Genomic DNA, 72089 nt, shown 5'->3' with positions numbered 1-72089 from the left:
TTGAAGAGAAACAAACTGTAACTAGTATGTGTCATTATAAACTAGTATGTTGTGGCTATCACGAAACTTTCTTATAATTCTGATCCCTCACCACTCTTGACGAGGAAGCAATATTCCCAACAAAAACAAAATTACACATGCAAAAACTTGACGACCATCCCAATGTCTGAATTATCGCAAAATCAAAGCAGAGTGAAAATTGAAGGTTATTTTAAAAGACTTGCTTGAATTAGCTACAAATATTTTATTTGTTAACAAACATGAGATGGCAACAGTTAAAAGTTTCAAATCATTTTGAGATAATATTTCCAATCATTTCCATACAATTAAAATTACAAGGAATACGCAGACGACAGTTTATTACGATTTATCTTTCTCATTGTTGCATTCATAAAGCTATTTTTATTCGCAAAAAAAAAAAAAATCAGCACCTCTTGGAGCAATTGGCGTGAAAATTGAACCAATGCCTGTTTCATATGAATTCACATTTATTCCGAATTTCATGCAGAACGCAACATGACTTCTTGAGATATGGCACTCACAATGGAAAAAAAGGATGTTCGATTACCCCACCCCCTTTTCAGTTGTTGACACCAAAATAAAATCAGCTCTTATACCTTCTAAGGTCTACCTGTCAATAAATTCTTGAGATACAGCAGTCACAATTGAAGACAAAAAACGTTCTATAGCTCAACCCCCGTTTGAGATACCGACACCAAAAATGAATCAGCACCTGCTCCTGTTAATGGCAACATACGGACCAATATTTGTTTGATTCCGCCAGGTACTTCCAGAGGAATAGCAAGCACGCGTAACTCAAGAAACGTCCCATTGCTCCACCCCCCTTGGAGGAATTCGAGCCAAAAACCAATGGGCACAAGTTCACATTGAGGCACATATGTGTACCAAATTTTGTTTGATTTCATGTGGTAGTTTTTGCTGTAGAGCGACCACAAAAAACTGGTCACACACGTACGTGACACACAAACACTACTCAGCACACCCCAAAACGTTCAAATCTATCAAAATTTGAAAATTTGCACAAATTCAATACTTTTTTCTATATATTAGATATAGAAGAAAGTAAAAATAGTTTAACCCATATTAAAGTACAGGAAACTTGAATAATTAAAATATCCTAAAATTTTCTACTTTTGATTTTCCAAAATTGCAGAGAAAAAAAAATAATAATAATATTCTTCATGTACAAGTATATTTGGAGTTCTTGATTGAGAATTATTAAAATTGTTTTAATAATATTCTGATTTAGGTCTTAATTGTATTGTGAACAAAATTATACATATATTTTTATTTTTTAAGAGAGGACTAAAATGTAAATTTTTCCATAACCATCTCTCTTCATTACAACCTTAAAATTTCATGATAGACGTTGTTCACTGTCGCACTTTATTCTGACTGAATAATAAATAGCCAATTTATCTGCTTCAAAATGATTGATTTGTTTTTAACAAATAAAGTACAAATTTGATAATTCATTAACAGCAGTTTTCATAACTTCAGACTTTCAGCTGTATATTTTTATTATTTTATTTACACTGTATATTTTTATTATTTATTTACACATTTAACTCTTTGCACTAGACATTTTTCTTGCTGAATTTTCATTTCCAAAATTTGAATGGAATAAGTTAATTCCCTGGTATCAAATAAAATTGAATATCCTCTCAGATACGGCAATATATCACATAATGCATAGGGATTAAAATTATTTTTGATGTAGAAGTAGAAACTTTCTAAAATTACATGGAGATGTTTACTTTAAAGTTAAAAATACAGACATAATCCAAACAAAGTTTTGTGAATAAGAGTTTTATATGCATTTTACAGGTACATTCATAGTCCATGATTTCAATACATCTTTTTTATAACAATAAAAATTCAAAAGTAGTTGATATAAGAATACATAAAATAAATCTCACAAGATTCTCAAGTTAAAGTACATTTTAGAATCTTAATACACTGAGTAATTGAATTATCAACTGAGTAACTGAATTATCATTCCACTCGAAAAGCCTAGCGCACCACATTGCTAATATTAGACAAAACAGAGCAACACATCATTTAGGATTAGTAGTAAAGTGAAATAGTCTGTTCAAATCTTCAATTTTTGAGGAGATATCCAGATAGCCCAGGATAGGAGATAGTCCAGGAGCAGTATTTTTCAAAGAACTAAAACCTACAAAATATAGAATAAGTACAGTTAATACAAATAAACAAACTCTGGGGAAAAAAAGGAAAAGTTCTAGGATAGTTCTTTAGAATTTATAAGCACATGCATTTTCAAAATATGTAACTGTATGACCAATAAATGCATTATATCATTTAATGTTTTTCCAGACTAAAAATAGGAAAAGAAAAGATTAAAATAGAATTACTACAGGAGCATATGAAAACAATACAATTGTTTGTATAGATATTTCAAAACAAATAAACAGATTGCATGGGCCCAGCAGTGTCACTATAATCAATTTTTTTTTCAACTTAAAGCATCTAACAAAGTTTCCACAGATTGTAGAGCTGCAGAGTAATAAATTATATATTTATGATTTAATACATCTTTTTCACCAGTACAAATATAACTGTTTTCAACAATATGTTTACATGCCAGAAACCGGAAGCAAGGCCCACATAGTATCCCTTCGACACCAGTCTTCATTTCTTCATCAAGATTTTTTTCCCTGGCTTGTTTATCACTCAATTTGATATTACATTTACCCCTTGTTATATTGTGCTTTTCGGGGGACAAAGAAAAAGAACGTATTATGCGAAAGCGCGAAGTAACCAAGGTTATAAAAAATTGTCATCCATCCAACACATACATGTAAATTAGCATTCACTCTTTTTGACATGATTTTCAAAAGGTTTCGATATATTTCAAGAATTTACTATCGCACGTATTGAAACTTATACAAGATTCAAATTTAAGTAAATTTTCAGCGTCAATATGAAATGGTGACTAAAGATGATCTTCATCAAGAGTGAGCATTCCAATACCCTCTTATTCCCAAGGGACTTTCTAATCCCTTCGATTTGCAGTAGAAAGGATGTGAAAAGTAAAAGTAACCAGATTGTTTAGAGAACTCTTTCGCCCGTCCAAAGCATTCTTCCTTTCTTTGATGCAAATCTTGATCTGTGGAACCAAGCACAAATCTTTTCTGTGCTAACAGGCAGTCAGAGAGGGTGTATGTTCTCTTCTACTTAGACCAGTATGACACCTGCCTGCTCTCTCAATCATTGTAAAGGTCTTGGTATCAATACAAAAGAAAACGTGAAGTAGTTTCCAAGCTATATCTTAAAATGAAATATACTGCATGTATGTACATTTGGATAACAAGAGTTGCCACTGCTTTTCCAGCGAATTCAGAAGTTATTAAATACAAACAAAAAACCTGACTGCGTAAAAACCAAAAAAAAACTAAAAAGAAAAATGTATAAGCCCAGTAGTTTAGAATGTTATTAAGTACTACTGAATAACTACACCATTGAAATAGTTTTATAACCGTACACAGGTAAGACAACAGTGGGACAGGATCAACAGTGGGGGCCCATTCCTTTCTGATTCAAGGAACCCCATAAAATTTGAATGGGCTCCGACTGTTGATCCTTCTCTTCTGCTTTTGAATTTATGATTAGTCTTATCTGTGTACAATTATAAAACTATTTCAATGGTGTAATTATCAGAAATACTTAATAACATTCTTAACTACTGGGCTTATACATTTTTCTTTTTAGGTTTTTACGCAGTCGGGGTTTTTTTTTTAAATATTTCTTTTTTATTTTACACTTTTTAGTTAATTTTCATTGACTTAGATGATTATGAGAGGATACACTTCTCAATCTTGTCATTTTATTGAGAGAGTTTGTATCTTGAGGTTTATTAAGTAACTTGCGGTGGTCTAAACTACTGATAATTAGTCCCTCTAGGCAGGCCCCGATTAAAATATCGATGGGTCCTAGGCCAAATACTTTTTTGGGGGCCCCTGTATTCAAACTTTATAGCATTAGCCGTCGGCTGAATAAATTTTAGCAAGACTTAAGTAATTTCAGACATTTAGGGGCCCCTAAATATCGGGAGCCCTAAGCCCGGGCCTAGTTGGCCTGTTCAGCAATCAAGTCCTGCTTCTAGGGGCCTAACTCGGCTTAAAGCTACATGTGCATGACCTTCAGCAAAAGCAGCCTGTATAACTCATGCTGGCGCGAGCTAAGAAACGTCGTCAGTCAAATCTCCCAAAACTAAAAAAGGTAGACAAGAAAGTACATAACGCAAAACTCAGTCTCCTGAATCACGACAAAAACAAATGCAACATGTTAGAGATGAAAATTGAATTAGTAGACTTCCTTTCTTTTGGTGCTTATTGCACGGGTTTATTTTGATGAAGACTACAATCTGAGTGTCTTGCCTCCCTTACGCATGATATATTTTTTATTTCAGTAGATTACATATAAACAACACATGAAAGAATTTATATCAGAAAGAGGGGGAAGTACATGCGGAGCGAGGGTGGGAGTTGAACCCACTGCCTCAAGTGTGAGAAAAGCCCGATCGGTAGAGTGTCGGATTCGGGGCCGGAGGGTCTCGAGTTCGAACTTCGATGGTCGAAGACCCACTGTCGTCATTAAAGGGGACTGGGCGACGTTAAATATGCTCGTGGTCTCAATGTCCTCCAAGTGAAACGATACCTTTGGGGGTGCTAGTACCAGGTAGCTATTAGCTCCTGGACTAATTCTAAATTCTCATTAACTGTTCGATCCGGTGATGGTGCTGCCATCTATCGGTATAAACAGGGCCCGATCAAGCCAAACTGGTGCCCAGGTCCTAAGTAGATGTTGGTGCCCCCCCCCCCCCCCAACATGAGAAAATCAGCCCAATTTTAAAGTCAATGTTTCATACTAGAAACCTAATTACTAGAAACTACATTTTAAAAGAACATTACTACATTTGAAAGGAAATCCGGGATTTGAATAGCAAACACTTGATAGTCACCAAACTAATCACAGTTAAAATTGCCTCTTAAGGCAAAAAAAAGTTAAAAAACAATTTAAAACTGCAAAAAAAAAAATCTTACTAATTCTGACATCAAGCTTTAAAAAAGCTTCTTTCTGTCTTTAACAGAAGCAAATGTGTCGATCAAATAATTGAAATCTGTGTTTGATGTCACAGAATTTTCAATGGTCAATGAGGGAAACGCCTGTAAATTATCTTGAGAAATGCAGCTTCTCAAATGATTTTTTAATTCTTTTCAAAAATGAAAAGGAACGTTCACTGGAACAGCTGCTGATAGGCAAGGTAAGAGAAGAAGCTGCAGGGGTGAATTCACATTCGGAAATGTATGTGTAAGGTTTAGTGATCTTATACTTTTAAAACATTCTCCAGGAGAAGGTTACCTTTTGCAAAAATTTTAAAGTGTGTTAATTCTTCAGGAAAATGTTCATCTATATCATCCGAATAACTATTTTGAAATTCCAGAGCTATAAGGAACAACGACTTCTTTACGCGAAATGTTTCTAACTTTATGAGGTTTTGAGCTGATTTTTAAAAATATTTGAGCCTCCTCTCCCTTAAAGTTGAGAGAAAGTAAAATGATCTTTAAAAAAAAAAAAGAAAGTAAGTAAGTGAATTTAGGCTAGGCTATTTTGGTGCCCCTAAATTTGTGGTGCCCAGGTCCGCGGACCCGCCGGACCATGCGTTAATCAGGCCCTGGGTATAAAAAATAATGGAAGCAAGGCACTTAGTATGCAGTCCTCGACATAAATACAGTTGTGACTCGGAAGCGGAAGTGTGAGAAAGAATCGCTTAGACCACTCGGCCACTGAGGCGGGACCGCCGCGAATCTTAAGAGAGAAGGGAGGAAAACATGGACATGGGAACCGGTTCGCTTAACTAGATGGATGTCCATGTGGTAGAAAAGTGATTCCCTTTCAACCAACGATCGTCCGCCATTTTGTGGGCAAATACTTCCCACTGCACATCCAATAAGCTTACTATGGGTTCGCTTTCCGCAATTTTTGCGGGGATTTTCCATTTTAAAGTACCACTTTCAATGGAACATCTTATTTTTTGAAAAAAAAAAGTCTCAAAATAATTTTCTATTGGAAATTCACTATTGGAGGTAATTTCAGAACAGAAAATAGATTTCGCATCTTCCTAATTTGTAACTCATGTTTTATTCAGCTATTTGAAACATTAAAGTACCTACCTTTCTCGTCGACGAAAAACTAATTTAGGGTTTTATGGATTCCGGGTAAGTCAGTTTGAATCTCTAGAGGCCATTCATTGATTACGTAAGGATGATTTTGGCAACTTGCTTACCCTTACATGGGGGAGGGGGGGGGTCGAAAGATTTTTCACCCCCTCCTTATCTTACGTAAAATTCCATTTCGATTTTCAAAATAATAAAATAACAAATCTTACATCGCTGGAATTGTTATTCTTTTTTTAAAAACCTTTAACTGTAAAAAAATATTTACTAAAAGGATTCTAGACTGAATGTTTTTTCGATAAATATTTTTTGTATATAATGAAATACTAATTTAAAATAAGACATGCAATACACAGTGCGATACTTTTATTATATTTTACACTATTCATTCTATGAAAAACAAGTAAAAACAGCTCATCCTTATACGTTTTTACCTTCCCGAAGAAAATAAAATATGATCCTTGCCAAACCACTTGACCACACAATTTCTAATATAGAATATCGACTTGAAAATTGCCCCTTCTTTTTCTTATTATATTACAGCAAAAAAAAAAGCAAAAATGCCTTGTTCCGTTTTTGCAATTTAAATAGTATTTTCGCATTTTTCAAAAAATGTGACCATAGCGGAAACCTTGATTGAGACCAGAACATTATAGGTGCTTTTCAGGCCTTGACACAAGCAGTTTTTTTGGGGAGACAATATTTTTTTCAGAAAATGAGTGAGAAAAAAAAGAGCACACTGAATAGATCATATAAATGCATTTTAAACAATTTATAACAACAATTTTAAAATGATATGTAGAGAACTTACCCTTGCCACCTTGTTCAACAAGTCTCTTTCAATGGAAAGATATCAAGGAAATTTGTCAACCTTTTCCATGTTCAGATTGCTCAATTTGAGGTCAGTTCAGTCGATTCACAGGGAGACTGCAAAGAAGGAAATATGTAAAGCAGGAAGATACTGGGTTCAAAGCCCAGTTTTATAGGAAAAATATCCGCTTTGTAGAGGAACCATTGTTGAAGACAGGATGCTTAGGTTTTCTGCAAAAAAAAAAAGGCAATTTAAAGAAAGAATATGATTAACATGAACTGCATGCATTGGGGACAAATAGTTACCTATTTCACAAACTACTTTGACAAATTGTCAAATTTTCATCTTAGTAGTAACTACCCAGGATTGGCTTTCTGCCGGCAGAAACTAGTTTTTGCCGTGCCAGTGGCAGAAAGTGGTTGTAACCGGCAAAAACTTAAAAGCATTTTTAATTACTTAAGTGATTGCTAAATGATATTCGTTTAAGTAAACTAAAAAATGAAACTTCATTTCATCATTTAAAAAAAATAAAATTCCATGCTAATGCCCTTGATTTAGTTCGAGAAGGGAACTTTTCATTTGCAGATGCTCGTAATGTTTGGATTAATTTAACAAATGACGAAAAATCATATAGGTTCTCAGGAAAGAGGAGCGACATACAAAATTAAAAGGCATTTCAGATTTTAATTTGCTCACTTATATGCTTCATCTAAATTGTTTGTGATCGAAATTATCACGTGCTTCAAGAAGAAAGTGCCAGAATTTTACTTGCCAATATTAACATAAATTTTGTACCTAATGTCACAGCTTTGCAAAATAAATTGGCCCTATTTCTCGAAACTTATTTTCCAGTCGAATTTCTCCCACTACCCCAGTTACTACATGGTGGACCAGTTAAAAAAAAAAAAAACAATAGATGAAAGTTTCAAACATTGCTTGTTCCTTCATGCATTGCCTGCTAGCTCTTCTGTTGCAGGAATATTCTAAAGTTTCTCATTTGTACATATTAGATTGAGAAACTGTTTAGATTTTAGAAATAACCTTTTTGAAGAAGCAACTGCAGGGTCCAAACAATGTAATATTTGATTTTAAATTGTGGTAATATAATTAAAATGTGCTTTGGTTAATAATTATTTTTTCCATGCACTTCCTATTGCATGTCAATAATTTTTTTTTAAATTATTATTTTGTGAGTTTTTGCCAGTTTCTGCCGCAACTGTGGCAGAAAGTGGTTTTCGCCATGCCAGTTTAACCGGTTCCTACCAGTGGTTTTAACCGCCTCCGCAGAAACTTGCCAACCCTTAGCTATCAGAATAGAGGCTCTATCCTTTAAGGAATGCACTAGCCCAAAATACACCTTGTCATCATATAATTCCATCAATCAAATATTGTTTTGAAAATTACAGATTATCAGGGGCTCTCAAACCCCTGTCCCTTCTTAGATGGCAGGACGTTTTCACCCTAGGAAGATTTGAAATTATTACATGAAAACAAATCACTTGTTGACGATTTGCAAAGCAGAGGAGAAAACACAGCATTTAACTTACTTTTACCACATTGAAACATACTTAGCATAAAAACGCATCGAGTTATATGCTTGTAGAATCGTAATGTCATGAATACAAGAAGTCATAAAATCCACCTCGGGAAGATGCTCAATATTGTTTGATATTAATTTTCAATTTTACTAATTAGCCTGCTCAAAAATTAATTTCACTCTGCTGCAATGCTTGTAGCTAACATTACAAACAGACCGGCCCAATATAATAGTTAAAACAAAAATAACATACTTCGTATATAATTATACAGAACACAGTGAAACAACCATTTAGCTCGAACACCGTTGATGCGAAATTAAATATTACGTTACAAATATAATGTATAATATTATGCACAAGCAAAAATAACCAGCGTACTTTGCATTGATCAGTACTTAAAATACAAAATTAATAATCTCAAATGCGAACGATAAGGTATTAAACGACTTAAATATTAGAATGAATACATTAAAGATTCAATATATATTTTCTAAGCCAACAAGAAATATAAATAATACACAATAAATATCTACAAACTGAAACTATTATGGTTAATGAGTGATCAATTTAAAAAAAAAATGATACAAACGTCGGAAAATTCAAAACCACATACCTCCACCAAAAACTCCTCGAACGTAAAAAAAAATGGCTTCCTTCCGGAAAAACATGAATACCCTGCCAATAATCTAATCGCCAGATATACAAGCCAACGCCAAGTGCCGGTTAGATCAAAAGATGGACAATTTCTTTGGAGTGCCGCGGTTGACCTATTGTTCTCCGGTCAGGTTTTCCTCGAATGTGCAAACTCGCTAGTAAGGAGACTTTTAGATTTAGATTATGATGACAGACATAAAAGTACTAATATGTAATAGCAATAGCCTATAGCAAAGGAGAGTCAGCGGGGACATAATTCAGTTGTTTGAATTCATCAATATGAAAGCGTTTCATAGGTTAAATTTTTGCACGGAAAGCAGGACGAGAGGTCATTGTTTTTAGCTATTCAAATTTCAAGGTAATCTGAAAATTAGGAGAAATCATTACTTCGGTAGGGTTGTGGGCATTTGGAACACCTTACCGGTAGAGGTGTAATGACTAAGCTCTGTAGGTAGCTTTAAGCGAGTCATTGATATTCATTGGAGACTAATAAACTGACTAGGACCAGCCTAGCTGTGCCCAGAGCCTGTGTGCTGGTCATCGCATTTTTATTTTTTATACTTATGTTGCAGAAAATTACATTCATTTATGGTTAATAAATTTATTCATCTTTCTTTCTTTTTCAAAGAATGCTGAAAGATTTGAAAATTATTAAAAAGTATTTAAACACTTTTTCCCCGCCGATTAATCGGTCAAATTTGGCCAATTATGAAAAATTGGCAATGTGGGCAATTACCGATTACTGCCGATTTATCGGCGCATCCCTAGTTTGTACTGCATTCTTATTTTAGCAATACGAAGCTCTCCTCCCCCTTTCTTAGCACCAATTTGTGGCCATTTGACTCCAAATTAGCAACAATCATTCTTAATACCAAATGAAGATTGATGGGTTGTTTTAGAGTTTTCCAGAGCGTAGTTTTCGACTCGTAACATTGCACAAAACAACGAGCCATATGCATCAACTTCATGGGTTGCATATGACCCGCGAGCCGTAGCTTGGGCATCACTGATCTAAGTAGTACACATAACTTTTGTGCTAAGCTACTTTGAATTCTACAGTCAACAAACAAGGTGATTCTCAAGTTAAAGATAACATTACAACGTTAAATTGCGAAAATTTGTAGTGAACTGCGGATACGGGTTTCAGGTTTACAAGGAACTCCCTTTTCAATGCAAGGAAATGAGCTATTAAATAAAAATATAATACTAAAGCTAAGCTGTTTTAGCATTTCGTTTTTGTCGGATTTCTTTTCATTCATGCATAAAATCCTCTTCTTTTGCACCGAAATGGTGTCCCTTCTAACCCTGAAGCACGCGTGACTGCAATTTTTGGTCATTCTTTCTATCTTTCTTTCTTTCTTTCTTTTTTTTTTTTTTTTTTTTTTTGTATATTTGGGCTACTTAATATTGCTTTACTATCTTTTATATTTGGACAAATGGTCATTTATTACAACTAATGCCTGGTTTTTCTCTCCCCCTCCACCAGAAAAAAAAATTGTAGTTTGCACTTTCCCAGACAACCACCTATCTTTAAAAGTTATCTACAAGAGATCCACTAGCCATAGAACTGGATATGAGCCAAATACAAAACATGTGCATGGGATGTCCGAATGTCTAATTGAATATCCACCAGTGGTCGAAAGGTTGAAAATTTTTAACTTCCAGTGACATCCAAAATATCCAGACGTTCTGCGGCGATCTCAGAGATATGAAGGGGATATTCTGGATAGCTCATGCACATGTAGAGGATATTTCTTTCCTATTCATAGGATGTAATGTCCAGAAAGCTTTTGGATGTCTTTATAACTGCTTATAGATATGGATTTTTGATCATATAGATGTATAGGAGATATTAGAATCGATGTTTTATAGATTTCATGTTTTTAAATATATTTTAAAGCTGGAAACAAATTTACAGGTTTAAAACACGCAACTTTTTGTGTATTAAAAAATAAGTTATTTGGAAAATATCTTAAATTTGCTTTCTCAATGCAGTGACGATCCTTTTTACTGATAAATATGAATTAAAGTGTTATATTTGCAAATAACTTATTTATTGATACACAAAAATTGTGATTTTGAAACCTGTAAACTTGTCTACAGCTTTAAAATATATTTCAGAAAAATTAGTAATAAGTTTTAAATAAAGTCTTCAGTCATAAAAGTCATTTATAAACTTTTCTTCTTTTTTTTTCAATCTTCAAAGGAGGAATTTTCATTCTATACCTACCTATAAAATTTTTTTTTTTGCATACTGTTCTCGATTTTTTTCACCGATTGTCATGAATATAAGTGTTATATTTGCAAATAAATTAATTTATTGATATAAAAAATTGTAATTTTTAAACCTGTAATCTGTTTACAGCTTTAAAATATATTCCACAAAATTTAGTAATAAATGAAGTCTAGATTCATAAGTTATTTACAGACTTTTCATTTTTCAATAATCATCAAAGGATGAGTTTTCATCCTGTGGGTACCTATAAAAGGAGTTTTTACTTTTTCGCATACTGTTTCAGACTTTCCAAGTAATTTGCTTTAACCAATTTTACAAGTTAAAAAGTAGCAACTCTTTGGTGTCGATGAATAAATCACCTAAATTTAGCATCTCTGCTAATAATAATTCGGAAAAATGTTAATAACTGTAGTTAAGTGCGAAAGCTTTAATACTTTAAGTAACTTATTTGGCACCATGAGTAAGATTTGTTCCTGATACTTATGAATAAAAGTGTTAATATTTGTAAATAACTTATTTGCTGATAAAAAAAAACAATCTTAAAACGTGTAAGTTTGTCTATAGATTTAAAGTATATGCCACAAAAATTTTAATAAAAATAACATTCTATTTACAGGCTTGTTCTATTGACTTGATGATCCTCAAAGGATGAGTTCTTATCACTTGTGCACTATAAAATGTTTTATTGCACAGTGTTACGATTTTTTCCAAATACAGTCAAGCTCGCCTAATGGAATAGCCAGTCTTCCACAAAAATTACTCTAATATATAATAACAGAATTAAAATAGACATAAATGGTTCTGTACATTGAAAATGTATTACATTAAGCAGGATATACAGTTAACCGATATTCTAATAGGCGGGCTCGACTGTATTTCCCCCTCCTTTCTGCAAAACGGTTCCTATTTCCTCTAAAAAATTAATTAATCTTAGTTTGCAAATTCTAGTTTTCTCAATTTTGAAGTATCATTTTCTTTTTGGAAGTTTTATACTTAATAAAGCATAATACTTAATAAAGTTTAGTTTATTTGATAAGTCTTCAAAAAGAATTAACTATAACACTAAAATATTATGATGAATTGTGATTAATGCATGTATAATCTGAAAAAAAAATAATAGACAAATATGAAAATATTTATTTTGTTTCATATCTCTTAAAAGATGTCGAATTTCAAATCAGAAAACTGAACTTCAATAAAATTTTGATATTCCTAGGCAAAATGACCTACCTTTATATGCTCCTTCCCCCCCCCCCCTTTACATGAGTTACACACAGCAATCTCTACTTTTTTTAACTAAATTCTACGTAGTGAAAAAAGCTTTAATGTCATCAAAATTACTGTAAAATGTTTTTATTGACTAACATTTAAAAAAATGCATACAAACAAAACATCACAATTGCATGAAAATTTGACGGAGACAAAACATCTATGTTTGTTTTCAGCAATCAGGAATTGCTCTTTGTTTTCACTTCACCGGTGAATGATGTTAGTCCTTTGATTTTTGAAAAGGAGCCTCGGGAGTACCACCGTTGACTGGCTCAGGTCCTGCTTCTCCAGCAAGCACGGTCTAAATCAGCAGCACTGACCACCAGAATCCGCTCCTGCTGTGCGGTTGCTTCTGTATCCTACACACACACCTTCAAACATACACACGTCTTTACGCACACACACGCCTTCAAACATTCACATATCTTTACAAATACACATACACAAAAACACACGCACCAGTACATGCACACTCATGATTGCAAAAAGCTTAATTTTAATTCAAGATGTCAAAAATTCAGGTTTATTATTATTATTTATTTAATTTTATCTAGTCAGGTTTTGATGTGCCGCAACTAATTTTTAACCATAACTTTCATGGCAGAACCTGTTGCTCTAATTTTGATTAATACTGGGAGAAAACCAATTTATAAAAATACTTATTTTGGCAATGCCAATGCAACATCTGGAACTTTGTTAATACATATTATAGCAGAAAAAAATACTTAGAATTTAATGCAAAAATTTAGAATTTCAATTACAATAACATCATGACATTTGGAACTATACTTGCCTGCAACTTAAGTGGACAGTGACATCATCACGACACACAGAAGAAAAACCGTGTTAACAGATAAAACGTCACACTTACTAGCTTCCTCACCCTACCTGCTTCAATCCCCTGTCCGCAACGGTGGTAGGTCTATACCTTCCACCCGGTGGCCAGGCGGGGAAAATTGTTTGGTTTCATCGCAGGTAAACCCCTTGACTGGGGCGTGGTGTCGGCTCTGTAGCCGGGACCCGGCCTGCGAAACTAGAGAGTAGAGACTCACCTTCCTGTCCCGCGAGAAGCACTTGCATGCATTTGCATGGTTGGTGAGGAGTTTCTGTCCCTACCTGCTTCACAAATAAGAGGAGATCACCACCTGTGTATGAGCTGCTATTGGCTGGCGTGTTTGATTCAAATGGTTTTAATGTTCCGCGCTGCTTCGCTCGTAAAATTGAAAATATTTAAAGATTGACAGAAATTATGACTAAAAAAGGTAGTATGCGTGGGTTTAACGAACAAATCTGATTTCTAAACGGTAGAGCGTAATTTCACCCGAATATCGGAAAAGACACAATGAACTATTTCCTTCATTTGGTCTCATCTTATTTCTCCATTGTCAAGTAAGCTTGCAGTCGAGTATACAATACTCAAGAAAATTGCAGCCATAACCACAATTGCAGATGTAACTGGCGTGAAGACCTTTTCACCAAAAAGTCCAAACTGTTCCAAAATATTATCTCCCTTTTCTAATTTTTGTTCTGAAAAACAGCCAAGAAAACTTTTTAATTCAAAAAATGAGAAAATTGCAAAAATAATGGACTGATGCTGCATAAAGCATGTGTTTTCACATTTGGAATTATTAAATTATAAGATATACTTACCTTATATGTTTGAGTGTTAAAGGATATAATTTTAAAAAATGTCGAAAACACAGAGAACAAACATAAAAGAGAAACTACATTCATTTAAATAGTTCCTCCTGAATGTTTTTCTCAGTAATTTTTCCGCTTGGTTTTTTTCTTCTCTGCTAAAATAAAGAAATAAATATTTGCTATCTTGTTTTCCATAACAATTTATGAATTACATATTTACATACTTGACAAACACAGAATACTGCAATAAAAAAAAAAAAAAAAAAAAAACTGGCTTGACAGAGAAGGAACATAAAAAAGAAACTACATCAATTTTATTAGGTAGTCGCGGTAAAATGTTCCTCTCCGGATGTTTCTCATTCTCTATTTTCTCTTTCATACTATAAAATAATTAAATATTTGCAAAAGAATAATTTGTATATTGTATTATGAGTATTTAGTGTCATTCTAAGTGCTCGGTAAAGTGTATGTCAACAAGGTTGATGCTCTGAACTCGAACTAAGAGCTACTTAGTACGGCACTAGTGAAACCTACACATCAAATACATACAATGTGAATTTTGAAGCCAAACTTTTATGAGTAATAGTTGGCTAACTTGGATTCATATTTAATTGTTGCAAAATTTTCAGCATTCAGAGACTTATAAAACATTACGCTAATTTTAATATGTTAGATTTTCCAAAAACTTGATACTTAATAACCGCGTCAAATCCAGAAAACTCATCTACATTCTGGCAGGACGAAAACACCTGAGAGAAAAACTTTACATATGCACTCTCATTAACCTGGCATTTTTAAACAAAACCACTTTTTAGTCAACAGTGGGCTGAGTTTTCAAGCAAATATAATACCATTTGAATTTAAATAAAACAATCGGGAAATTGAAAAAAAAATCATGCCAAAAAATGCTTATTATTATGGAGGAGTAAGTGAGACACTTTTAATACATTGGTAAAACCAAAATTCCAGCATATGAGATTTCATAGCTTTTAGGGAGAAATAATATTAATAGTAGTGCTCATCTTGCTAATGTAAAAGATGAGGTGCTAAAACATGAATGCAAATAATAAACCCAGCATTGGGCCTTTTTGTGCCATTCGACAACAAGGGGAAAGACTAAAATGCAATCTTTATCTTTATAATGCAAACACATATTCAAGCAATGTGCAATTGTAAAAATTAACAAACTGGATAGATGTTTTGGGGGAATGCATGCTTAAATCGAATGGTTAAACTGAACATTCATGAACATAAAAATTTCTAGAAAATAAGCCTTAAACATTTCCACAAAACAACTTTAGAGTTTTAATTCTTTCAGCAAAGTAACACAACACATGCAAAGAAATCTAAGTTAATACCTAGCCTACTTGCAAGATAGATTTTTATGTTTAAAAAAATGAAAAGTTAACATTGTGGAAGAAATGCAGATCGAACATACACGAACAGAAATCAAAGTTAGGGTACCTGTGAACTTAACTCCTCATTAGTGAAAAAATTATCATTGAGTAAAAAAAAAATACATTTACCAGAAACAAAGAAACATACCAATAAAGAAAAGAAAAACTTCAAAACAGTTTAATACTCCACTAAATTTTTAAAACAGCAAACAAAGTAGCAATGGCCGACATTCAAATCAAACGGAAAAGCGGTAGGTAACATACAAACACTTAACTTTTGCTGACCAACAAATGTTCTAAAATGTGAAAAACACAAAATCAGCAGCATCTGAAACACTTATCTGAGAAAAGAAAATAGCTATATTAATTAATGTAGTTACAGCAAAGAAAAGTATCCAGTACAAAATTGTTACCACCGAACTCACGCCGTATCGCGATCGCGATTTTGTTGATAAACAATGAAGTTTAGAAGAAGAAGTGTTAGTTTTCTCAGTTCACCACATTTTAAAAGGAAATGAATTTAAAAAAAACTCACCTCAAATCAACAAAACTTTAAATTAAAAGAATTTTGCCACAGAGACCTGAATATAAACAAATCAAGTAATATCCAAAAGTCAAATATCTAGCAGATATCCATAAATGAGACTTAGATGGATATTTTTTTTAAACATTCAGGTTATTGAACAGCCATCCACAAGCTATCCAAATATCTATATCCAAAACATGTAGAAATCTGGATAGCTAGACGACTTGCGAAAATCCATATCCAAAACCTGGATATCCATAAGCTATCCGAATATCCACATCCAAAACATGTAACCGTTTGGATGTCTTGAAGATATACCAGAAATCCATATCCATAGACATAACCAGATATGGATATCCATCAGCTGTATGGCAAATCCAATGGATATTTGGATATGTCATGGACCTTTTTGGATGTCTAAGAGACATTTGTGGTTGTCTGGGTTCATGTTTCATAACCACATATGTCACCTGCACCTGTGAATATTAATATTTTATCAAATATGTTTTCTAGACTAGTGCTAGCATTAATTCTATTCCCCTTCGGAAATGTCATCTTTGCATAGAAATCCATTTTCCACCAGTGAATCTGCAATTTCATTTCGAGATTAGCTTATCTCAAAACGTTTGTTTATTTTCAGGTGTCTTCCAGAGTGATCTAATATAGTGGAAATTCATTTGAAACTCAATATAGAAGAAGGGCCGTATTCCTGTAAAGTTTACTAGAAAAATATCTCAGAAGGACTGCTTTGGTTACTCATCTAGAAACGCATGCTGGCGACGAACCATATTTATATGAATTTTGTTGGAAATCTTTTTCTCCAAGTGGCGATTTTAACAATCATTTGAGACTCCATGTAGGCAAAAAACTAGATTCTTTCAAAATACTACTCGGAAACCTTGGAGGTAGTCTTAAAAAGCATTCGACAATTCAAGTGAAAAATCATATTCTTGTGAATTTTAATCAAAACTGGAATGGGCTCCCTAAAAGGTCCTATGAAAATCCAAACGGGTGGAAAACGATATTCTTGTGAACATTGTTCAAGAACCTTTTCCAAAAGAGGCAACTTTGAAAATCATTTGAAATCCCACAAAGAATTCTCCTGCGAATCATGTTCTAAATCCTTTTCCACCGAAAGTGACCTGTTTCAACATGCTGAAACCCATAAAAAATTATACTCTTGCGGAATTTGTTCCAGGGGATTTTCCCGCCAATACCGTCTGAACATGCATGCGCTAACCCATACTGGGGAAAAACCGTTTTCCTGTCACCTTTGTTTCAGATCGTTTTCTTTCAACAGTGCTCTGAAAAGACATTTGTTAGCCCACACGGACCAAACTCTATATCCTTGTGAAACTTGTGGCAAAGCCTTTGTTCGGAAGCATACTCTATCCGTACATTTGAGGGCACATGACGCCCAAAAACAGTTTTCTTGTGACATTTGTTCGAAAACCTTTTTAAAAAGATCAGATCTTTATCTGCATCTGAAGATCCACTCTGACGGGAAACCGTTTTCGTGCGAGTTTTGTTCAAAAACTTTCACTTATAAAAACGGTCTGAAAAGGCATTTGACGACGCATACAGGCAAAAAGGAATATCCTTGTGAATTTTGCTCCAAAGCCTTCTCCCGATTTGACTCTCTCAAGGTACATCTTAGAATACACACTGGTGAAAGGGGGTTCTCCTGTGACACTTGTTCGAAGACGTTTTTTACGAGAGGAGCTGTTAAGGCACATATGACGAGTCATACAGGTGAAAAACCATATTCTTGCAAATGGTGCTCAAAAGCCTTTTCACATAATAGTTCTATGAATAGACATGTGAGGAAGCGTATTTGTGTGAATTCTGTTCAAGAGCCTTTTCCCAAAGAGGAAATGTCGGCATCCTAAATGACAAAAAGCATATTCTTGTACATTTTGCTCCAACGACTTTTCTGTAATGGACTCTCTTAAAATGTGTCTGAGACGCATTTTAAGAGACCAGATGAAAGAGTATTCCTGTAAAATTTGTTGCAAAGTCTCTTCAACAAGTGGAGTTCTTTTAGCACATATCGCTGTTCAAGTGGAACATTAACGTAACTGCAAAATTAATTGAAAATGAGTTATTGTTGTCACTGGGTCCAAACGTGGTCGCCCCATAAGGAGAGGAACACTCAGGGTTCATACAGATCATGGAAATCCTGGAAAGTCATGGAAAAAAAATAAACAAATTTCAGACCTGGAAAAATCATGGAAAAGTAATATTTTCATTAAAAGTCATGGAAATTTATTTAAAGTCATGGGAATCTTGGGCAGTAGGAAAGTAACAATAGCTAAAAGAGCGCTAGAAATATTGAGTGATTTAGTAATATTGCATGTAATTTGAACGATCTCAGAAACAAATCCGAGTTTTGTAATCCAATTTCATCCGCTTCTGTTTCATCCGCTCGCCTGTTTTCGTAATGTGATTTTACTACTGAGGCAACACTAATTTTGAATTCACCGTCATTTTCAGCACGTCTTATATTTCATATTCAGCAGTAGTAGGCATGAACCTTCTTGATTTTGCCCCGCCCCCTCAAAAAGTGCAATTAAATTTCATCCGAGTTCGTTTCAACTACTTGTAAAAAATTCATTATTAATTTCATCAGTGTTTATCTCAATATGTTGAAGGCTTTAGAAATTGAAGACTTTAGTCAGGCAATAGAACATGAAAATAGGGGAAGTATAATATTCTAAAGCAGTGATGCCCAATATACAGCTCGCAAAACTGATCCTTGTGGCCAGCTGAAATATCTGGTTTAGAAAAATGAATTTACTGAAAAACGTGGCTTTACTTTTATGAACGAATATACAGTCAAGTTACATGGGTGATTTGTGCACTATTGACACCAAAGGAAAATGTTTTTATGAAGTGAATTTATAATTGGGTCATTCCATGCGAAATGAGCAAATCAGCTGTGGCTGACATGTCACAGATTTCAATGAAAATTTTTATTTAGGTAAACCATGCATATCTATGAGGGGATGCAAAGTATGAAAGTTTAAAAACTGTTTGTTGCTTTGTTATTGAAATTAGAAGTTGATGCTTACGCTAAGCCTACATTTTCAGAGTTCATTGCTGCCAGTTTGCGACTCAATAACTCCATAAGTTATAAACGTACACTCAAAAAATAAATATTTCCGCATTCTATAAACAAATCTCTATTGGAAAAAAGCAAAGTAAAATTTATTCGGATCTTTTTTTTAAATCTGAGATAATAACAAATACTGAAATTTTGCCAGTTTACTTCAGATTTCAAATCACTCTTCTAGCTCTTTTAATGAAAAAATAACAGTAAAAGTGATTCAGATTGAAAAACTATCTATAACTATCTGCTCTATGTTTATGAATTTCTTGACGACGAAATCGTACTTTAAAAAATCGAAATTTTCCGAAAATTTCATTTTTTCCTCTATTTCAGATGTTTTTTTTGAAGATGAGGGAATGCTCTAAATTTACTCAAGTTTTTTTACGTAACATATTGAAGTGTCTTTTAGACGCTACTAAATTTTAATCATTGGAATCAGCGTATTTTTGTTAAGAGAGTAACTTGAACTAAGGCAAAATTTCATTAGTTAGTTATTTTTATTGTAAGTTTAGCAAAACTAACCATTTCTTTCGTGTTTTATTTTCTTAAAAGCATGTTTATGAAGTACTGGCTAAAATGTACATTTTTAAAAAATCGAAATAAATGTTAGATATACTTGCTTTTGCATCATTGAGTCGTTTATCTAGTTTTTTGAATTCTGGTAATTTCACATAAGGGTCAATCCATACAGGTTCCATACAGTTTAAACTACTCATTCATGTCCAAATATTTCTAATTTATAAAATTAAAATAATTATTTTGAAAATTACATAATGTTTTTTCAGTATAATGTATTATATAGGGCACAATATACGTAATTTAAGTAGGTGCAATGAAGTTTTCACACTTTTTATTTCTGTTTTAGTGTGTGAATTGACTAGCAAAATTGCTCAATTTCAAAGACCTGTATCTTTTTTACAAACCAAATACAAAAAACAATATGTATAACATGTATAGTACTTGAATGGAATATTCAATTGACCAAGAAATTTTATTTTTAATTCCATTCCCTTTTGGATTACAGGGGTCTAAAAATGTCATTTTTCCGATTTTTGAGGGGCTGTAATCTATAAAGGGTGCAAAAACACACAGAAACAGTTACATATTCTTTTTAGCACGGTTCCAGTGGTTAGTTTTTGCCGTATTTCATTTTGTGTTTCCGTCCCCTACGCGAGTTATCTCCCTTTGAAATGAGTAAAATTTTTACATTTGACCATGAACTTTAACCTGTTGCCGTTATTTTAATTATTAACCTACAGCTACGTTACTCAGCATGTAAGACTATCAATTTATGCATTTTAACATCAAAGCGTTAAATTAACTGTCATAAATGTTATTCAAATAGATTTTGGCCAAAATGCAAAGACCTAAAAGTCCCATTTTTGACTACGAAAATCACTTTTGATGACCTCTAAAAAATCAAAAGTCCAGTTGAGAGAAAAAATAAAAGTGGTTTTAAACATCTTTCATATCCAGCTTTTAGGGATATGAATTTCAAAAAAATTAAAAATGTTCTAGCGCACCCATCCGTCGAACCTGTATGAACCCGTAAAACACAAAGAAAATGCTATTTTTCTGAATTTTATTTTACGTTTGGAAATCAAAAACCATTTTCGAGTTTCTTCAAGCAAATAGTAGAAACACAGCTCTATATTCTTGTAAAATTTTAAAGTTGTCTGAATTTTCCCTCATTTGAATTTTTGTGTTTATGTGAAGGGGAAAATCATCATTTTACAAAATGTCATTAGGTTTAAAACTGATTTTGAAGACAAAGGAGTTAAAATACAAGTAAGGTATTTCTTTTATGATACTTAGCACATTATTGGGTATTAATTTCATCAAAGCTAATGCATTCCTTAAGGATTGAGATTAAAAAATAAAATGCTTAATTATGAGAAAATTGAAATATTTTCAGTTTTTGAAACTCGGTTAAAATTTAACTATAATAAATTTGAAAAAATTACTGGCGTCAGATAAATTACCCTACTCTATAGATTGCAACAACATATAACTTTTATGTTTTCATTAAATAGTTAATAAGATACAAGCCTTCAAAAATGCAACATTTAGCATTTATGAGAATGCTGTTCAATTTGACCAATTTTCAATCGCATGTAATTATTCAAATAAAAAATTTTAAGCAAAAATATTTTAGATATTTTTATATAGGCATAAAAGGAACCTGTATACCAAATTTCATAAAAATCTGTTACCATGCGGCCACCACTTTTTTGCGAATTTCGCTCATTTCGTATGGAATGACTTAATTGTAAACTTAGTAATAATGACTCATTCAATTTTTGTCCCATTCATTACTATTCTGTCTTACTTATTGAATATTTATTGGACATTTAAACATCAGTGTATTGCATTTCACTATACTTTTACTTTACTTGAATTTATATGATAAAGACAAACAAAAATATTTGTTAGTTTCTGCACTGCGCACTAATATTTTTTCATTCACAAGTGCTCCAATGAGGTAGTGGCATTCACGTAAAAGTTTTTCTAAAGCCCATTTCCGAAAAAATTGACAAGTTTGACATTAAATAGTACTATTCTCTTCGTGTAACACGGTCGTGAAAAATTTTATGAAGTCATAAAATTTATTATAATAATAATAAATTTTATGACTTCATAAAATTATAATAGACCATATTGAGAAAAGTCATGGATTTTTTTTTAAATCCAATTTGAGTATGAACCCTGAATACTGACAGATTTATTATTCAACTTTTAGCCTCCTGGGCAGCAACTGAACTTTGTTTCATTGTATGAGGTTCTTGCATGTATATTTGGTTCTACTGTAAAATTACACTTTTTGCAGTTCCGTCAGTGTTCCACCGGAACAGCGATATGACAACTCATATAGGCGGAAAACCAGATTCATGTAAACGGTGCTAAAAACCCTTTCATACAGGGTGCTCCGTTTTAACCTGCAAGACCTTTATTTTCGCAACCGTTAGTTCTAGATGTATACTTCCAATTGCAAAAATGTTCAAAATCAGATGCAGAGTTAAGATATTGAATGTTTGAAGCAAAAATAAAAATGAGTCAAAAAATACAAAACTTAACTTTTTCTACGGGCCCCAGGTCCCCTAACTAATATTTATAGAGTAATAATCTCCATTAAAAACTATTACTGACATAAAAAACTTGACACTTGTGCGACCAAAACTAAAGGAGATATTCCAGTTTAAAGTTTTAAGGGTCGGTTTCAGAAGATGAGATTGGGGAACTTATTTCTCTTTCAGAAGAATGACAGGACGTCAAAGTAAGAAACACAAGGTATTTATATTTTTCATTGCTATTCAAAAATAAATGCAAATGTTATGCCGTGATACTCAAAAACACACTACAAAACCCTCAAGAAATTTCAAAAACAACACTCTGTGCACACATATCATTTTAAACACTTGTTAACCGCTATATTTCCCCCAAAAAGGTGTTATTGACGGCCAGTGAAAAGTGGTGTAAGTACCAATGGTGCGTTTCATATCTCGGTGACTATTGGTCGTACTAACTTCAAAATTTTGTGTTGGAATTATTTTTCAATGGAGATTGTTTCCCTAACTGTAAGTTAGGGGACCAGGGGCCCGTATAAAAAGTTAAATTTTGTATTTTTTCACTTATTTTTATTTTCACTTCAAACTTTCTATATCTTAACAATGCATCTGATTTTGAGCATTTTTGTAGTTGGAAGTATACATCTAGGACTAACGGTAGCGAAAATAAAGGTCTTGCAGGTTAAAATGGAACACCCTGCATAATAGTGCTCTGCTATGAGTAGACATGTGAGGAAGTGTATTTGTGCAAATTCTGTTCGAGAATCTTTTCCCAGAAGATGAAGTTTTGGAATCCATTTGAAAACCCACTGTAACAAAGAAGCATATTTTTATACATTCTGCACCAGTGCCCTTTTTTGAATGGACTCTCAAAAATGCATCTTGAAATCCACACAGGTCAAGAGTTATATTTCTGCAAAACGCGTTCGAAAGTGTTTTCTATGAGTGGCACTTAAAGCACATATGAGAAACCCGTACGGACGAAAAACTATTCTTTTGAATTGCGCTCAAAAGCCTTTTCATACAATAATGCTATAAATAAGTGTGTGAAAAAAACGTACGTATTTGTGTCAATTCCTGTTGAAGAAATTTTCGACTCAATTGTGTTGTAAATAAGCATCTGAGAAAATGTTTTTGTGTGAAATATTTTCCTGTCGCTATAAATAAATATATGAGAAAACGTATTTGTGTGAATTCTGTTCAAAAGCTTTTATACACACTAGTGCTAGAGATTAGCATCTGAGAAAACATATTTGTGTGAATTCTGTTCACAAGCTTTTATACACACTAGTGCTAGAGATTGGCATCTGGGAAAACATATTTGTGTGAATTCTGTTCACAAGCTTTTATACACACTAGTGCTAGAGATTGGCATCTGAGAAAACATATTTGTGTGAATTCTGTTCAAAAGCTTTGATACACACTAGTGCTAGAGATTGGCATCTGAGAAAACATATTTGTGTGAATTCTGTTCACAAGCTTTTATACACACTAGTGCTAGAGATTGGCATCTGAGAAAACATATTTGTGTGAATTCTGTTCAAAAGCTTTGATACACACTAGTGCTAGAGATTGGCATCTGAGAAAACATATTTGTGTGAATTCTGTTCACAAGCTTTTATACACACTAGTGCTAGAGATTGGCATCTGAGAAAACATATTTGTGTGAATTCTGTTCAAGGGTTTTTCCCCGAAAAGGGGATTTCGGAATAATCAATTTTAGAACCCTCAGGAACAAAAAAAAAAGTCTTTTGAATTTTGTTTACCGTAGTTTTACCCCCCGCCCCCCCCCCCCCCCCCCAAAAAAAAAAATAAATGAATAAATAAAGAGGGTCTTCATTCGACATTCCTGTGAGTTTTGTTCAAGACTCTCAAAATTTAAGTCTCTTAATGCACATTTTAGAACTGTAGAAGTGTAAAAAATACTCTTTTATTTCCTTCAAAAGGGCCCGTTTTGAAAAAAGATGCTTAAATGGATGTTTGCAATCCAGCTCAAGTAAAAGACTATGTTCCTGGAAAGTTTCTCCGAACTTGGTTCTTGAAATAGGGCTTGATAAGCATTTGAGAACATTCAGAAAATACCTGCAGATGCATTTTTCAGTATATTAATTAGAGTACTTTTTGTCAGTAAGTATCAACGCATTTGTTTTTTAATCATTTCCAGCCCCTCACCCAGAATTTTTCTAGCGTCCCCAAACCTTTCTTGAGTTTTTGTGCACTTGTTCCTAAAAGTAGTGGTTAGAAATGCTGGATAACGTCGAGAAAGCTTATACTATTTACAGGATGCACCTCTAAGCAAGGCTGCATTTTCGGGGGAAAATGACTGACTGGGACTCATTACGTGTAAATTCAACAAAGTTCAAAAATTTTACGACGCTAATGTTTCTAATAATACATTTAGGATATAAGAGAAAGTAAATTTGTATGTTGTGACAAATTTACTTATTAATGTTTCTAATAATACATTTAATATATAAGAGAAAGTAAATTTGTATGTTGTGACAAATTTACTTATTAATGTTTCTAATAATACATTTAAGATATAAGAGAAAGTAAATTTGTATGTTGTGACAAATTTACTTATTAATGTTTCTAATAATACATTTAGGATATAAGAGAAAGTAAATTTGTATGTTGTGACAAATTTACTTATTAATGTTTCTAATAATACATTTAGGATATAAGAGAAAGTAAATTTGTATGTTGTGACCGTCACAAAACGTTCTTCTCTATCTATCTTATGAATTCTTAAATCTAACGCTGAATCGGTCATGTAATAGCTACTACACATTCTGCTAATCGTAAAAGCGGAAAATTTGGTTATTTGTGAAATTGACGATGTGAATTCATTGCCATTAAATTTTTGGCACCAGTATCTTCGAGGGGAAATATCCGCCTTCTTTTCGTAGTCAAGCTATACAAATTCTCTATTCGTGCTCTGAGTGGTTAAAGTTTTGTATCTAACATCTAATTCAAAAAAAAAAAAAAAAAAAATACTAATTTATTTTTGGCATCTTGAATTCAAATTATGTTTTTCGCAATCACGAGCGTGTGTGTGTGTATGAATGCGCGTGTGTGTTTGTGTTAGGCGCATGTGTGTGGGTGCGCGTGTGTGTGTGTATGTATGCATGTGTGTGCGTGTTGTGTATGCAGTGCTGTGTGTGCGCGCGCGTGTGTGTATGTATAGGCATATGTGTTTGTGTCTGTGTGCAGGCATGAGTGTGTACATGTGTATGTGTGTATGTGTAGGAGTGTGTGTTTGTGTCTCTGCGCAGGCATGAGTGTGTGTATGTGTGTGTAGGCGCGTGTGTGTGTAGGATATGGACGCAACCGGGAGACGGTTTTCGCAAGAGAAGCAGCACCGTGAGGCGGGTCGACGCGACGGTGGTGCTGGCAGAGGGTGCTGGTGGGAAAATAAAATGATAGGAATTCAAAATAGTCAAGTGAGAACAATAAGCAATCGTGATTGCTCAAAAAAAAATTGCCTGTGATAAAAATAATTTCAGTCTTCAACTTAATACAAATTAACATCTTTAACCAGAAGTGCCCATTAAATCAATGAAATATTTAGGGATTTTGTTTTCTTTTTTGGGGGAGGCGGAAGTGAGAAAGATATACTAGCTTCATTTAACCTTCTAAATATTTCCAGTATTACTCTTTCAAATTTTTTTTACATATTTTCCTCCTGAATTTTAAATATAATGTTAAACTCAGCTACATTTAACTCAGAACTGTATTGGGTAAACTTAAATCTATTCTTTTTAATAGCATTTTCTTCTTTTTGATTAAATAATGCTTTTGATAGCAAATATAAAAATATTTTTAGATTTTGAAATTTTTATAACAATTTAAAATAATGTAACAAAAACAAGCAATTTAGACGGTGTGTTATTTGCTTGCTTTCTTATTTATTTTCATTTATTTATTTATTCATTAATTTTGAGTCAATTAAAGACTAATATAATGTTTGCTGTCTCAGATCTAAAGATTAATGAAAAAATACGAGCATAATTTTATTGGAACACGAACACTAAAAAGCTTTTATGTTTAAGGAAAAATCTGCTTTTATTTCAGCTAATAGAGAGCTATTTTGTACCTTTTCAAAGTGTGAATAAATATTGAGCATTACATTAATTGACAACATACACTTCCGAATGCGTGTATTTGATCTTATAGGACCTGTTTCAGTTAAGGCTAAGGTCTCCAACCTGGGAACCGCAATTTTTTAGTGACACCAATATTGGGTAAATTTCTCTTTTTTCCTTTTTCCTAAACTGTTCCTTTGAAAAGTGCGAATTTTCGTGAAGAGGGATATCAAATTTTTCCAAGATCTTGGCTTATCAAGCCGAAAAGAAGCCAACCTTGCAGCTCGGCGGCAACCCTGTTATCTGCGTTTCCTAACGGAGTAGGAAATCTGCCGCTTGCGCGTGCGCAGAGAAGTCAGAGTTTTAAGAATTTAGTGGCGTTTTAACACCGTGTGAAATTTACTATTTGTTTGTACTGTAGGCTGTAGGGAACGCTCTCCGTAATTTTTGTGATTTGGTCTTAGTAACAATCCGATTAAAATGTTTCGAAGTTTTGTTACAGAAGTTTGATGTCTGAAGTTTGTTATGCAGCTGCAGTGTAGTTGACTGTCGCAGTTTGTTGACGTTAGATTTACTTTTAAAGTCTAAATTTGCTCAAGGACAAAAGTAAGTTATAACGTTTTTAATTTCGCTTATTACATTCAATCACTGTCAGTGCCGGTTTTACGAAGAGAACAATGGGGGGGGGGGGTCTGGGTAGTTACGCCTCTCAAGAATCTGAATCTTTTTTTTAGATTCAATAATAAAGCGATAATATATTTTTAGTTTATCTTTATGAAAGTAACGAGCATGAGCTAACCAAATTAATTTGCTCAATATGCATTGTAACATGAAAACTAACAAGGTAAGGTTATCCCTCCGTGCCTAATAACTTATGAGGGAGTAGTTCCTATTTGAATCAACTTATGTTTATTATGTTTACAAGCTTTTTGCTAGGACATCTCATTCTCATGTTTCATTTCTTGATATCAGCACTTTTTTGTTCAATTTTGAGCAAATATTACCTGTTTGTGACAGAGCTTAGGTCGAAATTTAAATCCTGTGTAAATCCTTGCCTAACGAGCGATTTTCTTTTGACAGATAGCGGAAAGATCTTGTGGTGTAAAAAACATACAAAAAGTGATTTTTTACAAATTTTTATAGAAAAATATCATTTGCCATAGAAGATAACCCCCGTAGAATGGGAGGAGCATAATAGTCATTGCATTATTAAGATTGGCAACAAGGGGTAAAAGCAAGGGTTTTGGGAAATCGACCCCCATTTTCTCTTTGTTCTGTATCCCTTACAGTGCCGGATTTACATGTTTGGAGGCCAGTCACAATGAATTTTCGACGACCCCTTGAAAATGAACAGAACTAAGAAAAATATTTTTCATGTGACTTTTTAGATCATCTTCGGTGTTCCTTGCAATTGCGACATGAAAAATCTATAACTAGCCCCTTACCTTTTGTAGCTACAAATTTTTTTAATTTCAATTTTAGTTACAATTTCATACCCTCTCCTCCTTCCCATTATTTGTGAAATAAATTAATTCTTAGTCAAAAAACTTAACAAAAGTTATTCTATACCCTCTTAGACATTAACTCCTGAACCGTGCTTGATAGTATGAGTGAACTTTAATAAGAGTTCTAAACTCTCAAACAGTAAAACCTGTGAAGTTGACCACCCTTGTAAGTTGATCACCTGTCTAAGTTGACTGCTTTTTTCAAGCACGGAATTAGCCCTTATCATATAAATCAACCTTTGTAAGTTGACCACCTGTTTAAGTGGACCACAAAAGTTGTGCATCGCAAGTGGTCAACTTACACAGGTTTCACTGTACTACTGATAATTGTATTGGCGACATCTTATCGATATATTTTATCATTAGGAGGAAAATATTTGTCTGCAATTTTCAGCTGGTTGCAGAAGATGCTTTAAAATAATGTAGACAACTTTTTTCTTGTTAGTTGCAAGTTAATGTGATTACATCTTTTTTTTTTTTTGGTGGTTGAGTTCCACCCTCCTAGGGGTTGCCAAATCTTCAAACTTGACCTAAAAGTCCTTTTTTTCAGTAGATTTGTGGGCATAGTGCTCATCTTTTTTTAGGGGGAGTGGGGTGTAGAACTCGCATAGTTATAAATAATAAAAAAATTGTTTGAAATTATATTTCGGAAACTTAAATGCAATGTGAGTAAAAGACTAGTACAGAGTACAAAAGTAAATGATGAATTTTATGTAAAAAAAAGCCTGTATCTATATACAGTAAAATCCTTTCCTGACAGACACCCCTCTTATGTGAACAATTTTTAATTTCCCGACTCCAAGGCAAATAACATTTTCAAACCCCTGTCCTGCGGACACCCCTCTATTAAGGACAAAAAAATTTGTCCCTTTAGTGTCTGCATTAGAGGGGATTTACTGTGTATATAAAAATGGATGTTGGTAAATGGTGTGTGTGTGTTCCTGACAATCTCAGAAACTACTCAGCAGATTAAGCTGAAAGTTTCACCGTTTGTTCTTTTTGGTACTGGGGAGGTTTATAAACCAGTTAGAAAAAAAAAAAAAAAAAACTGATTGATAGTTCCTTTTTTATTCCAATTAAGTCATACTTTTTGCATAAATTCCCTAATGTGGGGTTAAAAAATGCATGCATATCTTATCTAAAAACGAGCAATTCTTGTGGGTTGTATATATATATATATTTCATATCTCAAAAACGGCTCTAACGATTTGGATGAAATTTTGGATTTAATTGTAGTTTTTCAATCTAAGTTCATCTACATCAGCGTTTTTTCTGTAAAAACGCGATTTTTTACAAAAAAAAAAAAATGCGGGTTTTTAATACACTCTGTCGCAAAAAAAATATATGCACCCAGAAGAAATTGAGTTACACTCACGAAACTTGGCAGGCATGTAGTGTATAAGGAGATAAGGTGATTAAAAATTCAGAATAAAAGATAATTTTATTAAGCAGTTACAGCATGCAAAGGGTTACAAATCAGTAAATAGTAGTAAAGCCACCGCTGGCAATTATACAAACCATAACACGACGTATCATCGAATCAGTCAGGTCACTTATGACCTCCTGCGGAAGATCATGCCATAATCTTTGTAACTATGTTGTTAATTCCCCTGTATCCCGGGATGGCTACAGTTGCCTTCCCAGCACGTCACAGACATGCTCTATTGGCGAAAGGTCTGGTGACCTGGCAGGCCATGGGAGTATGTTATATCCCTAAAGACAATGTTGAGAGAGTCGCACAGTATGTGGACAAGCATTGTCCTGCTGATAAATGGCACCTGGGTGACTTGATAGTATAGACAGAACAATCGGCCTTAAAATGCTGTCCACGTATCTGCGAACTGTCGAAGTGCCTTGGAGAACAACTAGAGGTGATCGTGTGTCCCAAGAATTGCTCCCCACACTGTCACACCTTGTGAAATGCCGCTCGACAACAAATGCCGGATCGGAGTGCTGGCCGGTGCGCTTCCACACACGAGTACGGTAATCATCAGCACTAAGACTGAATCGGGATTCATCGCTGAAGATCACATGCCTCCAGTCTGTTACTCCAAGCTGCCCGAGGTCAACAAAAATCCAGTCGACACTGCCTGTGATGTTGGGTCAGTGGCAAGTCTCTTAATGGACGTCGGCTCCTTAAACCAACTTCGGCCAGTCGTCTCCAAATATCACCACATGCCTGGAAGGAGGTAAGTGGTATTGAATCGATGCTAGCGACGTTGTCGGTGCCGACGTGGCCGCTCTTCTGATTGCACGATCCTCGCGTTCATTTGTATTCCTGAGACTCCTGACCCTTCACGACGGTAGACTCTCTCTTCCGTGATCCACTGTTGCCAACACCGAGCTACTACCATATCACTCCGACCGAAGTGGCGGCCAATACTCCTGTTTGACCAACCTGCTTCTCTGAGGCCTATTATACGGCCCTTATCAAACTCCGTCAGCTGTTCGTACTGCCGCCGGTTACGTCTTAGAGGCATCTTAAGTTACAATATAGTCTACCAAAATCAACAGATTCGATTAAATAGCCCTACGGCACAAGTACTCATGCTTTTAAACTCTCCCACCTGTGCAACTCACATGCTCATAGCTCGCTTAGCCTTGTTTCATTGGAGCTTAAAATTTAATCATTTGCATATCGGCTACCAAACTGCATTTGTGCGGAGTTTCATGATTGTGGCTCTAATTCTTCTAGATGCATATATTTTTTTGCGACAGAGTCTAATTTAGATAAGCCTTGAAAAAAAAATGAATTGACGCATAAGGCAGACGATTCGCAAGCATAACAATGAGAAATTAATCTCTTCTCGCTTTAAAATTTTAAACTTGCTTAGGACTTGCTACAGACTTTGCTGGTATTAGCCACTTTGGCTAATTTCAATCACACTTGGCTAAAAACAAATTCAAAAGCATTATGTAAGTCAATGTTAGGCTTTTTTTTTAGAGCAAAACTATTGCTTGACTGTCTTATTTTATTTTATTTTTTTACCTTCTTTTCAACATTACAAATAATTTTATGTTTTTTTAAATCACTCATCTAAATTTTATTTCAAAAAAACAAATGTCTTGAGACTGTTTATATTTTGTTAAGACTGTTGTTGTTATAATTTGTTGGTGTAGTTTGTGGATCATCATTTTTTATGGATAGCATGCTGTATGTAGCATTTTCTGGCGTAAAGTGACCAATTACACTAAAAGTATTTATTCGAAGTGAAAATCTCGATTGGGATAAAATCATGAATCGCAACATAGTATGGAAGGAAGTATTGGGCTAAAACCGATTTCACCATTAAAATTGGCTCCAAAGTTCAAAATCTTTTAATTAATGACTGGAAAATTGTATAGTGGAAACAAAAATGTAACAGATAGTTTAAAGCAAAAGGTTGATTTAATTGCATTCAGAATCTTTGTTTGGTACTTTAGTGTTATGAGATGGTCGCGGCGTATTTTCAATCCTAGCAACTTTTTCATATTTATTGTCGCAATGTTTGGTCTTAGAAACTACTTTTTTGGCAATACCATGCGTTAAATGTGTAAATGAAACCAGCTTAGAGCTATGTGGATGACTGTGGGGGAGAGGAGGCCTATATTCAGTAGTAGACTTCTTATATCTGAAACGATATGATTATAATGCTGATAAGTGATTACATGTATATCTCTCGTTTTTCGGAAGCATATCCAACGACTGGCGAGAACCTTAATATTTCGTTAAAGTGATGCTTTTCAAGTATATTTGAAAAAGTATCAAACCTTAGAAAAACACGAGTTGACGAAAAAAAAAACTTTTAAAGTCGAGAGAGGCTCAGTCGTCCAGGTATATTAACATTATATGTTCATCGAAAGCACCAATTTTTCTGCTGAATATGGCATCTGTTTGAAATTTCTAAGTTGAATAAAAAAACAAGTTAAGCTTTTTAGTTCCATATTCAAAGACTTTCATCAACCCAATACAATATTTAGTGTATCATCTCAATTCTCAGTTGATAGCTAAAATTGTACTGTTGAATATTTTTGCTTTTCCTCTGACTGTTTGAGGCTTTTCTCATCTCAAATCTTAAAGTAATGTTTGTTTTCCCACATGATTGGCAAATAATAAAGGGATTTGGCTGATTATTTTCCATTTAAATAGAACCTTAATATAACTGTTTTTTTTTTTTTAAAGCAATCACAATTGCTTATTGTCCTCACTTGACTGTCTTTGATGTCTGGTTCCTTTTTCGGCTTGGACCAGGGCCCTCTGCATCTGCAGTACCACCGCCCACCGTTCTCTGCAGGCGGGGCTCCTCTGGTCCTGAGTTATCCGCTTCTCCTGGTCAGAGGCGTCCATTTCCTACACACATGCACACTCACACACATAGGCACACACGACTTCACACACATACACTCACTCACGCCTACGTGCACACACACATCACATCACATCACACCCGAGGGTCCCCTGTTCCTATCACAGTAGTGACTTGCCCAGATTAAGGACCATATGCACACACAGACAACTATGCACACTATAACCACCCAGGAGGAGGGACAGGAGCCGCTTCTAGAAACAATAACTCCAATGAGTAAACTCCTGTTGCAGTTTGTGATTGCAAAAACACATAATTTGAATTCACAATTTCAGAATTCAAATTAATTTTATTTTTATTATTTGTGCTGATTGGACACTTACTCATTATCCAATCTACCAGCAGAAATCTCCCCAAATGTTTTGCTAAAAGACTTTAGTAGCGTATGCATTGGCAATTGTTTCAGCTGTCGCTGTTTTTGAAGCCATAGACTACGTAATAATGTTTCCCAGCTTTCACCATGTAAACAAAATATCATCATTAAAAGATTCTTTTAAACTTTATTTAATCTGTAAAATAATCCACCAACTAAAATAGGCAAATCTGTAAACAGCACAAAAACTTCCATTAATTTTCTTTTTTCACAATTTCAAACAGTTGCCAAATTTTACTACTTATTTTTGAAACATTTTGGATAAAAATGTTTAGGGCCATTTTATGGTGAGGTGAACAAAAGTATCTTAGCATTTGGCAGCGATATCTCTTTAACGGTTGGTAAAACGGTTGACCATTTTACAAAGTAAGGAGGGGAGCATCATCGAAAGCATCCCAAAACAATTCTCGCAAATTTGATAACAATTTGAATCGCACCAAGAACCGACAGTAATTGAAATTTCCCAAAATAACCTCAGCAAGTATAGGGGGATTACGGGCGGCTACATATTTTTAAACAGTTCGCACTGCAATAGCCACAAAAAGAAGGTTTTAGACTCCATGTTAAAAAAATATATGTATATATTAACAGATAAATCTTTTTAAGCATGTGAAGTTTAACTTCATATTTTGGAAAGTTTTCAAATTTTTATACGCTTAAATGTCATGCTTTCGTTTCTAAATGAATACAGGGTGTTCGAGAAAGATCCGTACAAGTTCAAAAATTTATTGGAAAAGAAACAGTAGGGTTACAGCGAAACTAATTAGTACATTAGATAGAATAACTCAAAAAGTTTTTTTCCTATAACTTAAGTTATTACCTTAGGAAATTTCTACATGAGACCCTTTCGTAGCACGAACAATATCAAGACGATAATCCAATTCCCTCCACGACCGTTTCAGCATGCTAACATCAACAGTAGCTACAGCTGTTTGGATGTTTTGTTCCGTTGTGTTTGGGCATCGGATTTTGTTTCGATATACAGTGAAACCTGTGTAAGTTGACCACTTGCGGTGCAGTACTTTGGTGGTCAACTTAGACAGGTGGTCAACTTATAAAGGGGGGTAATGATTTTTTTTTTGTTGTTGTCATTTTTTGCACCATGTATTTTTTTTTTTTTTTGACTAATTGACACTTACTATTTCCGTTCAACTCACTTTCATTGCTTAACATTACTTTGAAACAATAATTTAAAATGTTATTCAAATATTTTTAGAAGTTATTTTCTCAGAATGACATATAACGTGTCATGTAAATTTAAAATTTCAGTAAATTGATAAAAAAAAATCATTGTTTATAAAAAGTTATTTGATATTAATAGTTCCTAAAAAATTCATAGCTAGTCAAAAATAACAAATTTTTCGCTTATTTTTTTTCTCATATACATTTACATTTATAACCATGATGATCTACTTTTCAACAAAATAACTCCTTACTGAAGTTTGGCACACTTATTAGACACTAGTTTTGGAAATTCCATATGTGTCAGCTAATTTTCTCTGGATTTCTCCCTTTTCAATTAATTTTAATATTTCATACTTCTTATCAATCTCAAGTTCAACTAACTTTCTTTTTGAAGCCATTTTATGTAAAACTATAACACAAAGAGCAACAAGCTGTGCTCTCATAGTTCAAAAGGCAGTTGAAAATGAAAATGTCCTATTTCTTAATCCCTTGCACCAGAAATACTGCTATGCAAGTAACTTTTACTCAAGCACAATTCCAGTGTTGCCACAAAATATTGCAACTGGGAAAAAATACTTTGTACTTTTCTACTGACACATTTTTTCATTGAACAGAGAGTACAAAAGGCAATCTCAAAGAGAAAAACAAAAGAAAAACAAGTTTGGAGAATAAAAGGGTTCTTAGTAGTTTTCCCATGTGGTTAAACTCACAAGGAAGTTTAGTTGTGCTGCTGTTTTATTTAGTTGGGAAAATACTATTCTAGCATCAAAAATATTCTTGGAAAGCTGTAAAAAAAATAATAATAAAATAAAATAATTTACTAAATTAAGTTTTAAAAAATAAACCAAGTGGTCATCTTACAAAGGGTTTTTTACAATACTCCAAACCAAATTTGGGGTACATTAGTGGTCAAGATAGACAGGTGGTCAAGATAGAAAGGTGGTCAAGTTACAGAGGTTTTCCTTCATTATACAATATAGGACTAATTCCGTTCCTGACAAAAGCGGTCAACATAGACAGGTGGTCAACTTTACAGGTTTTACTGTACCACGCAACACATTGAGCTTTCTTCAAGCGATTCGCCATTGAAATAACTAAAATGCTTTAATATTCCTTTGCGTGACATGTAGCACCACATATGATCAGAAACGTACTGCAGAAAAAAACTTTTTGAGTTATTCTATGTAATGTACTAACTAGTTTCGCTGTAACCCTATTGTTTCTTTTTCAATAAATTTTTGAAGTTGTACGGATCTTTCTCGGACACCCTGTACTATTTTGCTCTTGATACTTATTGTTATTGTAGTTTCATGAGTTAGGAAGAAGCTCAATTTTTAAGCCCTCAAAGCTGTGTATTTTGAATTCTTTCAGTTAAAACAGAAAACAAACGAAAGTAGCGATTTTTTCTCATAATTATTACTGACCCGGGCAACGCCGGATATTTTTGCTTGTTGTTGATAAAGTTAGATGTATAAATATGATTTAATAAATTATTTGTTACAAAACTCATTACTTTCTAATTTGACATGGTTTAAGAGAGCAAAAACATATAATAACCGGTCAAAGATGAATTCAGGGAAGTGTCAAACTGTCAGCTGATCCCCCTGTGGCAAGAATTATATTATACAGTTGGCTCTCTGTTTAACGACGCTCTATTTAAAGACGACTTTTCAAGGTCCCAGATAGTCCACTATAGTTTTAAAAGCATTCTATTTAAGGACGATTTTTTGTGGTCCGTTGAAAGTCGTTTAACAGAGAGCCAACTGTATATTTATTATTGAACTTCAATTTTTTTTAGATTTAAAAAATGGGAATCAGTGTTCACCTTTTATTGCTTGGTTCTGTAAGATATTTCTTCTCAGCGCATCATAGTTCAAAAGATAGACTGGATTCCTTTATTGGGGTATTACTATTGTGAGAGAAGTTTTATGCATTTTCAAATGAATAATAGGCAATCTCTAATGCACTTAACGTTTTTTCAGAGCAATCTTCCATCTGAAACCATGTGTTATGTGTGTTTTTTCAACTATTTCATGGCAGTGATCTCATATGTTCAAAGCTTGCAGTAACGTTATTAGCCTGTTTGCCTAAAAATAAATATGACTTTTGATGAAAAATTTGAGGGAATTGGATCCATGGCGGGTCCTCCAGTTACGAGTCCGATGCCTTACCAATGAGGCCACTAAGGCCCTCGGCATGATCTGGTAATGGTAAGGCCCCTATATATACGAGCCGACGCATCAGCTTAAGATTAGCCTTTTTGGATTGGAGCGCGTGTTTGAGTGGTTGTCTTTTCTGCCAAGTTATCGCGTTTGGTGATTGTTCACTAAGAGCAATTATTAGCGGCGCGTGAATTGTTTATTAAATAAAATTTTATTTTCGGAAAATTTGGCGAAATCCGAAACTTTGCTGTGGTACAATGAGAAATCCGATCCAAAATGGTTAAACTTAAGCTGATGCGTCGGCCTATCTATATAGTGGCTCTAGGTAATGGGGCCTGTAATAAATAAGATTGCCATTATCATGGCTTTTCCTAATGTTTCTGTGTGCGTAGTGTGACGCTCCTCCAATAAAATTTTTAATTTGGAGAAATTATATTTTTAAGAAATGATGGATTACAGATTGTTAAAGCATTTAGTCTTCAATTTCAATATTAAAGCTATTAAAACTTTTTTTTTCCCAAACTATTTGTACTTAAGCAGTGGGAATGGTTTAGGGCTGTGGTGGCCTGATCAGTCGGGCGTGGAACTCATAACCGAAGGGTTCCGGGTTCAATGCCAGCCAGTCGAAGATCCTCTGTGCTCCTTCATGGTGACTGTAGCGCTTTAAATGTGTATTTCATGGTCACAAAGCTCTCAAGTGAATCAATACCTCTGGGGAGTGCTGGACAAATTCTCTGGCTAAGTAGCATGAGTCCTTAATTTGATTTCAATCAATAGTGTTACTGATCTCATCATTTTGTTTATGTAATTTTGCCGTACGTTACTTTTTTAATGGGGATTATTAAGTTATGAATAATAACGGTCATTTTCGCAGGGTGATCCAGTTTTTGGTTTGTTAGCGGCTCACAAACGAGGGAGGGAGAAGCAAAGGGATGTAAGAGGACGTTTTATGGAAAACCAGGGTTCGGGATTTTTTTTTTTTTTTAAATCAAAAAAGTTGGATTTTTTAAATTTAAATAGAATTTTTTTTGATTTAAATCAGATTTATTTGATTTTTTTTTAAATCTTCAAAAATTTGTAGTTATTAACTATTTTACATATCTGAAAATAATATATTTCATACTGTAAATGAATCCATTCAGCTTACTTTTAAAATTAAGACAAGTTCTCCAACTATTTAATACATTTCTAAGATTTATAAATAGTACATTATAAGGTTAAAAAACTTTTTTTTTTTGAAAAAAGACCCCAAAAAAACTTTTTTTTGTTTTGGTTTAAACCAGGTTTTTTTTTTTTTTTTTTTTTTTTTTTGTTTAAGCCGGGTTTATTTGGTTTGAAAAATATTTGTTAAAAAACAATTTTATTTTTGAAAAATCATGAAGATTTCATCAATTAATTGGTAAGGAATGTTTAATATTCATATTTGTACCTAATTTCTTTTTAATTAATTAAATAAGTAAGAGTAAAATCTTCTTATTTCATTTCCTCATACGTAGAGGTTTCTATAGCTGAATATTGTTAGAAAATCTCCTACTATTATGAAAAATACAATACGTAAATGGGCCTTAGTATAAATAATCAATGAAATAATTTACTGTTATAGGTAGTTCAAACATTACTAATTACAAGTAACCAAGAATAAATTCTTGCAAATTAATTTCCTCATAATCATCTATCTACGATAAATAAAAAAATATAAGTAAAATGAATCATAAGTCTGATGTGCATTACAGAACTTTAAAAATCAAAACATCAATATATATTTTGTTTAAAGGTTTTAAAAAAAGTTACAAATCATGTAATTTATTTACCTAATGTATCATTGACAACAATTATATAGGAACAGGACAAATAGGTTTCAAGAAAATCATTAGGTTTTCCATTTTAGTGAGACATTATTTCTCCTGGTTTAACGCATTTAGGAATACATTTTTTTTTATCAAAGAAAAAACTAATTAAAAGCCTCGGTGTGAAAATACTCAATGTATTTTAATAATGAAGACTCATAAAAATTAATGTTTATTGATTCTTCCACCATTCATACATGAAACTTCTTTTATTATATTGAAATTTAAAAAAGTTCTTTGAAAGGTGATAATTTGGCATTAATTTTTTTTTTTTATAAGAGCACCGAGTTACATGGATATTTTCTGTTTTCATAATTTTATACATTTTCTTTTCTTGCTCTGATTACATCGACTATCGGAGGTGCAAAAAGTGTGCAGGTTTAAGCACAATTTTATGCCTACTCTAAGTGTTCATGGACTCCTTTTTTTTTCTCTTGTCATTTGAATATTCCAGCGTTAAAATTTATATACACTATGCATCGCTTCAATGGTACATAATCTATCTCAATAAATCTTAAGTAATCAAGCAAATTATGTAGTTATTGAAGTTTTGGTTGAAATATGCTTTTTGGACTGTTTTAAAGACTGAAAAATAATGATAATTGAATCTAAAAAAAAGAGCTACTTGGATTTTTTCTCCTTGTAATTTTAGAAAACTTAGTTGCTAAAACATTTTTATATCATTTGAAATTTAATGATGCTTAAAGAAGTATCTTGCACCAATTTTATATTTAAATAAAATTTATATTTCAAGGCTGTTAGTTAACTACACACACCATCGTCTTCTAGATTACTTCTACTTAAGTGTGTTTATTTATTTTTAGGTGTCACATCTACAGCTATAAAATGGCAGATTCATGTTTTTGAAAGTTTTGAAGACTGAACTATGTTTGTGCGTCAGCGTACTAATAATTTTGTTCATTAAAAAACAGATGCCATTTTTTGTTTCAAGAAAACTCAAACTAAATTTAATGTAGTTCAAAGTCAGAAAAAGCTTCAACGCCACCTTACTATGTTTAATCGCGTTGTGTCAACTCGTTGTGTAATTAAAGTAAAAGCTTCAGAATTTGAGAAATGTATGAAGAGACATCAGAACGTAAAAACTGATTTTTTTAAAAAAATAGTGTGTGTTATAAAAAATATATTTAAATCAGAGAAAATCAGGCAAGGAACACAACTGAACCATTTCTGTATCAGCCGTAGTACCGGACGCCGGACCGACACATCAAATTATTTGATTGCATATAATCAATTTCCATTGCATCAAATTCCATAAGTATAGAATTTCAGTGGTTTTTTGTGTGTATATAAAGACGGCAGTTTTACTTAATTGTGAAACAGGATTTAGTGTTGCAATCATCTTAACCACATTTCCTCAGAGTGTGAAACAGTACTTAAAGATCCGTGATTGCAAAGCAACAAATTCGTGTACTCTCTGCTTAACAGTTTTCATTAAATCTTCATAAACTCACAGATAAAACCCTTCAAGTGAAAGGCCGTTTTCTGCACTGCAATATACAAAATGTTTTATTAAAGCTTAGAACATTGACTGATGGAAAGCAATGGTCTTGCCTGATTTTTTAAAGCTGTTTCCGACTCTATAAACTTTGTCACCCACCCTGTGACGAAGTCTGGAACTGTAGCAGTTATAGCTAAAGATCATGTTGGCCGTGTTGTTTCAGTAAAAAACTACTATTTTTTATTGTTTGTTTAAGTTATATTGTGACAGAACATGCAGAGATGGAAAAACATATCTTTAGTCCAGCGCCTTGCCAAATTATAAAACAAGTTCTTAACCATCGTTAGACTCATATCGATCAAAGTACACTTTAATGATGACGAATGGAATTCCTGCAGTCACTGCCAAATACATGTTGACCATATTGTTTTAGTAAAGGTTCATTTTCTGTTCGAATTCCTTTTTTCAAGATATTAAACATCCAAAGATGGAAAGCCATATTGTAAGATCAGTTGTTTGTTGTAAGACTAGACTACCTTGTTTAATTTCAAGAACTGTTTCTGACCCCAGTAACTTATTGCCAACCCAAGTACTCATCAAGGACGGAAAAGGGAATTCTTGCGATTATCCCTCAAAACGGTCCCAACTTTTCAATCCCGAACAGCATTTAAATACTAATAATCATGAAAGACCATATGCCTGTGACATTTGTCCCAAAAACTATTCTGCCAAAAGTGCTCTAATTAGGCATTTGCAAGCTCATACAGGCAAAAAACCTCATGCTTGCGAATTCTGTTTCAAAGCATTTTTTCGGAAAGAGTATCTCAACGAACATATGAGGATCCACACAGCTGAAAAACCTTTTTCCTGCGGGGCTTGTCCCAAAGCCTTTTCTTCGAGGGGTAATCTGGTTACCCACTTGAGAATGCACAGTGGCGAGATACCTTATGCTTGTCCAATTTGTTCGAAAAGCTTCTCGTCCCAGAAAATTCTGGACGGACATATGAGAGCTCAAACATGTGAAGAAGCTTACTCTTGCGAGGTTTGTCAAAGATCCTTTCCTTCGAGGAAGGGCCTTGATCAACATGGAAGAGTCCACGCAGATCCACCTACTTGCGAAATCTGCTCAAAATCCTTTTCCAGCAAAACAAAGCTTAAAATTCACGTTCGGATCCACACAGGCCAAAAAGTATTTTCTTGTACATTGTGTTCAAGGACGTTCTCTCAAGAACGTTATCTGGCAAGACATTTGGAAACTCATGCGGACAGCAAGCCACATTCCTGCGAAAATTGTTCAAAAACGTTTAGAGTCGCATAATCTCAAAAAACATTTGAGAAACCACACATGCCTAAAACGGTAATCTTGCGAATTCTGCTTGAAAAATTTCTTTAAAAAGGGGAACTTTATTAGACACTTAAAACTCCACAATGGTGAGAAACTTTATACGTGTGAATTTTGCTCAATGGCTTTTTACGAAGAAAGTGATTTCAAATTACATTTCGGACTCACACCGGCTAAAATGCCGGTCAACGGCGGTAGCGTTTTAACAAGTCATATCTGCGACTTTTGTCCAAAAGCTTTTCATAGAAAAGGTTGCCTTAAAAGACATCAAAAAGTCCATACCATCACATAACTGTCAATCTCGCGAAATTTGTTTTAAGAAAAAGTTTGGTAAAGCTTGACCACAGAGCAAGGACGAATACAAGGGAGGGTACGCGATCACCGCCTTCTTGGGCCGAGAGACAGAAACTTTCTTCGCGTGTATTTTCGATATTAAAGTTTCAAAAATGCAATTTTACATGAAAATATTCCTTGCTGTTAGAAGAAAAGGAGCTCTTCCCTGGAATTGAAACCTTGAAAACGCAATCGTAGCCCATCTCTTGTTACACTGGGGATAGAGACCAGAACTTTCTACAGGATTTTTTTTCAAAATTAAAGGTTCAAAATCTCAATAAATTTTAGATGATTTTAGGCTAGGTTCAAAGGTTCACCCTAGATATTTTTCGAAAGAATTCAACAATAGCATACTTTTGATTACATAAGGGTAAGCTATGAGGTTTAGTACACTCCTTCGAAAGTTTTTAGAAATTGAAGTTCCAAAGAATAAAAGCAATCACCCCTCCTTGAACATTTTTTGGATCCGCCCTTGCCACGGAAAGATGGTGGATGACCTTGAAGCGGAAACTAACTAGTCAACTAAAACAAACTAAGTTACTAAAAACTCATTTATAATGGATAGAGCCAGAAAGTTCCGAGCAGTAAGAGACGCGTTTTCGCTGATCCTATCTATTACAAAATAGTAACAAGCAACCTATTGCAAGTATCCTCTTCAACGTCATCCGCTATCTCTGCGTGGTCAAGGTTTACCTTTGACTAATCGTAGATATTTAAAAAAATTTACGTTTGTCATGTTTCTACTATCAAAGGTATTTAAGCTTCATATTATTAAGAAACTCAATTTTTGCATGAAAATCAATATTAAATTAAATAGAATTTATTAATTGAGGCAGGGAAAAGCAAAGGGTTGTAAGAAGACATTTTCCAGTTTTGAATAAAACACGTTTAAAATTCCGGTCCTAGGTAGGCTTTCATTGAAAAGTTTTTCTAAATCTTTCTGTAACTACTAGGGCTGCTAGTACTATAGCTTGCCCCAAAACAGAGGAGTGGTTCACCTATTATTTGTACTGGTTGTCTCCAAATTTTAAATTTTGCCACCTACATCATTTTGCTCTCACTGCCTTAAATGATGTTTCCGCTTCAAGCTTATCTGCCATCTCTCTGTGCTCAAGCTTTATCTTTAGACTAATCTTTTGTATTTAAAATGTTTTACATATGTTCGCGATTTTAAAACTCCCTTCGCCTTTTTTTTAAATTTAGCTACAGTTTTTACCAAATTACACTCATTATACTTGTAGTATAATGAGTAAACATAACAACTTCAGGAGTGTGTTTTTCTAATTAAGAGTTTTTGAAGAAAAAATAAATAAATGAAAAGTTTGCTTCCATGTTAAAATGCGGAAGAAAAAAAAAACATGATTTCTGCCACTTTATTTTAATTATTGTATTCTTTCAAGATACAGCAAAATCCGTTCCTAACTCTCTTAAGCGTATTATATTAAACTGTCAAACACAGTTTCAAGTTCATTGATGGATAGTTTTTGAAGTTTTAACATTATTATTTTGTGAAAAAACTCAAACTAAGAAACTGTTCAAAGAATACAAAACAATTAGAGAAACTGCAGTTGCCGTATTGAAAAATATTTTTACTATAATAATATTGATATTACTAACTTTTACCCGCGGCTTCGCTCACGTTGATGTAGTTTTTTTTTCAATCGATTCAAGTTACCGGTCAACACAGGCAGAGGTCAAATAGTTACCAAAAAATGGTTTCTCCCCAGTTTCACCGACATTTAAAATGGCCTGCCCCTTGAAATGTATCAAAAGGTATGATTAAAACTGAAAATTAGGGGGAAGGGGAGTAAATGAAATGTCGGTGAAACTGGAAAGACACCCAAAAAATCACACAAAATAAATCACGAAAACGTTCAGGAGTTCTAAAGAAGTTAGTTTGGGTAATTCTCAAAAAATTCTATTCGAGTGAGGTCAATTATTCTTAAATAAAGTGAAACAGTTTCCTTATAATCCCGATCTCCGTCAAATAATATCCAGCGCTACATCGGCTATCTAAATTATTGTGTAATCTGTAATGTATAGCTTCTTACCGGAGATATCGTCGCAAAATATGGTCAACAATCACTACAAATCCTAATTCTAATAATGCCTCTTTAGAGTGAGAACATCAAACCTTTAAAATCACCATTAGAAGGAAATCAACTGTTTCTAAATAACGTAAACGATCCTAATTACACTACCAAAAAGTTCAGAGTGAAAATACCATTAAAATCAGAGTAAGGACAACAGTTTTTTTTTTAAAAAAGTTCCCATTCAAATGAGGAAATAGTACAAAAAACTTCTCATTTCGCAAAGAGAAAAATCCCCAAAAGTCTCTATTAGAATGGTCTCTATCAGCGTTTTCAAATAACATTTCCCTCTGATGATCTCAGGTATAATTATTTCCAAAAATCTTCATCAGTACAGGTCCGATAGGATAAAAAAACAAATAAAAAAATAAAAGAAAGAAAGCAAGAACAATATTCTCCATTGTTGCCATTAAAATAGAGACATTAATTCCACAAAATCCTAATTAGCATCATTAACCCTTAAAAATACACACAGGAAAAAGAAAAAAGAAAATGAAAAGTTTCATAAAAATTTTAAATAATTCGCCAATGCACTAACGTAGTCGCCTGGTAAGATAGGAAATAAAAAAAGAATTTTGTGGATTAATTTACATTTTAATAGTAGTTTTAATGTTATTTAAGAATGTTGCTTCACTAATTTGGCGGATTAATTTTAATTTCAATATTTCATAGTACTTAATGATCTTTTTACCAAAATTAATTTGGCGGAATTTTTACATTTTAATAGAACTTTTGTAATAGCTGTAGCGCCCAAATTTTTGAACACTCGTCCCGAACACGTTATCATAACTCTTCCTATCAAATAAGTTTTTAAAATGTCATTTTGTTTAGTTTCATTTTATATTTTTACAATTAAAAGCAGCGTTAAAATGTAAAAAAAAATAAATCCAAATCCATTATTAATCGCCGAAGGACCATAGTACCATACATTCGCCAGAGACTTGCCAAGTTTATGAAACTGCGAAAATGTTTGGTTAATCTATATTCATAAGACTAGCTGCGTTGCCCGGCTTTGCCCGGTCCACCTTGAAAATACAAATTGTGTCAAGTGACATATATTCAACGATCAGGCTTAAATAAATAAATTAAAAAAAAACATCATGCAAAATTTCCCTTCCAAACAATGACGACAGATATTAAAAAATTTTTAAGAAATTAAATCGAGAAAGATGGATTTAAAAAGCGTAACCATGGAAACACAAAATAAAATAAGTTTAAGGAATTAAAATGCGAAAGAAAATGGTCAACAATTTGAATAGAAATGCGATTTTTTGAATTTGATGAAAAAGGCTTGTAACTTTTTTCCCTTTGGAGTTAGAAGTTTATTTTTTCGACCATAGGTCGAGATGGATCTGGAGTAAAAAATGTCGCTCTTTACAACAAGGTCAAAATGAAAACTGTGGGACCATTCCTTCACTTTTTATTGAGAGATTTATTGAAGAAAGTAGTGCCTAAATTTCAGCTAAGCCTAAAAAAATTCGAGCTAAAGGCGCCAATAACTCCCGCCGTAATAAAGTTAAAGCATTGGAACAAATTGCTTAGAACACGGAAAATTCTACCCTTTCTAACGATATGCAATATTAATATGTGCAAGCAATTTTTCACCCCCATATTCGAGAATTTACGTGGAAATTGGGCCTAAATTGGAATAAAAAAAAGGACTATTTATCGAGTTTTTTTTTCGAACAGGTCTGCAAACCTTCTCAGGACTTAAAGGAACAAACTGTAAAAATTTCAGTGAAATCGGCCGGGTAGTTCTCGAGTTTTGCGAGTTCAAACACACAGACACTTTTTGGAGACTTCATTTTATACTATGTAGAGATATGATTTTTAATTCCGAACAGAAGACGCTATAAAGAAAATGTTTGCATGTATTTGGCCGTTCCTGGCGAAAAATAAATCTTTATTCGACGGTAACTGGGGGTAGAGGGGCCGATTCTATTTCATAACTTTATTTAGTTACCAGATAATTGTACGTAGCAAAAATGCCCGGCGTTGCCTGGGTCTGTAATAATTATGAGAAACAATCGCTACTTTTATTCGTTCTCTGCTGTAACTGAAATAGCTCAAAACACACCGCTTTGACGTGATTAAAAATAGAGCTCCTTTCTAACCCATAAAAGTAAAATGGCAATAAGTATGAAGCACAAAATAGTACTCTTTTAGAAATGAAAAAAACGATACTTAAACATATACAAATTTGAGGAATTTCCAAAACTTCACTTGTTTAAAAAGATTTAACTTTTTTTTTTTCGGACATAGTCTAAAACTTTCTGTATATTGCTATTCGCAACTCCAACGAACTATAGGGGGCACTGAAGTCACTGTCTAATGGCGGACTTAAAAACTAAAACAAACGCACATGGTAACGAAGAAAATGCTAAAAGTGTTGTGATTTTTGTTCGTACCTAAGATTTTTTCGCTTTATTCTTTTTAAATTAATTTTCAAAGTCTTGTGGATATTCTGGCCCACGTAGAAAGAAATGAGAATTCAAGAAGCATTACTAAACTTCAAAGATTAATGCAAACTACGTAGTTCGTAGTTCTAAGCAGCTATTTCCACGATGATGAATTCGATATTTATCAATTCTTGATAAAACTAAATAATAATTGTGGCCTGACAAGAACAACAATTAATGCTAGAAAATTCAATATGACATTACAAATTATTATCGAAAGAAGATGATACTTCTTTGCCTTGCTTGGCTAGCGTTTATTGTTTTGCATTTGTTGCTGAGTTATTTCTCTCGAATTCCCGAATTGGTTAATTTAAAATTTTTCTGTTTCGATTTTTCTAATTTCTGAGTTACGATTTAATTATGTCAAGTTATGCAAATCATCTACAGAATTCTTACGGATATATGGTGGTAGTTTTCTTTTCAGTTGATTGACCATTATTTCCTTTCACTTATCGAATTCTGTAATCTTACTACCATTTTATTCCACTCATGATAAAAATTAAAAATGGTTTAACTAAAAACGCGAAATCTCGCCAAGGCTACTTTGCTCGCACAATACTAAAACTATAACCCTAAACAAATTTGGCGAAACCTTTCAGCTGAGAATAATAGGAATAAAGTAATTTCTTTCTCGGTTATTCATTTTGTTCTGCGATAATATATTCAAGAAAATATTTTGCATACTGTCCATTCCAACTAAATGCTGCTGTAAAATATGGTAAGTTTAATTAATTTAAGATTAAAAAAAACCCCATATTCTTACAAATTCATACAAAAGAATATTTTTTTTTATAACGTTATCCAAGTTTGTTAATCCAGAATTTTCGCTTTCACCAATTATTAAGGAAATAATGAAAACTAACATTATTTTGAGAAGCTCGAGAATACTACTAAGGGACGAATTAATTTCTGTTGCTGAAAGCAAACTAAGACACATCGATTGCGTTAATAAATACTCAGAACAAACTGCCTGTGTTTACGTCAACAGACACACGTGGAATTCAACGTGCAATGTTTTAGTTTCATTTGCAGTTTTGTAAATCACCGCAAGGTAGCGTATTCGAGCGCTGGAGTTCCGAATTGAAGTACAAATTTTTTAAAATAATCCTGCTTTGTGCAAGATTTGACTTGAGAAAAGCCTTGAACGGTCACGAAAAGCAAAAATAGTCAATAATACAACAACTGTCGCTATCGACAGGAAGTTGAGATGATACACTAAATACTGTATTGAGTTGAGGAAAGCCTTCGAACATGGAACTAAAAAACTCATAACTCGTTTTTTATTCTACTAAGAAATTTCGAACAGGTACCATCTTCTGCAGAAAAATCAGAGCTTTCGATGGACATATAATGTAAATATGTGCAAGTATTTTTTCATCCCCATATTAGAGAATTTATACCAAAATTGTGTTATATTGCCCCCTAAGGGGGTTTTGCCCACCATGACGGGACGAAAACTACCCTATGTGTTATTCTGAGGCATAAGCTATATTATTGTAAAGTTTCATCAAAATCCGTTCAGTAGTTTTTGCGTGAAAGAGTAACAAACATCCATACATCCAGACAAACTTTCGCATATATAATAGTAGTAAGATATTGTTCGTTTTTCTGAGCTATAGTTAAGTTTCAAACAGCATTTCAAGCAAAGAATTGAAAAACTGATTTTTTTTTCGTGGATTTTTGTTATTTGAGCTGCATCCAGGTCTCCTTAAAAAACAAGCATGAAGAAAAAAAAAAAAAAAAAAACTCTGCTTCACCAGAATTGATGGTGGAAGTACAGCAAACTCCTGATTTTCCGCAGAATAGGGTGGCACGGTATCCACGGATTAGCAAATTCTCGGATAATCGCAAAATAGGTAAAAACCGTTACTAGTGTATGCAACAGCTTAACAAGATCAGTAACACTCGCTTGCATTTAATCTATAGCTAAAATGATAACAGTATATGCAAACAATGTCACGTATAAACTAAACGAGCTGATGTGTGCATCACATGACTTCCTTTTACGCCAATTTAATGATAACAGTGCCTTGGAATAAGCAAAGAAACTTTAAATATTTTTACCCCAAGTTTGTTGCGAACTTGAACAAAAAAAAAAAAAAAAAAAACGTTTTATACAGATTAATTTTCCCAATATTAGACATTTTAATGTGATTCATTGGTTAACTGTCTAAATATCGCCAATAAGTGGCCAAAATGAAACCAGAAATAAAATAATAGAGAAAACCGCCAAATGTATCGCCAAGTTAGTGAAAAAACTTGGCGACCAAAAGCTTGGCGATGTATCGCCAAGTGTTTGCCGAATTATAACACACTTGAGTTTGCATTAAAATTAACAATGATTTCCCCCCACAAAAGTGTAAAAGACCCCCTTTGAAACATCCGAATGCAACCAAAAGGAGAGGTGCACAACTAGACCCCACCAGGAATCTACGTACCAAATTTTAACTTTCTAGGACATACCGTTTTTGAGTTATGCGAGATACATAAGTACATACAGACGACACGAGAAAACTCGTTGTAATTAATTTAGGAATCGTCAAAATGGAAATTTCGGGTGTTTATACGTTCTTAGGCATATATCCACGTGTGGTCGGGTTGAAAAAAAAATCAATGTTCATTCGGGGGCGAGCAAAGTGGAAATTAAGGCTAATTTTTGGATGAAATTTTTTTTCGCGAATACAATACTTCTTTTACTTTGTGAAATAAAGTAAAAAGGATCGTTCATTATTACAAACGGATTACGCACATACGCGTAAAAATGTTGCAAACGCATGTTACTTTCCCAGTGCCAAGCAGCCAACGATGTCGCCAAATGTCATGTGACTTTGTTTACCTGAACTATCACCTGGCATGGAGCAGAAAATAGGTAAAGCTTGACCACGGAGAGATGGCGCATGACCTTGAAGTAAAAACACCATTTGTATCATTTGTAATAGATTGTATGTTATCATTATGTAATAGATAGAATCAGCGAGAACTACTCGGCGCTAAAATGACTAAACACTCTTTAAAAACGAAAAACAATTCTTTGCAATTTGAAATATTTCGCCAAATAAACAAAAAATACAATAAATTACATTAACAGTAGCTTTAAAATGTAAAAAAATGATCACGCAACTCTATTGTTTATAGCCGAAGTCGCCAAGCCACCACGTTACTGTAACTCAGCCGATCAGTGAGCGAAACCAACTCCGACCGATTAGCGGTCCGATCTTTTGAACGAAAACTTTTTAAACTTCATACATTGCCTAATTTATTCTTTCCACCAAAGATAAGGATCTTCCACGACTGCACTCATCTTTTGTGTACAGAACTACCCTGTTGTAATTTATATGAACGAAAATAAAATTTATTTCGTTTTTAAATTCCGTCATCTTTTGTTTTAATAATGTACTGATTAGTTAGATAATCCTTAAAGTATTCTTGACATTGATGCCAAAACTCAGATGGATTTCAGCCGAGAAACAAATTTTGCTTGGTACGGTACTTTCTGATCATTTGGTTAGGAAAACCTAAAGCACCGATCCGGTCATATTTTTCAACTACAACGACAGAACACACGTTTTGCGCGAACCTTCCAGTACTTTACTTTAAAATATATCACGGGAACTAAAATCGTTGCTTTTAAGAAATGAATCTCTCTCTCTCTCTCTCTCTCTACGTTTTATCTATTCTCAATTGACATATCACAGTACTTTACTTTAGTAGGAAATTTCATTACAGAAACAAAAAGCAGAGCTGGCTTTCTTATTTTCCTTTGACAACGGGTTAAATATTTATTTCAGTTCTCGCTCAACAATAGGTTGAAATAAATATTAATCATTTGGGAGACATAACCGTCCAATGTTTAAATTAATTAATTAATTAACAAAAACAATTCCGGTTCGATCCATCGCGCTTCGAAACCATGCTTGCCACAACTTAATTACACACAAAACATTTGATCAAAATCGGTCCAGCCGTTTAAAAGCCTTATGGTGACAAACTTCCGCACAGAAGATACATATATATATATATATATATATATATATATATATATATATATATATATATATATATATATATATATATATATATATATATATATATACAGCATACATATAGAACCTCCTTAAAGGGACACTGTGTTTAAGGGGTGGACACAGATAAATCAAAACAAACAAAAATGTTTTATTGCGTACGAAACAGCGAATTAACTGGATTTGAAGTTCCACTTTTCCTCTAAAAATTATTTGATGAGAGTTAGACAATCACATGTAGGAATGAAACCAGTATGTATTGTAAAATTCTTGCTGAAATTCGCACAACCCCCGTGTTTTTGCTGTGACATTCTGTAATAAAATAATTTAGGGTCAAGGCGGATGTGAAGAGTCGGTCCTGAACACTGAATATATGTCCAAGGATCTTAAAATGTAAACAAATGATCACACAACTCTATTGTTTATAGCCGAAGTCGCCAAGCCACCACGTTACTGTAACCCAGCCGATCAGTGAGCGAAGCCAACTCCGACCGATTAGCGGTCCGATCTTTTGAACGAAAAATTTTTAAACTTCATACATTGCCTAATTTATTCTTTCCGCCAAAGATAAGGATCTTCCACGACTGCACCGATCTTTAGTGTACAGAACTACCCTGTCCTCCCTCCAACTTCGATTTTCGGTACGTAAACAATTTTTGCAAGAGTTGTAATCCTAATTTATGCGGGAAATTAACATTACAAATTGGCTGATTACGGTTTTGATTGCATCAGATTTTAATGATTTTGATGACGATTACGATAACAAGTATTTTAAGCATTTAGCTAACGATTATAGTTGTGATTACATACAAATGCAGTCGATTACGATTGATTGCCCGTAATTGTAATTGCTCTAAGCCTGCTAAGTCTAATTCATTGTCCGTTTTTTTTTTTTTTTTTTTTTTTTTAAGCTTTTGCCAAAACGCCCCGATTTTTGTTCAGCTAATATCCTTTTCCCTCCCCCCTCTTCATGCAATAGAAAAATTTAAAGTGACAGGACCAACTGAGAGATTTTACTCAAACATATTTAAATTCATAAATTTCCACTTTTGCGGTAGTGCTACAAATATGTCATTTATATCTATTTTTAGCCTACTTTCCCAGTAAAAACCAGAGAAAGAAGAAAAAAGCATGAAAGAAGGCTTAATACATCTTAAAAATATCCCGAAAAACAAAAAAAAAAAAGTCAAAATTAAATAAAATAGTTAGATAAATATTGAAAAATTAAAAATTGGAAAGTAGGGTATTGAGATGGGGAAAAATGTCCGTCGGTCTGTCTGTCTGTCCCCCCCTAATAACTTTTGAATGAATAGTCCGATTCGAACACATTTTTTTTTGTTAGAAAGATCTCGGCGAGGACATCTCATTCCCATAATTCATTTTTTGATTTGAACAATTTTTAGTTCAATTTTGAACAGTTCAAAAAAAACTTAACATTAGCGCCTACGGGGAAATTCAGATCAAAAATAAATCTTGAACTTAGAAGCGAAGTGGCTTCAAACAAACTTTGTAGGGAAAAACTTTTGATAAAAAACATGTATCGAGAATATCTTTTTGATTTGAACAAGTTTTCGTTCAATTTTGAATAGTTCAAATCTCTTAAATTAGCGCCTAAGGGGAAACTGAAAGTCAATATAGATTCCGAACTTAAAGGCGGATTTACTTCAAACAAACTTTGTTGGAAATAACTCTTGACGACCTACTCCCGACTCCGACTCCGAGAATTTATTGGCACCTGACACCGACTCTGACTCCTGTTCCCGACAATTAATCGGACTCCGACTCCCCGACTTCGACTCTGACTTCGTAGCTTTGGCAAACATTTATACACGGAGGACAAATGACTGACTCCGATTCTTGGATATTCGACTCCGACTCTTTTATCCCAAAATGAGATTGACTCCGACTCCGCTGCTGTGGTTTTAACTGTGAAATAATTATTGTTGATATGATTTGTTTTTATTTTCACGCTAAAGTTTTAATTTAGGTATTTAGTTTTCGGTGAATAAACTCGAAAAATATGCGCAGACGATTTTTTTTTTTTGACAATGAAAATTATTTCTTTAAGTTGACATTTTATTGTTTTTTTTTTATTTTGGTAAGTGCATTAATTTGTTTAAAAAATTATTTTTGGCAACAGGGGAAAAAGAAACGATTTTTTTTATATGATGTATTTATTTTAATGAACTTATTATTTTTTTGTTTTGAAAGCTGTTAAAAAAAATTTTTAATGGAAAGTGTATTAGCTGCTTTGTTTAAAAGGTGCTGCTATTTTGTACGTTTTTTTTTGAAGAAAAGTAAGGAATATTTTATTCCTAGAAATCAGCTTAAAATATTAAAAAAAAATATGATTGAAAAAATTTGCGATTTTAGCTATTTTTGAGAATATTGATCAGGTACTAGAAAGTAGTATGGGTATACGGGAAAGTAGGCTCGTCTAGTTCTAGACGGAACTTCTTGTTTAAATTATATTTGGGCTCATGTAACCGTGTTTGATGTTTTCAGTGATGAGTGAACAGTCATATAATAAATTTTAAAATGCAACAAAAAACGAGCGATTAAAAACTGCATTCTCTCAACAGACTCAAACATTCATTCTGTATACGGACGTACGAGCACATTAGAAGACTTAATCTCGTAATTTTTCAGGCAACTCCAGTTTATTTAAACACTTCGATCTCCGTAACTCAGACTCAGGGGGAAAACTTCGAATGGGGTATTTTTAAGGGTTTTCGAACAGTACCAAACTTTGAAACGATACGGTAACTTCTTTGTATAGAAAGCGCATTAGGGTTGTTTCCTTGAGTCAAAAGTGCTACTTTTAGTCACTGAAATTGATAGAATGAGCAAAAAAAAAAAAAAAAATATCATGGATCGTAAAAAATCTTTTATTTTCAAAACGTTTAAATTTTAATTAATTTTTAAAGCTGTCCGATTTTTTAAATAAGGCGTGTACTTTATGATGTCACAAGTGATGAATTTTGGCGCGTACTCCACTGGCGCTCTGAATGTTTACGCTTGCTGTCTACCGCGTTTCCAGGTTATGCTAATTCAGAAGCGAATTAAATATTGCGCTCTGCGCTAATGGCATCAGTGAATGGCATTTCATCACTTGTGATGTCATGTGCAGAAGCGTAGAAAAGGAAATTGTGAATCTGCGCACCGATTAAAATAGTTTTTAAAAAATATTAAACTTAGTCAAATTATTTAAAAAGTGGTCAAATCCTATGCTTTTAAACACTCTCTTTCAGAAAAAATACCTTTAAAATTCCGGAAACGATCCCATTTTATACCAGTTTTCAGTCTAAAACTTAAAGATCTAATGGTTTCGAATTTTTTGAGTTTCGAATCCCCTCCCCCACATTACCCTTCCAGGTTGCCAATGTACCTTTGTGCGAGATTTGGCCAAGATCCGCCATAAACTAGTTTTTTAACGAATATACGAACAAACCACTTTAATTGCTGTTGTACTTGTATAGATTTCGCGATATGGTGTGTGTACACCCTTAGATGGAAAATGTTATTTTAGTTTTTAAGTACATTGTCTTTTCTTGCCATCAAAATAATTCTGCTTTCGGTGTGCGATTCCAAATGTTTTGCATGCCTTGTACGAGATTATAGTTTAACATTCTTTTATTCTTTTCGTTCTTTTCAGTTATAAATTTGCATGCTGTTGGAGTGCAACAAGTGTGATGCCAGACTTTGACGTGCCCTACATGAACAAACACCTTTGTTTTTACTTTCATCTAAGGAATTACGTCAAAATGAGTTTACGAAGAAATGCAATGAGACTTTAAGATTAAGGCTTAGCAATTACTATAGTATTCATTCCTTAGCCAATCCAGGCAACCACAACAGAAGATTGTAGTGTATGTTATATAAAGGGTAGTCTACTACAAGAATTTACTCATTTTTCGTAATGTTGCCAGCAAGTGTCTCAAACCTTTGCATGCGGTCAAATTCATGTAGTAATAGTTCTTGCATAAGAAAATATCGATTCATCTTAATATCCTTGAACAAAACCTTGTTTAACCAGAGCAAGTAAGTGTTTATCAGTTATAAAAGAAAATAGTGACGCCTGCATTGACGAACTCGTTTGACGAACGTCATTTTATTTTATGGTCTACATCTTGCATATAATGACAGAAGAATAAAATCTAAAATGTTCATCCGATTCTATAACTCTCTTGCCAGCAAAAGTGATCTGCTTGAACATAAATATTTCAATCAACTAGTCTTAATCATAAAGCTGCTTATCAAAAAAAGGCAAAGTTGCTATCTGAAAAGAAACGTTTCATTTGATCTCCGTAACATTTTCCCGTGTTTAGTGTAATCAGTACCAACGCTTTTATTCCTTTCAATGTTGTTTGTTGATCGTGTGCAGTGAAAATTGCTGACAATTGACACACTTTTGATTAAGTTACAACGAATTAAGTGTATGAACCCTTCTGAAACCTTAAGAAAAAAAAGGTTTGTGACAAGATCTTCATTAATATTGGCTTATCAAAGCGAAATATGGTAACTGGAATCGAGTTAAACTGAAAAGAAAATAGTCTGGGTGGAATAAAATTGACTTTTGTCGAAAATCCTAAGGTGCTATAGTTAAAAGAGTTTGATTGCTTAATGGTTGATCAAATCCCGTTTTGAACTTTCATTGAGGAGTTAAACTTGGAACAACAATGATTATTGTTATTTAAATGAAAAAATTTGCGTTAAAAAATATGAGGGTTTTTATTGAAAAAACACTGTACGGTTTCTAACCTTTTTAAACGTTTGGGAACTGTTTAGATCTTTGTATAAAAGTCCATTAAGAACAATTTCATACCATTCAGCAATGGCGAATAATCCTCTGATCCATAATGGCTCTACAGAACTTTATTCCTGTGAACACTGTTCAGGAGTATTTGCTTTTGTTTCAGACTTAAAGAGACATTTAAAAGGAGTCCATAATGGTAAAGAAACAAACTCATATGAACATTGTCCGAGGACATTCCCTAGTGCTTCACATTTAAACCGTCATGTGAGCATCCATACTGCCGAGAAACCCTTCACCTGTGAACATTGCTCAATGGTATTTTCTAAAGTTTCAAATTTAAAAGATCATGGAAAATTTCATACTGGCGAGAAACCATTCGCCTGTGAACTTTGCTCAAGAGTATTTTCTCGAATTTCAAATTTAAAATTACATGTGAGAATTCATACTGGAGAGAAACCATATAAGTGTGAATTTTGCTCTAAGGAGTTTACTCAAATGGGACACTTGAAAGGGCACCGGAGGACTCATACTGGCGAAAAACCATTTTCCTGTGAACAGTGCTCAAAGGTATTTACCAACGCTTTGAATTTAAAGAATCATCTGAGAACTCATACTGGCGAGAAACCATTCACTTGTGAACATTGCTCAATGGCATTTGCTGATGGTTCGAATCTAAAAAAGCATGTAAGAATTCATACTGGCGAGAAACCATATAAGTGTGAAATTTGTTCTAGGGAGTTTTCTGAAATAGGACACATGAAAAGACATTGGATGACCCATACTCGCGAACGAACATTTTCCTGTGAACAATGCTCAAAGGCATTTTTTAGCGCTTCAAATTTAAAGAGGCATCTGAGAACGCACACTGTCGAGAAACCCTTCGCCTGTGAACATTGCTCAATGGTATTTTCTAAAGCTTTATATTTAAAAGATCATGTGAGAATTCATATTGGCGAAAAACCATATAAGTGTGAAATTTGTTTTAAGGAGTTTCCTGAAATACGGCCCCTGGAAAGACACCGGAAAACCCATACTGGTGAAAGAACATTTTCCTGTGAACAATGCTCAAAGGCATTTTTTAGCGCTTCAAATTTAAAGAAGCATCTGAGAATCCATACTGGCGAGAAACCCTTCGCCTGTGAACATTGCTCAAAGGTATTTGCAGATGGTTCAAAGCTAAAAAATCATGTAAGAATTCATACTGGCGAAAAACCATATAAGTGTGAAATTTGTTCTAAGGAGTTTTCTGAACTAGGACACCTGAAAAGACACCGGAGGACCCATACTGGCGAAAAACCATTTTCCTGTGAACAATGCTCAAAGGCATATGCTAGTGCTTCAAGCTTCAAGAAACATCTGAGAAATCATGCTGGCTAGAAACCATGATCCTGCGCATATTGCTCAAGAGTATTTTCGCAAGCTTCAAATTAAAAAAATCATGTGAGAAATTCATACTGGAGAGAAATCATATAAAATTTGTTTTAAGGAGTATTCCTGACTAGGACACCTGAAAAGACACCGGAGAATCTATACTGGCCAAAGAACATTTTCTTGTAAACAATGCTCAAAGGCATATTCTAGTGCTTTCAGCTTAAAGAAACATTTGAGAAATCATACTGGCGAGAAACCATGATCCTGTGAATCACCGATTTTAATAAATATAAAACTTTACACATCCTTCGGTAAAACACTTAAATGTATTGAACACATGTTTTTTTATCGGCAACAAACAGCTTTAACGGGATGAAATTTACCCCTAAATATTGGATAGTTGGGATATTAGAGAGTACAATATATTCTTTCATTTTTAATTTTGAATACAAAAATTCAAATAATGATTGACTTTGTGTTATTGATGTTTTTTTTTCTTCAGATAACTAGTGTTAGAAGTGCATATGAAGGGGCACTCATGGTGCCAATTCCGCCATTGTAATTTTGAAGGAGGATAATTTTATAGGAGAGCTAATTCCATCAGTCCTGGGGGGGGGGGGGTGCGTTCGGATCCCTGCTGCCTTGTATATGTACTGAATAAAGTTGCTACATAACATCACATCTTTCGCTTTAGCATAGGCTTTCCTAAGCTCCAAAATTTAAATTGCATTCAAAATAAAAAATATTTTCACCACTTTAAAAACATTTCTGAAATTCGGTTCCTAAATTTTAAAGGGGGAGCAAGAGGGGACGATAATCCCTCTAATTTAGTAAAAAGATTTTTAGTTACTTTTCAGTTTCCCCTATCCTCTGAAATAGCGGACCTGGCCAGATAATGGAAATTTTCATTTTTTTAGTGAGAATGCATGCCAATCAGGGGTTCTCCCCCCCCCCCAAGTTCAATATGGCAATCCTCCCCCCCCCCCCACTACCAAAAAAAATAAATCTCAACCGTCTTTTCCTTTTTTATAGCTCTTGTTTTTTTGTTTATTTATTTATTTTTTGAATATTTTTATTTACTTACTTATTTATTTTTAATTATTATTGTTATTATTACTTTATTTGAAAAGTTCTGTGCCGATGACATATCACACACACACACGCAAACTAAAAAATTAAATGAAATAAAATGTAAACAATAAAATAAAATTTAAAAAATAATAATTAAAATAAATAAAAAATCACCTCCCCCCGATGCCAATTATAATTAATATGACTAAAATGCACAGTTGGTATTATTTATATTCACTTTAGCTCCCAAAGAAAAAATTTACCCTTTAGAAATCAGGTTACCAAAGCCAAATTATAATAAATTGAGAAATTGAAACAAACGTCGATTATTAATTTTTTGAAATCTCATGTTTTATTTTAAAGCATGTTTTCCAATTTAAAGGTGCAGTTGCCCTCCCTTGCCGCCATCTAGATACGCCCATGGTAATAATGCAATTCAATTTAAAATATGTTTATTATTTTACTTAATTAAAAAATATGTAACAGGTTTTGGTCCGGATAAAACCCTGCCTTTAAAGCACTGTTTATAACTTATTATAAATATTATTTTGAGGGACATTCTTTCATTGAAGTACTTTCGAAGTTGAACTTTAAAGTATCCAACAATATTTCCTTTCAACTTTAATTTTATCAATTATTTGTTATTCAAAGCGAAAGCAAACCCGCATTTTAACACGCAAACAAATGCAATCGTGCGGTTTGTTGGCAACGCTAAAAGCGCCATCTATCGGCTCAAACTGAACTATATTTCTGGTCGAAAATTACTTTAGGCTCCTCAAACAGCGCATCGTTGCATCCTCGTTGGCTACGCCTCTGGGGAGGGGGCCCTACAGATTTTGTTGCAGAAGGATGGATTGGAACGGTCGAGGTTAGTTACCGGTTAACCATGGCCGACCGGTTGAGTTTTGCGAATTATCCTAAATAAATATTGAAAACCGACGTCACGGCAATCTGTAAAATTAGTGCGATAAAGTTGCCAAATGTGTAACCCTCTCTGTTCCTGACAGCCAATCAGATCAGCAGAATCTAGGAATATTTCCTGTTGTAAGTACCATTGGATCCCATATGTTCGTTTCGTTCGATCGATGTATGTTTTGCTTTTGGAAAAGATAAGCTGTGACGTCTGGTAATGCTCTGCAAGATCTTTATGATTATCAATTTTCATAATGAATTATTTCCAGAAGTAAGTAAGAGTAGACGATCCTACGATTGTTGCTTTTGGTTTCATAATTTATCTATTATTTATATGAGTTTTTAAAACCGTTTTATATTCTGAGTGTAATGATCCATTTGAAACAATTTTTTTAATATTCACTTCGTGCCCTTTTGCCAAAAACGATCTCCTTTGTGGAGATATTTTGCCTGTTTTCAAGAGTTTAAACTTTTGAAGGCACTGTGTGTGAAATTATTTTTTTTACAAAAGGTTTTTATCATGTTATCTACTGAGGTACCCGCATAAGCTATTAAATATGACAGGAAAAATTAGATAGCAAAAATTTCCCTTGTGGACACGAAATGATCCAATAACATGTAAAATGTTCAGGAAAATAAATATTGGGAGTCATAAATAAATAAGCATTGGAAGCATTTGCATACATATCAAAAAACATTTAATACTCTTAGCAAAAAAAAAAATTAAACCAGTATCCTTAGTGAAAAATTTATTTTCCTTCTTCACAAAACAAACTAGCATAATTTTAATCCCAGAACTATATTTCTGCTGACTGTGCGAACCAAATGTACAGGGTGTGGCAAAAAAAAAATCAGGCAAGCAATTTTCCATATAACTTTATTAAAAGTAAATAAATTAACAAAATATAAAAAATATTAATATGAGAAGACCTTTAGCAATTAATAAATTAATTGGCTTCAAACTGGCTGCCTTTTGAAGTAAAACAAAGGTGCAACTGATTGAAAATTTTCATTCAAGAGCCGCAAATCCTTTAATCAATCCTACTCCTATAAAGCAATTGGTTTAGAGAGTCCAAACTTATGTGTTGTTTAGGGTAGACCTTTGACTCTAAAATAGGCCATACAGTGCAATAAATGGGGTTGAGGTCTAGCGAGAAGGGCGTCCACTCTATAGGATGATATCAAATCAAAAACTGCTCCTTGCACCACTCTTGTCTTTTTGGCCGTGTTAACTGATGTGGTTTTTCTTTCAAACAATATTAATCAGGTTTGAAAGTCAAAAAATTACAATTATTATTTCAAGTTTCAAAGGCGATCAGAAATAGAAAATGTAATTGTTTTAATTAGACACATATTACTTAATATTATTGGTTGATATTATTTTTTACAACTTGACTTATTTCTGGTGTTTGACCAAGAAAGCTCTCAGTTGTAAAACAAAAAGGTTTCTCTTTTTTTTTTTTTGTTTCTTTTTCTAATTAAACTTATACTTTTATGTGTAATTCTGTCAAGCAGAAAAAGAAGATGTATGGATTGCATATATTTTTTAATACTTAACCCTTTATATGTTCCAAGAAACACAGAGCTATTAAGAAACCCTATTTTTATTCATAAAAAAATCAAATTTTCCATTTTTTCCTGAAAAAAAAACGGTAAAAAAACGTTTTTTTTTTCCCCCACCACTTTAAAATTTCCAGAAATTTTACATCTCTAGTTGTGATAGCTTTTTCTGCATATTAAAAATAATATTATGTGTATATTCTCTTATATTTTATACATAATCCTGACAGCTCAATTTTTCAGAATTTGAAATGAATCTGATCTGGCTTTCTGAAGCACTGCTGTTTAATGCCAAGTTACTAACAAATTGTAGTTCTGCCTAGTCCATCTTGGGAAAATATCAAAAGAAGTAAGTACTACATGTCATTAAAAAAGGTTTTTTTTTTCAATAGTTATCTTGAACATGGTCCAATCCTTCGTCTGAAGTACACTGTACTCTGAATTCCCAGCCAAAAATTAATATTTTGGTTTGAAGGGAAATTGCCTACATAAATTGCACTGAACTTTGGATTATTTGTGGCACTAGCGCAGCTAGAAATTCCTTCTGAGGAAGATTTTTTTTTATCAAAAATACCTTCCGAAGGGTATTTTGATCAAAACACCCCTTTCATGTGCATTAACGACTGTATTAGAATTTGCATTTATGCTAAAACCAATGGCTCTGGGGGGTGTTTTCACCCCCCCAAAAACCCCCTGCACTGTGCCACTGATTTGTGGTAATTAGTATTTGAATTTACTGGGAGAATCCTTGTATAAAATGCGCTTAAAGGATAATCCTTAGTAATTAATGCAATGGTTTTGCATTAGTGAAATGGCAATTTTAATTGCCAATCTTCAATTAAAATCTTTCAGATCTTCATATCTTTCATTATATCTTCCAAAAACTAAAAATTGCAATGTTAAACTATGAATTTAGATCAGTCATGTTTTCCCCCACAGTGGGGAAAATATGAACTGTGCAGTTGATGTTAGTGATGTGGATGGGGTAAATATCCAGTGGGTAGGTTTTTTTTTTGGGGGGGGGGGGTTATCTGAAACCTTTGGGCCCAAACACTAGGTATTTGAAAAAAAAAATGAAAAAGGCGAATAAATGATGTTTTTATCTGAAATATGAAATTGTGGGCAAATTGAGGCATTCATATGTATAATGCATAGTCCACTATAATATTAAAATCTGTTCGCGTCCGTCTGTCTGTCTGAAGATCGATCTCCTCGAGAACCGCTGCGAATCGAGAGTCGAACGAGATACCGATCAATTCGAAATTTTCCAAAGAAAACAATAGAACCAATCTCGTAATTGTACGACTTTAATTAGCGGAGATATTAATTAAAACGTTAATTAACATAACGTTATTCAGGAATTTTTATTTCTTTCCTGTTGCCATTTTGCGTATGAGCAAATAAAATTCTAATAATTGTTTTAAAAGAGATTTTTTTGGCTGCTGTCCAAATCTTAAAACAACGTTTCCATCCAGAATTTCATTTCAAATTAGTTTAAAATTGGTTGCTCTATTCGGATATAGCCTTTATTTTATCGTCTGTCCTTTTTTTATTTTTTACATTCAACGTTCTTAACTCTTTTCAGCATATGAAAAATGTTTCTTTAGTCATGTTTATTGATTGAAGTGTAAGTTTATCATTCACCGGCCTCATATTTTGATACATTTAGGATGTGCGACTAATTATGTTTATTTTGTTGAACTTTTTCCCGTTACATGGGTGAGTTTTCGAATTGCAATAACTTTCTTTTTCTTTCCTGTTTCTATTTTTGAAATACAGTTTGTATCGTTAAAAGAACATGTTAAATTAAGATTGTTTGGATTTCTTTAAGTGAAACAGAGTTGAACAAAAAAAATTGTTTTTAAGGATTTTAACTAAAGTTATCTTGGAATCTGATGACTTGGTATTTAATTAATGCTTATTGGTATTTATTTAGTCTTGGTGCTTTAGTTTCACATAATCAATCAAAATGTGTGTGTCATTTTATGTAAAAAGATGATCGTAATTGTACATAAATATTTCAGATATAGTCTATCAGATTTAATTCAGTTTAAAGTGACCAGAAATTATAGTTGATAATGCATATATTTTCATCTTTTGTGCTAATTGAAAATACTCATAACTTGTATCATTGATAACTATGATTAACGTTAAAGAGATTTTTGCCAAAAATATGCTCTACTGGTGTTTTGCAAACCTTGCATTACGCGTATTTATTCACTTCTTAGCGCTTTAGAAACTGATGTCAGAGTAATACAAAAACATCAATTGGACATCTCTTTCATTTTTTAAGTAGCCCGTGCAACGCCGGGCACGCAGGCTAGTTTATAATATTTTTTGTTGAATGATTTTTGAAATTATTAAAAAAAAATAATAAAATTGTAAATTAAAGAACCTTTATTTGCAATGTGATAATTGGAGAAATATGAGAAGTGGATCAATTATGAATTAAAAAGTTATGTAAGACCATGATTCTGAAAACCTTTTTATTATATTTTAGATAATAATGGGGCAAGTATGATAGCAGCTCTTACCTTTTTTTAACAAAGAAATGTCAAAATTATGCTGCATTAGGTTGCTTTTCCTATCATTGCATTTGTTATTACTGATATTTCATAATGAAAATTAATTCAGTTTTGTTTTGCATACAATGTAAATTATTAATTGTCATCAATAAATGAAGTGATGCTTGTTTAAATCTAAAAAACCATGATCTTAGGAAGAATACTGCCATTTCAAACTTCTTGTAAAAATTAGAAGAGGAAACTATTGTTTGCATTCTTTCTAAACCTGAAAATTTAACAATTGTTTACAGTAAACTCTATCCACTGAATATGTTATTTGGCAACCTTTCATAATAAAAATGATTTCAGTTTTGTTTTGCGTGCAACTAGGCTTTTATCTATACATTTTTAGGCTTCCCTGAAAAAAATCAGCCAGGGCCCTATCTGCCTATTGAATTTAAATGCCACTAAGGGCTGTGGGCCCCTTTAGTGGAGTGGGGCCCCCTGCATTGCATGGTCTGCGTGTAAGTAGATCTGAGCCTGCATGCAACAGAGATAGTGTTAATTATTTAATGTAACTAATGAATGAAGTAATGCTTACAAATCATCAAATCTAAAAACCATAATCTTAGGAAAAATACTAAACTTTTCTTAAAAACTAGAACTGTTGTAATCTTTCGAATTCTGAAAATTTAACTATTGCAGAGCCGTGTCCAAGGGGAGGGTTTTAGGGGTTAAACCCCTCCCATTGAAAGAAAAAAAAATCAATGAATCATTAAATGATTTTCCAAAATGTATTTTAAGTTTTAATTAATTTTAGAGTTAAACTCTGATACAGTATTCCCCCTCTTTAATATTTCCCCATGTTTAACAATTAGCATTTTCCTCAATTGTAGGATTCCCAAGCCCCTTCGCTTCTAAGTATTTGAAAAAAATTAACGACAGAGGAATGGCTGAAGAGTCCGGCAATGCTGTAAGCATGCAGGGGAAAATTATTTAAAAGAATATTAGACAATGACGTAGCCCCCCCCCCCCCCAAAAAAAAACTTAGGGGCAGGGAAAATGGTTACTTTGCTTACTGTTAGGTTTTTTCTTATGGTACGCCTTTAGTGTTGGATGAATTAGTCGTTTCACACATTAGAAAAGTGTTTCTATGCGAAACAGCAATTTCTTTTAAATAAAATCTTTATTTTCATTAAATACCTGTTCAATGTTATTTGATGGAAAAACAAAAGAAAAAAAAGAAAGAAAGAAACTAGCATTAGGTAGCATAAAAGAAATATGTGTGCTTTTACAAAATGTTCAACTGTACAAATAAGATTTCATTAAAATAAAAAACACAAAACGTATTTTAAAAAAAAGCCTAGTTATGGAACTAAAATGAACTATTCAACACGCGTAGTTAGTTTTCCTTTGACAACGTAAGTTACAAAGGCAAAAAGTTTCAACCCCTCCCTTTATGAAATCCTGAACACGGGCCTGAACTATTGTGTACAGTAAACTCTATCTACCTGCCCATTGAGTTGAAATAAATCATTTTTACTTCTTCAGGTTCTTAAGATTCATTTACAAAAAAAAAAAAATCTTTTGGGTGACTTTAGTCATATGCTTTTAGTTGAATGATCCGCTAAATGGTACTCAGTAAGCAAATTAACAGCATGAAGAATCTATTTTAGAACAACTTCCAATGTTTTCTGCACAAAAAGCTGATGAAAAGGAAATTCTGGATAACTTAAATTTGATGGGGGGGGGGGATAAAATTAAACTTGCAATTTTTTTTATTATTTTTTTTCCAAATGTTGGGATTTTTTAAAAAAAATTTAAACCAGGGTTGCTCCTGAAATAATTATGAGGATTTTAAAAATAACATCACAATTCTCCTCATAGCTGTTGCTATCTTTCAGTTTGGTTTCCACTATTAATGTTCCTTATCATTTTACAACTGAACTGAACTTTCTTGCCTTTTTCTTTATTTATTTAATCAGCATGCATTTATAATTTCTCAAAGAAGGATTGATATTTAATCAAATATTTCATGAAAATGCATGATTTTGTATGCCTTTTTTTAAAAAATAAATATTTAAGGTCTATAAAATTAAAAATTCGTTTAAAACGGTTCACTTTGACAACATGAGAGAAGGAAAGGGTATTTACCTGTTGTCAATACCTTTGACAACAGGTACATACCCTTTTTGGGTATTTACATGGGTTACCTTGGATATTTACCCTTAAAAATAAAAACCCAGGTATTTTGCATCACTAGTTGACACTCAGTTTTAGGATAATCCTGCTGGTCCCAAAGTGCCTTTTATTGATGCAATTTTATACAAGCCCTTTTCAAGGTCCCAAACAGTTTGCAAAATCAAAGGTTGACGGTATGTAATATGTATGAAAATTGAAAAGAAATCAGCCTTTAATGCTGTTGTTTTAAAAGGACATAAGCCCATTTGTTTGCTAGGGTCAGGTGGGGTGAAATGGGGCGGATTTTGTCTTTTTTTTAAAATGATGCCATTTGCAAACCCATAAACTTTTTTTTGTACTTTTTTCAAAATTTCTTCTTTACATCTGATTCTTCCCCTTTAATTTAAGCTGCTTCTCATTGAAATTTGTTGTCATTGACAATCTGAAAATTGCAATTAAAGTATCTGACCCATTCCACCCCACGGTGGGGTGAAATGGGTTTTAATGGGGTGAAATGGGTCATTGCAATAGAAACATACAATAACTAAGAAATTATTACCAAAACACGTACAATAGCTGAGAGAAATTGTTTCCAAAGAACCATTTATTTATTTTAACATATTCAACACCAAAATAGTTTGAACTAAAACTCAAAAAGTATAATGTCCGCAACAATCGAATTCTGCTCATTCAATGTCTTCAGAATTTGGCATCTAGAAACAATATATCTTCCTACCCAGGAAAGATGTAGTATTTGCCTGAGTTGGCTTTTTGTAGAAAATTTACGCTGTTGTAATCTTTGTCATTAACTTTATGTCAAGTGATCAAAAAATTCTTTTGATGATTTCTTGCCCGTGTATTATTAGACAAGAACCCATTTCCCAGGTGTTGGTTCTTGCATAAGTAACTCGGACATTTCTTCATCCAAGAGTTGAGTTTCATTCGGTTGCTGCTTTTTAGAAGATGTCCGGGCTCTTGCTTTCATGAGCAATTCTTGCTTTCTCTTACATAAGTGGCATGCCGATCTTTTTTCAAAATTCCTGGCTCACTCTATGCCAAGAGTGCCACAATTGCATTTTCCAGAATTAGTCTTTATAAATACCTTAGCAACAATGATTGTATCTTTCTATCAAATGGGGAATTGCACTTTGTAGAGCTGACGCAATACATTTTTCTTCTTCACTTAGCATTGTACCTCTAACCAACCTTTTCGACTTTGTGCGCCGGAGACCCATCTCCTCGATGTTTCTCTTGGCATATTATATTTCCTTGCAGCTGCAGGAATTGCTAAATCACCTTCAACTTAAAAATTAGTGCAGCCTCTAAATCATAGTCTGAATTTTTCTTTTCCCTTTTTCTTACATACACCCCAGGCATTTTCATTGAATAAATAAAAAATTTGGATTAGGAAAGAGTAGGTAGGTAATAGGTTGTAAATATGGATGGCAAGTTTAGCTTTTGAATTCTACACATTAATAATACATACTTTATTTTTGTTACATATAAAAATCTTCTAAATTTCTGTTTAAGACCTATTTATGGATTTGAAAGTCAATTTACTCTCATTATGAATTAAAATTCGCTAAGCCTAACTATGCCCCATTTCACCCCACCACATGAAAATAGCAACAAAAAAAGAAAGAATTGATACTTTTTCTACCTGTTTTTTGCAAATTGTAGATGAAAGTCTGTTCTAACTGATAACACTTGAGAATTTCAATTGAAAAAAAATGTATAGCAAGATTTTAAGAAGTTTGTCAGGCTTCTTAAAAATTCACATGTGACTTGAGAAACAAAATATCAGTGTAGTGCTCCCAGCAATTTACACAGAAACTTTAAAAAAATCAGAATTGTAGCCAAAAAGCCCCTCATAACTTGTGTAAAGTTTGAGAAAAATTCAGCCAGACCAAAAATTTTTATTAATAAAAATACACAGCATGACCCATTTCACCCCACCTGACCCTATTTTTTGTATTCCTGCCCAAATCTTTATCGATTCACTTCGATTCACATTAGTGTTTAATTATTCATTCTAGGGCTGCCCAATATCACTATTTTAATACTGCAATGTATCACTCTCAAGATATTGATACTTGCAAACGAATTTGTATATTCAGGCCCATCAATTCAAAATTTCCTGGAGGAGGTCAAAGAGGTATACTCTCATTGCAAATTTTACCCAAAAACAAGAAAAGCATTCCCACATATGTATACATTAATTGCACAAAGCAAGATAGAGGCAATGTCCTCTCCTGTACCCTCCTAAATGACAAGCCTAGACATATTCTAGTTTAAGCTATTTATAATGCTAAAAACCAAATCCTCTTCTGGTTAATTTAACATGTAAATGATTTATATTTAAAATATATAATGAAATAAAAAAGTTTTAAAGTGCCAGTGTTTTTAAAATAAACTTAAAAGTGTAGAATAATTTCTCTAAGCTTCATGTAGGTTCAAAGCCCCATACAGTTTCAGAATTTCTTTCAGATTATATGGAAAATTTGTAGTTGTGAGTTTTTAATGCCTAATTAAAATACTTGTAAGCTTTAAAAGGAAAAACATGGGATACATGCAACAAACGATGCATTTATAACGTAACTAACAATAGGGAAGTTGCAACCTATTAAATGTTCATATTTTGGCTATTGGATATTGTTAATTGACCCTCAAAACTAAAAAATTCACCATCGCCGAATTTTAAAACACCGTGATTGATTTTTAATGAATTGAGCGCGCTGATATTTTTATTTTTTAGAAATTCAATAATTCTTTTGAACACACTATGGAGGCCGGATTCGTTAAAGCACAATCTAAATAATCTTCCTCAATTAACATCAATGATGATATTCGAATATTTCCGAGAGGATGAGAGGTTTAATGTTCCAGAAGCACGAGGAGATAAGCCTTTTACGTTTTGTCTTCGAAGTCGAATATGCATGTCCTTCAGCTTCTCCCCTATCGGAAGAGCGCGTGACGTCACTTCCTATGCCATTTGACGTCACAAGCGGTTGACCTTTAAAAATTAATTTAAAAAAAACTACTTATTGTATCGCAAAAATATTTTCACCTATGATGTTCATACATGTTACTCTATCATATAAAAATAAAATTGAAAAATCGAAAACTTCCCTATTTTATCGCTTTGCAAAAAGTATAAACTGAGGTATGATTTTTTTCATTCATAACCTTTCTTTACACTTATAGTTCTATATTGTACATGCACAGACAAAATTTGTAAAATCTTATGAGGCAAGTAAATTTAAAAGCTCCAGACACTACTGCACTTACCCCAATTTTTGGCTTTGACTGGAAGACAAAAAATAACAATTGTTGAAAAAGCAAAGCCTGTTCTTCCAATTGTCACAACTTACGGATGGGAATCTGGATTTTCAACCTATTCAGCCACCGAAACTAAATACGGAAGCTGTCTAGATGCTGATCATAACATTCGACTCCAGCTATCAAAAATTGAATCGTATTAAAATTTTATCTGTTAAAGCAACCTCGTTTTCCCCCCTCAATCTGATGTTCAATTTTGAATTTCAACTGTTTTGTTAATTGTTACCTATTGATTTCTCTCTGCTTAGCTTGTTATTTGTGCTCCAGAATCCAGAATTTGTAAATAAAGTTAAGCATTGAAAACTATACCTAGTTTGAAAATAGTGATCTAACCCTCTAATTAGTAATAGTTGATTGAATTAAGATCAACTATCTACTAAATACAAGTGTCTTTACACAATTATGACTAGGGCTCATTGATATATATCACGATATATATCCGACATTTATTTTGAAAATATCATGATAGTTTGATATTTTCAATATTTATTTTTTCAACTAAGGTATTTTCAATATAAAAAGTATATTAATCATAGTATTATTGTTCATTTATAACTAAAAATAACCAAAAAGTAATATACTATATTTTTATTATGATTATTTTAATACATCATTAATATTAGAAGTAATACAATATTCCTTTTTAGTTTTACTTGTTACATTACTAATAATTTTATGAATATAAAATACAATTTTAATTCAAATTAAAAGTGTCTAATTAAATATTAAACATTGCTCAGAAAAAAAAAGCGTCTCATGACTGTCCACTGACTAAATGCATATTATTTATCTCTGAATCATGTAACTGTAAATGTAGCTAACAGAAGAAAAATGGGTGAAACAGCTAATGCTACATTAACTCCATTAAAATTGATAGTAATGAAAAATGAAATATTAGATATAAATAATGAAAGAAACATTAATTTTAAGTCTACATATTGTAATTATAATATAAGAAAATAAAGAGTGATTTGAGTATGCATTTACTATTTTGAAGACTTTAGTTTGTGCTAATTGAAAATATCGGATACATATCAAAATATCCAATATATATCAAAATATCGGATATTTTCCAAAATATCGTGATATTTTCGAACCCTGCATGACAAATCCGCACCGAACATTAGTTCATGAAAGGAATCCGCTGGCTGTTAAGTTTGGGAAGCATTGTTCTATAGTAATACTTTCATCACAGAAAATAATTTTCTGCCCCTCACTATTTCAAGAAATAAGAACATTTTTACAAACTCATAATGGTCCCCTTATTTATACTTTTGAGGTTTAAAAAAATTCTCGATGCTGATCTTTCATCTCTTTTCTATCATAAACATTGCGAAAATCTTAGATACATATTTTTTTTAATATACAGTGAAGCACTGTTTATACGTTTCTCTTTTATACATTTTTATCAATTATACATTTTTTAAATTGGTCCCTGCAGAGTCTAACACACATTAACCTATACCTATTATACGTTTTTTCATTTGTTTGCTTTTTTCATACATTCCCTTCAAAAACATATAAACGGTGTTTCACTGTACTATGAAGTATGCAATTTTGAGTTATGATAATGTTTCATCAAGCCTGTTTAATTTCAAATAAAATATGTAATTTTCTTGTTGAAGATGACTGAACTGTTTGGTAATTAGAGCTAAATATTGACAAAACTTTTGTATTTTGTTCCAGCATTAGTTAGCTGAATTTTTAAATTGCTCTTAAACTTAGCAACATGCATGCCACAATTTGTCATTCTGTCATCACATAACTAATTTCTTTTAGTAAGGCGTAATTCCACATTTTCTAGATATTTACTATTATAGTGAAACCTGTGTAAGTTGACCACTTGCAGTGCACTTCTTTAGTGGTCAACTTACAAAAGTTGATTTACATAATAAGGTCCAATTCCATGCCTGAAAAAAGCGGTCAACTTACAAAAGTTGATTTACATAATAAGGTCTAATTCCATGCCTGAAAAAAGCGGTCAACTTACAAGGGTGGTCAACTTCACAGATTTTACTGTAATATGTTGTTAATTAAAAAAACAAGATTGGCAATTTGTTTTGGGCCGCCAATGGACTGTTGAAGTAAATTTATAAGTTTCCTTTTTTTCTTGTCAACAGCACTTTTTGTCTTTTTTTTTTTTTTTTTTTGTAAACTAAAAAATAAATAAATAAACAAATTAGTTTTAAATTGCTACTAAAACATAAAAAATATCATTTAAAATAAAGGTTGATTTAACTTATAAATGCCATTATGTTATCTGTGTTATCAAAATTGATAACACAGGTAAGAAACTGGCGACAAAGAGGTGAATAATACTAAGACTTTCAGTTGCTACTTCTTTTATTAGTGGCAACCACTAATCTTGACCTTGAACCTTAAGGAGTTTATAGTTTGCGCTTTACTAAGTTTCTTTTATTATTAAGTTAGTACATTGTGTGATAATACTATGAATGCTTGGCAAAGTCATTCCAATACTTATGGAATTACACAAAAACCACGGTACGGGATTCTCTCAAACCTGTATTAGGTTGGAGAAAGTCAAAAGATTTTTCTTCTAAAGTGATGTGTGTCTGGGAATTATGAATAAAATTGTATATGTTCTTGAAAATTATTCTATCAAACAACTGTCCCACCTTAATTTCTTATGAGCTGTTCAATTTTAAAATGATTGAATATTCAGAAAACTCTGGAAATTTGTTTCCAAAACAAAGCTAAAGAGGATTTTTTTTTAATTTTTACATAGGATAATGTGGAGCAATAAGTCAAGAGTTTGCATTAGGGTGCAGGATTGTGAGATTAATGCAACTTTTTTCTAAAATCCCACTCAGTCAAAATCCCTTTGCTCGCTTTTCACAATTAATGGACATATGTTTAAAAAAATCGTGAAATTTCTCATCTACGATTTTTCTATTTTTCATATTTATTTTAAGACAACCAGTATAAATGACTATTTTTCAATGTTCAAAGGGATTGAAGATTTAAGAAATTCAAATTTCTGTTGATGCTTGGAGGTGCTGGTTGATGCTAAATATTGTAGGTGCTTGGAAAATTCTGATATAATCTTGTCTATAAACGTTTTATAGGTAAACTGGGGGAGTGATTTCAGTGATGAATATGCCTTGTTACTCTGTTGGATTTCCACACAAAAACTCAGAGTATTTGACAATATCTTAAACATATATGAGTCCATAAATAAGGGTATTCACCTGGAAGGAGGGGGGCATAGTGCAGACTGTTCCATTTCTGGGGAGTTGCTCAAAACTTTCGAATTGTCTCTCCCAAAATGATTGGTGAGATCCGCCAGTAGCATACAGAGCTTAACTTCTGTGTGACTTCAGCTCCTACACCACCTCTTTTTTTCCCCTTAGAATTCTGACATGTAACTATATATGTACCGTAGGATATAGGGCTTCCTCCTTTTTTGTTTTGGTTAGAAATTAAAGCCTGGAGGTGAATATATATTTTTATATTTAATCGGTTTTCCTTCAGTTTTTTCTTTCTTTATGAAGTAAAAGAAGGAATAGTATTTGCAAAGTATATTTCCTTCTAAGATTTCAACCTAAATTGCTGTTGATTTGTGTTTTATCTCATGCACTTTGGTTTTCCAAGATGACTTTTTTGAAACTCACTTATTTATTTTCAGGTGTCACCTTCAGCCAAAATGGCAAGAATCCGGTAATGACAATAGTTGCACATTTCTATCGTTCTGAAAAAACTGATTTTTTAACATTAAAGCTAGAAAAATGTCTATGAAACATCAAGTCGAGGTGACAAGAATTTGATAATGACAATGGTTACACATTACTATCGTTCTGAAAGAACTGGTTTTTAACCATCAAAGCTGGTATAACATCTATGAAACATAAAAAGTAGAATTTTTTGTCAAAAGGAATGGAAATGAGATAAATATTCATTGAGTCTCGAAGATAAAAATAATGATAACAGCCTCCAAAAAGCAACCTTATGCTAAACAAGGAAAAATTCCACAAAGAAATGCTGGTGGCGTTTTGTGTGTAGTTTTTGATGTGTGTATATGAATGTTTTTTTATTTTTCTACGGTATACTCTTCAACGTGATCTGTTATTTGTGTCTTCAATAATCACAAATGAGCAAACTTTATCAGTTTTTTATCATTTTAATGCCTCAATTGTTAAAATTTTTATGATAATAGCTGGATTATTTCTACTAACTAGATTTCTTGGAAAGGGTGCATTAGTTAATGTATTTCCATCCTATTTGTGTCTGACTGCTTTTTTTAAAAACACTTAGTGACATTGGTAATCTCAAAGCATCGGCACTAGTGGAAAATCTACTGTTTGAGATGACTTTGTGTTGATTCTCATTTAAAATTTCAGATCCGATTATCATTTAATAATGGGGCCATATTCCTGTGACTTGTGCTCAGAATTGTTTAAGACAGTTGCAGCATTGAAAACCCACTCCAGATTCCACACTGGCAAAAACACATATCCTTGTGAGCTGTGCTCAAAAATATACACCAATGAAAATTATCTCAATAGACACATGAAAATTCACTTCTATGAGAAGCTTTTTTCCTGTGAGTTTTGCTCAAAAGCGTTTTTTGATAGTGAAGCTCTTAGTAAACATGTGAGAATCCATACTGACGAAAAACCATATTGTTGTGAGCTGTGCCAAAGAAGATTTTTTCAAATAGGAAACCTAAATGCACACCTGAGAACGCACACGGGTGAGAAAC

At 33.2% G+C, this 72089-nt stretch overlaps 1 protein-coding gene and 1 long non-coding RNA gene across 2 annotated transcripts; both read left to right on the top strand.

Moving 5' to 3' along the window:
• Positions 1–54637: 54637 nt before the first annotated feature.
• Positions 54638–56202, top strand: LOC129233925 (zinc finger protein 678-like). The gene has a single exon (XM_054867847.1). It carries the CDS (start codon positions 54744–54746, stop codon positions 55806–55808), a length of 1065 nt encoding a protein of 354 aa, XP_054723822.1. The 5' UTR covers positions 54638–54743; the 3' UTR covers positions 55809–56202.
• A 1762-nt stretch (positions 56203–57964) lies between these two features.
• On the top strand, positions 57965–71107 carry LOC129233927 (uncharacterized). The gene is made up of 3 exons (XR_008581502.1): positions 57965–58056; positions 59589–59694; positions 71016–71107. It is a non-coding gene; the product is annotated as an uncharacterized LOC129233927 (long non-coding RNA).
• Positions 71108–72089: the final 982 nt, after the last annotated feature.

This window comes from Uloborus diversus, unplaced genomic scaffold (assembly GCF_026930045.1).
Source record: "Uloborus diversus isolate 005 unplaced genomic scaffold, Udiv.v.3.1 scaffold_809, whole genome shotgun sequence".
Classification (NCBI taxonomy): domain Eukaryota; kingdom Metazoa; phylum Arthropoda; class Arachnida; order Araneae; family Uloboridae; genus Uloborus; species Uloborus diversus.
The sequence above is the reverse complement of the archived record's forward strand: the minus strand, read 5'-3'. Positions and strand labels throughout refer to the sequence as shown.

What these genes read in the sequence shown, in the direction of transcription:
- LOC129233925 (XM_054867847.1), top strand. Translation starts at nt 54,744, where the DNA reads ATGGTATTTTCTAAAGTTTCAAATTTAAAAGATCATGGAAAATTTCAT.